Raw genomic sequence first — 70,827 nt, 5'->3', positions numbered from 1 at the left:
CCCAAGCTTAAACCTTTGCTTGTCCTCAAGCAATTCAGTTGACAAACTGAAAGTGGTAAAAAGAAACTTTTACAAACTCTGTTTGCTCTTGTTGTTGTAAATATGTAAAGCCAGGATTCAAGTTTTCAGCAAAGATTATGAACTAATCATATTCACAATAACATTTAGGTCTCATGTTTACTCATATCAATGGCATAATCAACTAGCGAGCAATAATAATAAATCTCGGATGACAACACTTTCTCAAAACAATCATAATATGATATAACAAGATGGTATCTCGCTAGCCCTTTCTGAGACCGCAAAACATAAATGCAGAGCACCTCTAAAGATCAAGGACTGACCAGACATTGTAATTCATGGTAAAAGGGATCCAATCACAGTCATACTCAATGTAAATTAATAGTAATGCATGCAAATGACAGCGGTGCTCTCCAACTGGTGCTTTTTAATAAGAGGATGATGACTCAACATAAAAGTAAATAGATAGGCCCTTCACAGAGGGAAGCGGGGATTTGTAGAGGTGCCAGAGCTCGATTTTTGAAATAGAGATAAATAAAATTTTGAGTGGCATACTTTCATTGTCAACATAACAACCAAGAGATCCGCATAACTTCCATGCTACACACATTATAGGCGGTTCCCAAACAGAATGGTAAAGTTTATACTCCCCCACCACCAACAAACATCAATCCATGGCTTGTCTGAAACAACGGGTGCCTCCAACTAACAACAATCCTAGGGGGGGTTGTTTTCAATTATTTTAATTTAAGCATGGGATTGGGCATCCCAGTTACCAGCCATTTTCTTGTGAATGAGGAGCGGAGTCCACTCCTCATGAGAATAGCCCACCTAGCATGGAAGATATAGACAGACCTAGTTGATACATGAGCTATTCGAGCATACAAAACAGAATTTCATTTGAAGGTTTAGAGTTTGGCACATACAAATTTACTTGGAACGGCATGTAGATACCGCATATAGGAAGGTATGGTGGACTCATATGGAATAATGTTTGGGGTTTATGGAAGTGGATGCACAAGAAGTATTCCCGCTTAGTACAAGTGAAGGCTAGAAAGAGACTGGGAAGCGACCAACTAGAGAGCGACAACAGTCATGAACATGCATTAAAATTAATCAACACTGAGTGCAAGCATGAGTAGGATATAATTCACCATGAACATAAATATCGTGGAGGCTATGTTGATTTTGTTTCAACTACATGTGTGAACATGTGCCAAGTCAAGCCACTCGAATCGTTCAAAGGAGGATACCACCCTATCATACCACATCACAACTATTTTTATAGCATGTTGGCACACAAGGTAAACCATTATAAACTCCTAGCTAATTAAGCATGGCATGAGCAACTATAATCTCTAATTGTCATTGCAAACATGTTTCATTCATAATAGGCTGAATCAGGAACGATGAACTAATCATGTTTACAAAAACAAGATAGGTTGAGTTCATACCAGCTTCTCTCATCTCAATCAGTCCATCATATATCGTCATTATTGCCTTTCACTTGCACGACCGAACGGTGTGGATAATAATAATAATAGTGCACGTGCATTGGACTAAGCTGGAATCTGCAAGCATTTAATACAAGGGAGAAGACAAGGTAATATGGGCTCTTGGTTAGATCAACAATAATTCATATGAGAGCCACTCAACATTTTCATCATGGTCTTCTCCTCTCGACCCCAAAGAAAAGAAAAGAAACAAAACTATTTACACGGGAAAGCTCCCAACAAGCAAAAGAAGAACGAGAAATCTTTGTGGGTTTTCTTTTAATTACTACTACTACAGGCATGGGAAGTAAACTAGCTAAAAGCTACAACTAATTTTTTTGGTTTTTCTTAAGGTTTTTCAAACACACAAGAAGAAGGCTTAAAAAGAAAATAAACTAGCATGGATAGTACAATGAAAAAGTATGAGCACCGATAACTAAAATGAGCGTGTGAACATGAATGTAATGTCGGTGAGAAATACGTACTCCCCCAAGCTTAGGCTTTTGGCCTAAGTTGGTCTAGGCCATGGCTCAAAGCTACCCTCTCCGGTGTACGGAGGAGTGTCCTTTGGGTGCCACTGGTTGGCGATCTCCTCCGGATCCCACTGATAAACAGACTATCGATAAGGGTCAAGGGATGCCTCCAGCTCAGGCTCTGGAAGCTGGTGTCAAGCTCCAGTATGCATAAATGGCCTCCGGCAAAATGAGGTACGTGCCTGAAAAGATGTTAAACAAAGAGGGCGTGGGCAAGGTAATAATCTCACAGTAATTTTTATCAAATATCAATTTATACTTAAGCATCTTCTTCTTATCTTTAACAATTAAATCATGTGCTACCATACTCTTATAATCTAGAAAAATAGGGGGCAACAATTTTTCCTCTTTCTCATAATGCCTAATAGGTATCCTAAAGTGTGCAGCAAGGCGCGAAGCAAAGATGCCTCTGAAGATGGGGCCCTTTGTACAATTCAGATTTAATCGTTTAGCAACAATAGCACCTAAACTGAAAGTGGTATCACGAAACAAAGCATGGAGCAAAATAACAATATCAGGAGCACTGGGATTTTCACTGTTCCCGCGACCAATTAAACATCTACTAGCAAATATTGCAAAGTAATGTAGAACATGAAAATGTATGCTAGTAATTCTTGCATCGGAAACTTTCCTCGTTTCTCCTACATCAATCGTATCAATAAACCCCTCCACATCATTACGATGTGGTTTCGCTATGCTGCCCGCAAAGGGTATCTTACAGACCCGACAAAAATCATATAGTGACATCTCCTTAACCTCATCATATAAGTGAAATTCCACTGAAGGTGGCGATTTCTTAGCATGAAAGTAAAATTTTGCACGAAAATATTAGTGAGGAGGAGATACTATTCGTGCTGGTAGCGGAGGAAGTCGATGAGGCCTTCATTCTCAGCCAAATAATAAAAGTCCTCATAAATCCCGGCTACTCTCAAGAACTCATCACAAGGCCATTCGCACGGCCGAACCTCCACAGTGCGAGGGAGATTATATTTGGGCTTCTTATTCTCTTCACTTTGCTTATCCTTCGAGCTTCGGCTCGAAGAGCCCCTCAACAATCTTTTCATCATTTTCTTTCTCTGAAAAATTTCTGAAATTTTTAGTGACTCAAAATAAAAGTGAACCAAACTTAACAATATTGATAGCAACTACTCCCACAAGTGCCTAGAGGCCATATCATGCATTAAAACTACTTTTGACCACATAAATTTGACATACCAGCTCAAGAACAGGGTCACCTAAGCAGCAAAAATTTGCAATAAATAAAGCACTAGAACAAAAACTAATTGGACCATTGGAGGAGTAACAATCCCCCAAAGCAGTTTGTGAATGGAGCTTTGAGAAAGGAGATCGAAAATGGCAGCAAGATGAGCTAGAACACGGGTTTGAGCTGTGGGATGATTTTTTCTGGAGGAAGACGAAGTGTGTGGGTGTAGGAATAAGTGGAGGGGCCCACGTGGGGTCCATGAGGCAGGGGGCGCCCTGGACTCTCCTGGCTAGGTGGTGTGGCCCCCTGATGTGTTCTCAGTGCCAATAATTCTTAAATATTCTAGAAAAAATCATATTTCATTTTCAGGACAATTGGAGAACTTTTATTTTCATGCTACCTTTTTATTGCAAGGATAATTCAGAAAACAGACATAAAATACTACTTTTGCTTTATTTAATCTAAATAACAGAAAGTAAAAGGAGGGTACAGAGAGTTGTGCTTTCTAACTTCATCCATCTCATGCTCATCAAAAGGAATCCACTAACAAGGTTGATCAAGTCTTGTTAACAAACTCTTTCTGAATCGCATGAAACCGGAGAATTTTCGAATAACACTAGGTTACCTTAACGGGGATATGCACATCCCCAACAATAAGAATATCATATTTCTTCTTGACAGTAGGAAGAGGAAATTCAAAACCTCCAATAATAATCATTGGAATTTTTCCAATAGAATTGATACTGTGGACTTGAGGTTGTTTTCTCGGAAAGTGTATCGTATGGTCATTACCATTAACATGAAAAGTGACATTGCCTTTGTTGCAATCAATAACAGCCCCTACAGTATTCAAAAAGGGTCTACCAAGGATAATCGACATACTATCATCCTCGGGAATATCAAGAATAACAAAGTCTGTTAAAATAGTAACGTTTGCAACCACAACAGGCACATCCTCGCAAATACCGACTGGTATAGCAGTTGATTTATCGGCCATTTGCAAAGATATTTCAGTAGGTGTCAACTTATTCAAATCAAGTCTATGATAAAGAGAGAGGCATAACACTAACACCGGCTCCAAGATCACATAAAGCAGTTTTAACATACTTTCTTTTAATGGAGCATGGTATAGTTGGTACTCCTGGGTCTCCTAGTTTCTTGGGTATTCCACCTTTAAAAGTATAATTAGCAACCATGGTGGAAATTTCAGCTTCCGGTATCTTTCTTTTATTTGTAACAATATCTTTCATATACTTAGGATAAGGGTTCATTTTAAGCATATCAGTCAAACGCACACGCAAAAAGATAGGTCTAATCATTTCAGCAAAGTGCTCAAAATCCTCATCATCCTTTTTCTTGGATGGTTTAGGAGTAAAAGGAATGGGTTTCTGAACCCATGGTTCTCTTTCTTTACTGTGCTTCCTAGCAACGAAGTCTCTCTTATCATAACATTGATTCTTTGACTGTGGGTTATCAAGATCAACAGTAGGTTCAATCTCTACATCATTGTTATTGCTAGGTTGAGCATCAACATGAACATCATCATTAATATTATCACTAGGTTCATGTTCATTACCAGATTGTGTTTCAGCATCAGAAATAGAAATATCATTGGGATTCTCAGGTGTGTCAACAACAGGTTCCCTAGAAGCATGCAAAGTCCTATCATTTTTCTTTTTCTTCTTCTTAGAAGAACCAGGTTCCTCAATATTAGTTCTCTGGGGATCTTGCTCAATTCTCTTAGGGTGGCCCTTAGGATACAAAGGTTCTTGAGTCATTTTACCACCTCTAGTCACAACTCTAACATCATTCTCATTTTTCTTATTATTTATTTCATTGAGAAAATCATTATAAGCTTTAAGCACTTGTTCTACTTGAGTGGTAACCATAGAAGCACGTTTACTAATAAGTTTAAGCTCACCTTTAACTCTAGACATATAATCACTCAAGTGTTCAATCATATAAGCATTACGTTTCAATTGTCTACCAACATAAGCATTGAAGTTTTCTTGTTTAACAATAAAATTATCAAACTCATCCAAGCATTGGCTAGCAGACTTATTACGAGGAATATCACCTTCATCAAATCTATAAAGAGAATTTACCTTTACTACCTGTGTCAGGTTATCAAGACCATTTATTTCTTCAATAGGTGGTAAATTCTTAACATCTTCACCTTTAATACATTTTTCTTTCATAGATTTCTTTGCCTCTTGCATATCTTCGGGACTGAGAAATAGAATACCCCTTTTCTTCGGAGTTGGCTTAGGAGTTGGTTCAGGAAGTGTCCAATCATTATCATTACTCAACATATTATTCAACAACAATTCAGCTTGATCAATAGTTCTTTCCCTGAAAACACAACCAGCACAACTATCCAGGTGGTCTCTAGAAGCATCAGTTAGTCCATTATAAAAGATATCAAGTATTTCATTTTTCTTGAGAGGACGATCAGGCAAAGCATTAAGTAACCGGAGAAGCCTCCCCCAAGCTTGTGGGAGACTCTCTTCTTCAATTTGCATAAAATTATATATTTCCCTTAAGGCGTCTTGTTTCTTATGAGTGGGGAAATATTTAGCGGAGAAGTAATAAATCATATCCTGGGGACTACGCACACAACTAGGATCAAGAGAATTAAACCATATTTTAGCATCACCCTTTAATGAGAATGGAAATAACTTAAGGATATATTAGTAACAAAAATTTTCCTCTTGAGTAAATAGGGTGGCTATATCATTTAATTTAGTAAGATGTGCCACAACAGTTTCAGATTCATAGCCATAAAAAGGATCAGGTTCAACCAAAGTAATCAACTTAGGATCGACAGAGAAATCATAATCCTTATCAGAAATACAGATAGGTGAAGTAGCAAAAGCAGGGTCATATTTCATTCTAGCATTCAAAGATTTTTCTTTCAATTTAGCTAACAGTTTCTTAAGATCATATCTATCTTTGCAAGCTAAAAGATCTCTAGCAGTTTCTTCATCCATAACATAACCCTCAGGCACATCAGGCAATTCATATCTAGGGGAGAATCTTCATCATCACTTTCATCAATATTATCAGTTTCAATAATTTCATTCTCTCTAACCCTAGCAAGTTGTTCATCAAGAAATTCACCTAATGGCACAGTAATATCAAGCATAGAAGTAGTTTCATCATAAGCATCATACATAGCAGAAGTAGCATCATCAAAAACATGTGACATATTAGAATCAATAGAGGGTGTAGGTGTCGCAAGTTTACTCAAAACAGAAAGTGAAACAAGTGCAGAGCTAGATGGCAGTTCCTTACCTCCCCTCGTAGTTGAGGGAAAAATCTTGGTTCTTTCATCTTTCAAGTTCCTCATAGTGATCAATAGATATAAATCCCAAGTGACTCAAAGAATAGAGCTATGCTCCCCGGCAACGGCGCCATAAAATAGTCTTGATAACCCACAAGTATAGGGGATCGCAACAGTTTTCGAGGGTAGAGTATTCAACCCAAATTTATTGATTCGACACAAGGGGGGCAAAGAATATTCTCAAGTATTAGCAGTTGAGTTGTCAATTCAACCACACCTGGAAAACTTAATATCTACAACAAAGTATTTAATAGCAAAGTAATATGGAAGTAATGGTAACGGTGGCAAAAGTAACAGTAGCAGTTTTGTAGTAATTGTAACAGTGGCAGCGGTAAAGTAACTAAGCAAAGATCAATATGTGAAAAGCTCGTAGGCATTAGATCGGTGATGGATAATTATGTCGGATGTGATTCCTCATGCAATAGTTATAACATAGGGTGACACAGAACTAGCTCCAGTTCATCAATGTAATGTAGGCATGTATTCCGAATATAGTCATACGTGCTTATGGAAAAGAACTTGCATGACATCTTTTGTCCTACCCTCCCGTGGCAGCGGGGTCCTATTGGAAACTAAGGGATATTAAGGCCTCCTTTTAATAGAGTACCAAAACAAAGCATTAACACTTAGTGAATACATGAACTCCTCAAACTACGGTCATCACCGAGAGTGGTCCCGATTATTGTCACTTCGGGGTTACCGGATCATAACACATAGTAGGTGACTATTGACTTCCAAGATAGGATTAAGAACTCACATATATTCATGAAAACATAATAGGTTCAGATCTTAAATCATGGCACTCGGGCCCTAGTGACAAGCATTAAGCATAACAAAGTCATAGCAACATCAATCTGAGAACATAATGGATACTAGGGATCAAACCCTAACAAAACTAACTCGATTACATGATAAATCTCATCCAACCCATCACCATCCAGCAAGTCTATGATGGAATTACTCACGCACAGCGGTGAGCATCATGAAATTGGTGATGGAGGAAGGTTGATGATGACGATGGCGAAGGATTCCCCTCTCCGGAGCCCCGAACGAACTCCAGATCAGCCCTCCCGAGAGAGATTAGGGCTTGGCGGCGGCTCCGTATCGTAAAACATGATGAATCCTTCTCTATGATTTTTCCCCCAAATGTGAATATATAGAGTTGGAGTTGACATCGGTGGAGCCTCAGGGGGCCCACGAGACAGGGGGGCGCGCCCCCCACCCTCGTGGACAGGGATTGGGCCCCTTGGTGTTGATTCTTTCGCTAGTATTTTTTATAAATTCCAAAAATATTCTCCGTGAAGTTTCAGGTCATTCCGAGAACTTTTATTTCTGCACAAAAATAACACCATGGCAATTCTATTGAAAACAGCATCAGTCCGGGTTCGTTCCATTCAAATCATGCAAGTTAGAGTCCAAAACAAGGGCAAAAGTGTTTTGAAAAGTAGATATGATGGACACGTATCACTTGGGTGGATAATTATTGTATGGTTGTATTAGGTCGCTCCTAATGCATATGTGTTAAGAGTAGGTGCATGTGGCATGGTTTGAGTACAAGGTGGAGCACTGGAGAGGGTCTGAGATGAATTGAAAAACTGAGATACACCTATGACATGGGAGTATGGGATTGTGGCAGGTAGCGATCAAGTTGCAAGTGGATGTTGGTTGCTCACGATGACCACATAAAATCCCACACTATTGCATTCGTGGAACTCACAAGTAGAGGGTTCAAAGATGTGGGATGTCTAAGCTATCCTGTGGCGCCCCATCTAACCCACCTCGTCGCGATGATGCAATGGGGATTAGGGCACGCCACTATATAGCTCTACCATGGCCACCTTAGCAATGTCGTCCAGCTCCCCATGGCCGTCTACCTTCGCCATGCCCACCCAAGATCCACCGTAGAGGCTTTTGATTCGCTTATAGGACTGACTCGGACCTACAAGTTAGTAATTTTTTATTTTGTTATTCACACTGTTAGTTTCCTAATTTCTTTATTTTGTGTTTTGCAGACCGAGAAAGATAGAAAGATGCATCATTAGAGCAAGAGGGGGTGAGAATGAGGTATATACGATGTACTTGAATAAAAAATCATCAAGAGTGTTGTAATGCATGCCTCTATGATGCAAGGATATTTTTTGCTAAAGGATTATTTATTATTTATTTTATGCGAAAAAACTATGTCTAACATGGCATTCTTTTTTGTTTGTTATTAGATTATCCTCAGTTAACCTAAAGAAGCAAGCTTCAAGTTGTGAACAAGCAAAGAAAAAATCTTGAATTCTACAAGCTTCAGCCCATAATTTAGTAGTGTACTACAGACAATTGTAGACTTATAGCAGTTGTTTGTGTTAAGCGTGTGCATTCTGGAGGTGTCATCTCCATGTGTTGATATTTACATAAGAAATGGAGAGATGAAAGTATGTATGTGAAAGTTCAAATGATGGGTGTGTGTGATGCATTCTGCACACCAAGGTTTATCGAACCAGAATGAGGCACCAAGTTAACAACGTTGACAGTACTTGCACACAAACAAACAAATTTCTTGCACCAACAAGAAACAGAATAAAACAATAAGTAAGATGACATAATGTAGACAGAAGAAACCTAGCAATAAGATTGACCCCATCGTTTTTTCCTTACTGGCAACAACACAATGCGTGCCTTAGTCCTTTCTATCACTAGACAAGATCACCGCAAGATTGAACCTACTACTATGCACCACTCCCTCCAAAGATCTATTTATCAAACTTGGCCAAAGAAGACTCATAGATAGGAAAGCATACATAGCTATAAAATTACATCGTAAAGAAATTTGAAGAGATTCGAATAAATTCAATGAACAGCGTGATCATAAATGCACAATTCATCGGATCAAACAAATACATCACAAGAACTACATCGGATGGATCTCCAAAGAGATCATTGTATTGAAGATCAAGATCAAGAGAGAGAGAGAGAGAGAGAACCATCTAGCTACTACTATGGACCCCCGTAGATCCTAACGGAACTACTCACACATCATCATGGAGGCAGCAAGGTTGATGAAGATGGCATCCCCAATGATTCCCCCTCCGGTAGAGTGCCAGAACAGGGCTCCGGATGGGATTGCATCGGAACAGAGGCTTGTGACGGTGATAAAATTGTTCCGCGTCTCTTTTTGAGGGTTTTGAAATATTTTTGTATTTATAGGCCAAGAATTAGGGCAAACGGAGTAGCATGGGGCCCATAAGCTACCCGGCATGCCCTACCCCCCAGGGTGTGCCCCCTGGCTTGTGGCCCCTCATGGGTCTTCTTGTCTCCTTGCGAAGTTTCTAAGGCCTCTTATTGTCCAAAAAAATCATCAAAAAGTTTCGTGGTGTTTGGAGTTCCGTAGCTATTGTTTTCTGTAAAAGCAAAAACAAGAAGAAAACATCAGTTGGCACAGACGCTGGATTAATATGTTAGTCCATAAAAATAATGTAAAATGATATAAAATGATGACCAAAGTATGTAACAATTACAACATAATAGCATTTAACAATCAAAAAATATAGATACGTTTGAGACGTATCAGTATGTTATGTGAATTTTCTCATGTTGATTAGGTGCATCTTTATACATGCTCACTTAGACTGATAGTTCTAGCTATTACCACCGAGGTAGGTAAAACATTAGTAGTACCTATTTGCAATATTTTGTCAGAAAATACACACTTGCAATACCTCCGCCTACCATGTATGATCTGCACAATCCAGTCACTAATTGTTGTGATATACACATGGAAAATGGAGATCTTGATCCTTGCCCCACCTAGGTTTTAATTATACTATTGTATCCATTACTATTCTTTATCAACCACTTGGACGCATTTCATCTTTTGTCATCACCACTAATTCCAACATTGACTCTTCCATGCATGTCCTCTTACTTGTTTTCAGAGCAGCAAAAGGAAATTCTCTAATACTTTTTGTTAGCTTTTTCCACGGAAAAAAACTACGCTATGATCTTTTTCAGACCAATAGTTAACTACATTTACCAACAAAAGATTTAAACATACAGTCAAACCAATGGCATGTAGTATTACTAGTGATTTTCTTGTGAAATACATGATGTATGTGTTAGTCGATGTCCTAGTGTTGATGGTTCTATAGGAAGCTGTAAATGCGAATGCATCTGGGTTATAGTGAGGATGCTACATCTGGATCATCACCCCCCAAAAAAAACTCCTGGTCCTGATGGTTTTATATGCTAGTACATCTGGGTATATAGTGCGCAATACATCTGGGTATGTAGTGAGTACTTGTGTGGAACTAAGTAAAAGGAGTCTTTGTCCTGGTTCCAGTAGCAATTCTACTCGCAAGGACATCTAAGTCTATAGAGTTCTGCACTTCCGATCTCCCAATGATTATTGTTGAACTACTAAAGATTGTTGTTGTGCTCGGTCATGTTCTCGGCATATTATAGTTGCACAAGAAAATGTAAGGAAAATAGCTAGAGCTTGTAAGCATAACTTGTATTATGTTGCTTTTAGCTCATGCCACCTCAATGATTTATGTTATCAAACAAATGCACTCGCTACTATGTTAACTGTGTACTGCTTTTATATGCTTTCTTCATGTTGGAACATCTAAAAGTGTTTTGCTTTTTTCTGTAGTCCATAGATTTGTGCATAACTAATACCACTTACCCGAAGATTGCAACTCACAATGGAGACATCATAGTGCTAACTCCTCACCTATGTATGAAGATATGATCATTCATAAACATGAAAGAAATACCAATCTAGTAGGGGATTGTACTTCCGGTGTGTTTGAAATTTTATTGTACTCATGTCATTGCGATGGAATTATTTAGATGCAACAACCTTAGATTGATGGTTTAAGTTAGTTGTTATATCCAGATGACAAAAGGAACTATGATACATCAGTAGTACTCCATGGCCAACATCAATTAGGTAGTTATCCTACTAAACACACATATCCCACTTAATGAACAGTGGACATAAAATATTCATTGTTCACTGTTCACTGTTGAAGTTGTTATTTATATTTCCTTATATCATGATAAATGTTTATTATTCATGCTAGAATTGTATTAACTGGAAATTTAGTACATGTGTGAATACATAGACAAACAGGGTGCCCCTAGTATGCCTCTACTAGACTAGCTCGTTAATCAAAGATGGATAAGTTTCCTAGCCATAGACATGTGTTGTCATTTGATGAACGGGGTCACATCATTAGAGAATGATGTGATGGACAAGACCCATCCGTTATCTTAGCACTATGATCGTTTAGTTTATTGATATTGCTTTCTTCATGACTTATAAATGTTCCTATGACTGTGAGATTATGCAACTCCCGAATACCGGAGGAACACTTAGTGTGCTATCAAACGTCACAACGTAACTGGGTGATTATAAAGATGCTCTACAGGTGTCTCTGATGGTGTTTGTTGAGTTGGCATAGATCGAGATTAGGATTTGTCACTCCGATTTTCGGAGAGGTATCTCTGGGCCCTCTCGGTAATGCACATTACTATAAGCCTTGCAGGCAATGTGACTAATGAGTTAGTTGCGGGATGATGCATTACGTAACGAGTAAAGAGACTTTCCGGTAACGAGATTGAACTAGGTATGGTGATACCGATGATCGAATCTCGGGCAAGTAACATACCGATGACAAAGGGAACAACGTATGTTGTTATGCAGTTTGACCGATAAAAGATCTTCGTAGAATATGTAGGAGCCAATATGAACATCCAGGTTCCGCTATTGGTTATTGACCGGAGATGTGTCTCGGTCATATCTACATAGTTCTCGAACCCGTAGGGTCCGCACGCTTAACGTTCGATGACGATTTGTATTATGAGTTATGTGCTTTGATGTACCAAAGGTTGTTCGGGGTCCCGAATGAGATCGCAGACATGATGAGGAGTCTCGAAATGATCGAGACATACAGATTGACATATTGGACCATGTTATTCGGACACCAGAAGTGTTCCGGGTGGTTTCGGGTAAAACCAGAGTGCCGGAGGGGTTACCGAAACCCCGAGTGAACTAATGGGCCACCATGGGCCTTATTGGAGAGAGAGGAGGGGAGCCAGGGCAGCCCCCCCTTGCAGTCCGAATTGGACAAGGGAAGGGGGCGGCGCCCCCCTTTCCTTCTTCCTCTCTCCCTCTCTTTCCTTCCCCCTCTCTCCCTCTTGGTGGAATCCTACTAGGACTTGGAGTCCGAGTAGGACTCCCCTCCTTGGGTGCACCCCCTAGGGCTGGCCGGCCTCCTCCTCCCCTATATATACGGGGGAGGGGGCACCCCATATACACACAAGTTGATCTTTAGCCATGTGCGGTGCCCCCCTCCACAGTTTTACACCTCGGTCATATTGTCGTAGTGCTTAGGTGAAGCCCTGTGCCGGTAACTTCATCATCACCGTCACCATGACGTCGTGCTGACGAAACTCTCCCTCGACCTCAACTGGATCAAGAGTTCGAGGGACGTCTCCGAGCTGAAGTGTGCAGATCGCGGAGGTGCCGTGCGTTCGGTACTTGATCGGTTGGATCACGAAGACGTTTGACTACATCAACCGCGTTACTAAACACTTCTTCTTTCGGTCTACGACGGTACGTGGGCACACTCTCCCCACTCGTTTCTATGCTTCCCCTAGATAGATCTTGCGTGATCATAGGAATTTTTTTGAAATACTATGTTCCCCAACACACCCTTCCCTCTACAGCTCTATCATGACAACATTGGCTTTGGTGAGAAGGCTATAGTGGTCGCTCTTAACCAGCACCTCAAGATGGCACAAGGTCTTGGGTTTGTTGGGATGCCAATGGAGCACACGACGCTATGGATTAATACCTAGATAAGCAAACACTACTACATGTAGTGCAAAGGGTCTCTGGTGGTGTCCGCATGCATGCATGATGATGTACATTTTGTGGTATTTGGGCATGGAAACTCTTGATGGCCTGTATATTTTTGTTGAGTTGGTAGATATTAACCCCTCACATGGTGATGGTGAAGTTGTGGTGGTAGGATTCCATCATCTTTTTTATGGTAGTATCATGACACCATAGTAGGTAGGATGAACTTGTGATGACTTAGTATATGAATCATGAATGCTTATGTTGCTTCTGTCCCATAGGTTGTGGTACTTGTCTAGCTTGTTGAGATTTTGTTCTTCTATCTTGCTAGATGAAGTGGTATGTGGCGTACCCAGGGAGGGTTCCAGGAGCCTATGGTTCATGATAGACATGCCATGAACAAGTGAATGGATACAAGAACAGTCGCTATAAAGGATTTAAGACTAGGGAGGAGGCAGATGGCGATTACTACAGGTTTGTTCTCAGGTATGTTCTTAAAGAGAAGAGTAGTCATGAAGAGGCAAGGGTGTATGTCATGTCGGGTTCAATAGGCTGAAGAACATGATATTCGTCGTCTAGTTCGTCATCATTGTCGTATCAGTGTTACATGTGATCGTATTTGACATGAAATGACAACGATGATAAGGATGATACTTATAAGCTTGCCATATTGACGTACAAGATAATAACATTGAGCTAAATGTGTGCAACCGAACACATCGAACAGCTACAGGCCAACCCAAAATCCCAAAACGCGGGAACCAAACATTGAGGCTTTGTTACTTCCCTAATACAGCCTTCTGCTTTGTGGGCAACCAAACATATCCCAGATGCTCACCGCCCGTGGCCTCGCCACAACCCCCCATGTCACCGGCGGCCTCGCCGGAGTCCTGCTTCCCCTCACCCCCGCTCACGCCCGCGCCGGCTGAGGCTGCCTCCTCCCCAGTCCCGCCCCCCGCCCCTTCCCGGTACCCCGTTGGGCGGACTTGGCCGAGCTGGACGATGAGGCCCTCGGCCGGCCGGTGGTCCGTGGAGCGCCCCCGACCCGGCCTGCCTTGCCTCGCGGGGCGAGTGAGCTGTCGGCCCGGCGCGGCAACGGTGTGGACCTCCTGTAGGCGCGCCGGTCGGCTGAATTTACCCCGATGGCTCCGCTCCGGCAAAAGCCCTCCCGGGGATCCCGGACTCCTCGCCACCGCCGCGCTCCGGCGTGGGGCGTCGCTGGGCGGTCCGACCTGGAGGTGCCTGTGTCTCGTGGCGTTCCTCGCCAGCGTCTCCCTCAGCCCGGGCGGCCGGCCGTTCCCCCCATAGTTCGGACACTCCTCCGGCGGGATCCCAACCGCTCCGCTGTGTCTCCCCCTTTCGTCCCTTTATTGCGGCGTTTGGGTCATATTCCCTCTGGTTCTCTCCCCGGCTCTCCCCGCGACAGCCCTGGTCCGCCCTACCTTCGACGCCGGCACCGGCCGCGGCGGGGGCGGCGGCGACGAGGGAAACCCTCGCACCCAACCCCCTGCCTCGCTGGCTGGGCCGCGCACAGGTGGGCCGACCTCGACCTGGGCCTGGCTCCTTGCCACGGTCCCGGCCCTCCCCACGCCGGGCCATCCTCGTGGGCCCCCCTCTGGGGACGGCCCGCCCTAGCGGTTCGGCCATTTGGCTCCAGGCCGGCCTCCCCCCACCCCCCACCCCCTATGTTCCCTCCCCAGAAACCCTACCCGCCATCGCCCGCCCCCCCCCCCAACACTGCCGCCGCCCCTCCCCCCTCCCCGCTCGTGGCTCTGCCCATGACGCGCACATGGGACGATGGGGGCACGCGCCCCAAGCGGCGGGTGGACGACTCCCGCGACCATGGCCGCTCCTCACCCGACGCCGTTCGTCGTGAAGCCGACCTCCGTCGCCAGCTATCTTCGCGCGATGGCCATCGTTCTCCGCCTCACTCTGATCGTCGCTCCCTCTACAGACCGCCGGCCTTCCCCTCGTCACTCTCCAACCTGGGCTGACCGCCGGTCCCGCTCGCCCCTGCCGGCCTCCGAGTGGAGGAGCCAGTGCCGCCACTCCCCCTCGCCCTCCCGCCGGCACGACGGCGACCTCTCTCCGGCTCGCGGCGGCCGCTCCCGCTCTCCAGCTCGCCCTCACCCCGCTCCTCCCAGCACCGTCACGCACGGCTACCAACCGCCCCAAAGCGAGCCGAGCTTCCCACCAGGCGCGGCCGATGCGGGCCGGGGCAAGCAGGGCCCCAAACGCAAGAAGAAGCGGGCGTTAGGCCGTGGCAACGGCCCGGCCGTGACTGCTTCTCATCCTCGTGACCCGGCGGCTTCCGCCTCGACTGCCCTGCTTCCTGATGACCAAGCCGCCGGCCTCGTCAAGTGCTTCAACTGTGGCACCATGGGACACTCTCAGGTGACTTGCACACGGCCGCAGTGCTGCTTCGTGTGTTCCGACCCCGATCACCCGGGTGCTCTTTGCCCTGACCGGCCGGTGTCAGAGGAGCTGATGATGTACGGGCACGGGATTGAGGGCCTCGGCTTCTTCCACATGGAGGTCCCAGATATCCTCCCGCCCTCGCCCTCCCTCCTTGTGATCGTTGCCGTGAAGGATGGGGTGGCATCTCCCAAGATGATTGAGGAAGAGCTTAACCACCTCTACCACTGCACCTGGGACTGGCAGGTCACCCTACTGACGGGCAACCAGTTCTCGGTGGTGTCCCCCGACACCGTGAGCCACGGCTACGGCATCCGCAGCGGCGACATCACCCTTGCGCTCAACAAGCTCGTGGTTGACATCTCGGTGCCTGTCTGGGAACCCCTTGCGGTGGCCGTCCTGGACATGGCATGGATCCTCATAGGTGGCCGCCCAACATTGCGCGCTCAGAGCGGGTCATCCGCAACATATCCCGCATCCTCGGAAAGGTGGTGGTGGTGGACGAGTTGTCCCTCCGTAAGGAGGAGGAGGTGCGAGTCAAGGTTAAGGCCCTTGACTCATCCAAGCTCCGTGCCACCGTCCGGGTCTTCTTCAACGACCAGGGCTTCGACCTCTGGATCTCCCCCGAACCTCCCAACCACATCGGTCGCCCCCGCATCCACGACGACAGCATCCTGGGGGGCGGCCTTGGCAGTGGGGAGGGCCACCACAGCGACCGTGGCCCTCGTCACTCCCACCACTCCGGATCTGAGGAGGATGACGAGGAGTATGAGGACAGCCCTCACCGTGGGCCTGGCAGGGGGTGGCGCTGGGGACGGACGTCAGCGCTGCTCGAAGTCACTGCCTACCTCTGATGGCAGCGACGCTTCTGATACAAGCCTCCAGGTCTGCCCGGCCTCGTCCCCACGCTCCCCAGTCGGCGCCCCTCTCGACTTCTCCACCGGGCCCCCGGTGGGGGTGGCCTCGGAGCCGCCCGCCCTGGCCCCTCCGGTGGCTCTTGCACCGGCTGCGGCGGAGGGGGGGCCTGGGACCCTCCCTCCCCCCTGTTGGAAATATGCCCTAGAGGCAATAATAAATTAGTTATTATTATATTTCCTTGTTCATGATAATTGTCTTTATTCATGCTATAACTGTATTATCCGGAAATCATAATACACGTGTGAATACATAGACCATAATATGTCCCTAGTAAGCCTCTAGTTGACTAGCACGTTGATCAATAGATGGTTACGGTTTCCTAACCATGGACATTGGATGTCGTTGATAACGGGATCACATCATTAGGAGAATGATGTGATGGACAAGACCCAATCCTAAGCCTAGCACAAAGATCGTACAGTTCGTATGCTAAAGCTTTTCTAATGTCAAGTATCATTTCCTTAGACCATGAGATTGTGCAACTCCCGGATACCGTAGGAGTGCTTTGGGTGTATCAAACGTCACAACGTAACTGGGTGACTATAAAGGTGCATTACAGGTATCTCCGAAAGTGTCTGTTGGGTTGGCACGAATCGAGACTGGGATTTGTCACTCCGTGTAAGCGGAGAGGTATCTCTGGGCCCACTCGGTAGGACATCATCATATGCGCAATGTGACCAAGGAGTTGATCACGGGATGATGTGTTACGGAACGAGTAAAGAGACTTGCCGGTAACGAGATTGAACTAGGTATTGGATACCGACGATCGAATCTCGGGCAAGTACAATACCGCTGGACAAAGGGAATTGTATATGGGATTGATTAAGTCCTTGACATCGTGGTTCATCCGATGAGATCATCGTGGAACATGTGGGAGCCATCATGGGTATCCAGATCCCGCTGTTGGTTATTGACCGGAGAACGTCTCGGTCATGTCTGCATGTCTCCCGAACCCGTAGGGTCTACACACTTAAGGTTCGGTGACGCTAGGGTTATGAAGATATATGTGTATGCAGTAACCTGAATATTGTTCAGAGTCCCGGATGAGATCCCGGACGTCATGAGGAGTTCCGGAATGGTCCGGAGGTAAAGAATTATATATAGGAAGTGCTGTTTCGGCCATCGGGACAAGTTTCGAGGTTATCGGTATTGTACCGGGACCACCAGAAGGGTCCCGGGGGCCCACCGGGTGGGGCCACCTGTCCCGGGGGGCCACATGGGCTGTAAGGGGTGCGCCTTGGCCTATATGGGCCAAGGGCACCAGCCCCTATAGGCCCATGCGCCTAGGGTTTCCATATGGGAGGAGTCCCACTAGTGGAAGGCACCTCTAGGTGCCTTGGGGGGGAGGGAAACCTCCCTTGGGCAGCCGCACCTAGGAGATTGGATCTCCTAGGCTGGCGCACCACCCCCCCTTGGCCCTCCTATATATAGTGAGGGAGAGGAGGAACTTGATACACCAGCCCCTGGCGCCTCCCTCTCTCCCCGTTACGTCTCTCTCTCGTAGTATAGGCGAAGCCCTGCTACTGTGACGCCCTGCATCCACCACCACGCCGTCGTGTTGCTGGATCTTCATCAACCTCTCCCTCTCCCCTTGCTGGATCAAGGCATGGGAGACGTCTCCGGGCTGTACGTGTGTTGAACGCGGAGGTGCCGTGCGTTCGGCACTTGATCATCGGTGATTTGAATCATGACGAGTACGACTTCATCAACCCCGTTCACTTGAACGCTTCCGCATAGCGATCTACAAGGGTATGTAGATGCACTCTCCTTCCCCTCGTTGCTGGTTTCTCCATAGATAGATCTTGGTGATACGTAGGAAAATTTTGAATTTCTGCTACGTTCCCCAACAGTGGCATCATGAGCTATGTCTATTGCGTAGATTCTATGCACGAGTAGAACACAAAGTAGTTGTGGGCGTTGATTTTGTTCAATATGCTTGCCGTTACTAGTCTTATCTTGATTCGACGGCATCGTGGGATGAAGCGGTCCGGACCAACCTTACACGTACTCTTACGTGAGACCGGTTCCACCGACAAACATGCACTAGTTGCATAAGGTGGCTGGCGGGTGTCTGTCTCTCCCACTTTAGTCGGATCGGATTCGATGAACAGGGTCCTTATGAAGGGTAAATAGCAATTGGCATATCACGTTGTGGTCTTTGCGTAGGTAAGAAACGTTCTTGCTAGAAACCCATAGCAGCCACATAAAACATGCAAACAACAATTAGAGGACGTCTAACTTGTTTTTGCAGGGTATGCTATGTGATGTGATATGGCCAAAAGGATGTGATGAATGTTATATGTAATGTATGAGATTGATCATGTTCTTGTCAAGGGAATCACGACTTGCATGTCGATGACGAGACAACTTCAAGAAGACACGATGATGGAGATCATGATGATGGAGATCATGGTGTCATACCGGTGACAAGATGATCATGGAGCCCCAAGATGGAGATCAAAGGAGCTATATGATATTGGCCATATCATGTCACTATTATTTGATTGCATATGATGTTTATCATATTTATACATCTTATTTTCTTAGTACGACGGTAGTAAATAAGATGATCCCTCATTAAAATTTCAAGAAGTGTTCTCCCCTAACTGTGCACCGTTGCTACAGTTCGTCGCTTCGAAGCATCACGTGTTAATAGGGTGTGATAGATCCTTTCGTTCACATACAACGGGTGTAAGCAAGATTTACACATGCAAAAACACTTAGGGTTAACTTGACGAGCCTAGCATGTGAAGACATGGCCTCGGAAAACAGAGACCGAAAGGTCGAGCATGAGTCGTATAGAAGATACGATCAACATGAAGATGTTCACTGACGTTGACTAGTCCGTCTCACGTGTTAATCGGACACGGCCTAGTTCACTCGGATCATGTAATCACTTAGATGACTAGAGGGATGTCTATCTGAGTGGGAGTTCATAAGATGAACTTAATTATTCTGAACATAGTCAAAAGGATTTTGCAAATTATGTCGTAGCTCACGCTATAGTTCCACTGTTTAGTTATGTTCCTAGAGAAAAATTAGTTGAAAGTTGATAGTAGCAATTATGCGGACTAGGTCCGTGAACTGAGGATTGTCCTCATTGCTTCATAGAAGGCTTATGTCCTTAATGCACCGCTCAGTGTGCTGAACCTCGAACGTTGTCTGTGGATGTTGCGAACATCTGACATACACGTTTTGATAACTACGTGATAGTTCAGTTAAATGGTTTAGAATTGAGGCACCAAAGATGTTTTGAAATGTCGCGAAACATATGAGATGTTTCGAGGGCTGAAATTGGGATTTCAGGCTCGTGCCCACGTCAAGAGGTATAAGACCTCCGACGATTTTCTTAACCTGCAAACTAAGGAGAAAAGCTCAATTGTTGAGCTTGTGCTCGGATTGTCTGAGTACAACAATCATTTGAATCAAGTGGGAGTTGATCTTCCAGATAAGATAGTGATGTTTCTCCGAAGTCATTACCACCAAGCTGCTAGAACTTCGTGATGAACTATAATACATCAGGGACATATATGATGATCCTTGAGATATTCGCGATGTTTGACACCGCGAAAGTAGAAATCAAGAAGGAGCATCAATTGTTGATGGTTAGTAAAACCACTAGTTTCAAGAAGGGCAAGGGCAAGAAGGGATACTTCATGAAACAGCAATTCAGCTGCTGCTCTAGTGAAGAAACCCAAAGTTGAACCCAAACTCGAGACTAAGTGCTTCTGTAATAAAGGGAACAGCCACTGGAGCAGAATTACCCTAGATACTTGGTAGATTAGAAGGCTGGCAAGGTCGATAGAAGTATATTGGATATACATTATGTTAATGTGTACTTTACTAGTACTCCTAGTAGCACCAGGGTATTAGATACTGGTTCGGTTGCTAAGTGTTAGTAACTCGAAATAAAAGCTACGGAATAAACGGAGACTAGCTAAAGGTGAGCTGACGATATGTGTTGGAAGTGTTCTCAATGTTGATATGATCAAGCATCGCACGCTCCCTCTACCATCGAGATTGGTGTTTGCGTTGAGCATAGACATGATTGGATTATGTCTATCGCAATACGGTTATTCATTTAAGGAGAATAATGGTTACTCTGTTTATTTGAATAATACCCTCAATAGTCTTACGCCTGAAATGAATGGTTTATTGAATCTCGATCGTAGTGATACACATGTTCATGCCAAAAGATAGTAATGATAGTACCACCTACTTGTGGCACAGCCACGTAGGTCATATCGGTATAAAACGCATGAAGAAGCTCCATGTTGATGGATCTTTGGACTCACTCATTTTTGAAAAGTTTGAGACATGCGAACCATGTCTATTGGTGTGTATGCATGAAGAAACTCCATGCAAATGGACCGTTTTGTACTCGCTTGATTTTGAATCACTTGAGGCATGCAAATCATACCACATGGGCAAGATGACTGAAAGCCTCGGTTTCAGTAAAATGGAACTAGAAAGAAAATTGTTGGAAGTAATACATTTTGATGTGTGCAGTCCAATGAGTGCTGAGGCATGTAGTGGATATCGTTATGTTCTTTCTTCACAGATGATTTGAGTAGATGTTGAGTGCATTTACTTGATGAATCACGAGTCTGAATTATTGAAAGGTTCAAGTAATTTCAGTGTGAAGTTGAAAGATCGTCGTGACAAGAGGATAAAAGATCTATGATATGATCATAGAGATGAATATCTGAATTACGAGTTTGGCACAGAATTAAGACATTGTGGAAATTGTTTCACAACTGATACAGCCTGGAACACCATAGTGTGATGGTGTGTCCGAACATCATAACTGCACCCTATTGGATATGATGCATACCATGATGTCTCTTATCGAATTACCACAATAGTTTATGGGTTAGGCATTAGAGACAACCACATTCACTTTAAATAGGGCACCACGTAATTCCGATGATATGACACCGTATGAACTATGGTTTAGAGAAACCTAAGCTGTCATTTCTTAGAAGTTTGGGGCTGCGACGCTTATGTGGAAAAGTTTCAGGCTGATAAGCTCGAACCCAAAGCGGACAAATGCATCTTCATAGGACACCCAAAACAGTTGGGTATACCTCCTGTCTCAGATTCGAAAGCAATAAAGGATTGTTTCTAGAATCGGGTCCTTTCTCGAGGAAAAGTTTCTCTCGAAAGAATTGAGTGGGAGGATGGTGGAGACTTGATGAGGTTATTGAACCGTCACTTCAACTAGTGTATAGCAGGGCACAAAGAGTTGTTCCTATGGCACCTACACCAATTGAAGTGGAAGCTTATGATATTGATCATGAGACTTCAGATCAAGTCACTACCAAACATCGTAGGATGACAAGGATGCGTACTACTTCAGAGTGCTACGTAACCCTGTCTTGGGAGTCATGTTGCTAGACAACAATGAACCTACGAGCTATGGAGAAGCGATGGTGGGCATGGATTCCGATAAATGGCTCGAGGCCATATAATCCGAGAGAAGATCCATACATGAAAACAAAGTGTAGACTTTGGAAGAACTACTTGATGGTCGTAAGGCTGTTGAGTACAGATGGATTTTAAAAGGAAGACGAACAATGATGGTAAATGTCACCGTTAAGAAAGCTCGACTTGTCGTTAAGATGTTTTCTGACAAGTTCAAGGAGTTGACTACGGTGAGACTTTCTCACTCGTAGCGATGCTAAGAGTCTGTTGGAATTATATTAGCGATTACTGCATTATTTATGAAATCTTGCAGATAGGATGTCAAAACATTGTTTCCTCGACGATTTTCTTGAGGAAAGGTTGTATGTGATACAACCGGAAGGTTTTGTCAATCCTGAAAGATGCTAATAAATATGCAAAGCTCCAGCAATCCTTCTGAGGACTGGAGTAAGCATCTCGAAGTTGGAATGTATGCTTTGATGAGATGATCAAAGATTTTGGGTTTATATAAAGTTTATGAGAAACTTGTATTTCCAAATAAGTGAGTGGGAGCACTATAGAATTTCTGATGAGTATATGTTGTTGACACATTGTTGATCAGAAATGATGTAGAATTTCTGGAAAGCATATAGGGTTATTTGGAAAGTGTTTTTTCAATGGAAAGCCTGGATTAAGCTACTTGAGCATTGAGCATCAAGATCTATAAGGATAGATCAAAATGCTTAATAGTACTTTCAAATGAGCACATGCCTTGACATGATCTTGAAGGTGTTCAAGATGGATCAGTCAAAGAAGGAGTTCTTGCCTGAGTTGTAAGGTATGAAGTTAAGACTTAAAGCTCGACCGCGGCAGAATAGAGAGAAAGGACGAAGGTCGTCCCCTATGCTTAAGACATAGGCTCTACAGTATGCTATGATGTGTACCGCACCTGAAGTGTGCCTTGCCATGAGTCAGTCAAGGGGTAGAAGAGTGATCCAAGAATGGATCACGGGACAGCGGTCAAAGTTATCCTTAGTAACTAGTGGACTAAGGAATTTTCTCGATTATGGAGGTGGTAAAAGAGTTCGTCGTAAAGAGTTACGTCAATGCAAGCTTAACACCTATCCGGATAGCTCTGAGTAGAGATACCGGATGCATATAATGGAGCAACAATTTAGAATAGCTCCAAGTAGAACAGTTATTTGGAATAGCTCCAAATAGAGCATGGTAGCTACATCTAGGAGATGACATAGAGATTTGTAAAGCACACACGGATCTGAAAGGTTCGGACCCGTTGAATAAAACCTCTCTCACAAGCAACATGATCAAACCTAAAACTCATTGAGTGTTAATCACATAGTGATGTGAACTAGACTACTAACTCTAGTAAACTCTTGGGTGTTAGTCACATGGCGATGTGACCTGTGAGTGTTAATCACATGGCGATGTGAACTAGATTATTGACTCTAGTGCAAGTGGGAGACTGTTGGAAATATGCCCTAGAGGCAATAATAAATTAGTTATTATTATATTTCCTTGTTCATGATAATTGTCTTTATTCATGCTATAACTGTATTATCCGGAAATCGTAATACACGTGTGAATACATAGACCATAATATGTCCCTAGTAAGCCTCTAGTTGACTAGCTCATTGATCAATAGATGGTTACGGTTTCCTAACCATGGACATTGGATGTCGTTGATAACGGGATCACATCATTAGGAGAATGATGTGATGGACAAGACCCAATCCTAAGCCTAGCACAAAGATCGTACAGTTCGTATGCTAAAGCTTTTCTAATGTCAAGTATCATTTCCTTAGACCATGAGATTGTGCAACTCCCGGATACCGTAGGAGTGCTTTGGGTGTATCAAACGTCACAACGTAACTGGGTGACTATAAAGGTGCATTACAGGTATCTCCGAAAGTGTCTGTTGGGTTGGCACGAATCGAGACTGGGATTTGTCACTCCGTGTAAGCGAGAGGTATCTCTGGGCCCACTCGGTAGGACATCATCATATGCGCAATGTGACCAAGGAGTTGATCACGGGATGATGTGTTACGAAACGAGTAAAGAGACTTGCCGGTAACGAGATTGAACAAGGTATCGGGATACCGACGATCGAATCTCGGGCAAGTACAATACCGCTAGACAAAGGGAATTGTATACGGGATTGATTAAGTCCTTGACATCGTGGTTCATCCGATGAGATCATCGTGGAACATGTGGGAGCCAACATGGGTATCCAGATCCCGCTGTTGGTTATTGACCGGAGAACGTCATCTCGGTCATGTCTGCATGTCTCCCGAACCCGTAGGGTCTACACACTTAAGGTTCGGTGACGCTAGGGTTGAGAGATATGTATATGCAGTAACCCGAATTTTCGGAGTCCCGGATGAGATCCCGGACGTCACGAGGAGTTCCGGAATGGTCCGGAGGTAAAGAATTATATATAGGAAGTGCTGTTTCGGCCATCGGGACAAGTTTCGGGGTTATCGGTATTGTACCGGGACCACCGGAAGGGTCCCGGGGGCCCACCGGGTGGGGCCACCTGTCCCGGGGGGCCACATGGGCTGTAAGGGGTGCGCCTTGGCCTATATGGGCCAAGGGCACCAGCCCCTATAGGCCCATGCCTAGGGTTTCCATATGGGAGGAGTCCCACTAGTGGAAGGCACCTCTAGGTGCCTTGGGGGGGAGGGAAACCTCCCTTGGGCAGCCGCACCTAGGAGATTGGATCTCCTAGGCTGGCGCACCACCCCCCCTTGGCCCTCCTATATATAGTGGGGGAGAGGAGGAACTTCATACACCAGCCCCTGGCGCCTCCCTCTCTCCCCGTTACGTCTCTCTCTCGTAGTATAGGCGAAGCCCTGCTACTGTGACGCCCTGCATCCACCACCACGCCGTCGGTGTTGCTGGATCTTCATCAACCTCTCCCTCTCCCCTTGCTGGATCAAGGCATGGGAGACGTCTCCGGGCTGTACGTGTGTTGAACGCGGAGGTGCCGTGCGTTCGGCACTTGATCATCGGTGATTTGAATCATGACGAGTACGACTTCATCAACCCCGTTCACTTGAACGCTTCCGCATAGCGATCTACAAGGGTATGTAGATGCACTCTCCTTCCCCTCGTTGCTGGTTTCTCCATAGATAGATCTTGGTGATACGTAGGAAAATTTTGAATTTCTGCTACGTTCCCCAACACCCCCCCCCCCCCCCCCCCCCCCCCCCCCCCCCCCCCCCCCCCGCCCGCCTCGCTGGGCACATCGGTCCTGATAACGCCCCCTGCTGAGGTTGATTCCCTTCCTCCTGTTTGGTCATCATCGACGGCCCTGGCTATGCTCGCAGCGGGAGGGGCATCCTCATCCTGGACCCTCCCCCTGCGATCCCCGCTCCACGCCGGACCAGGCGGTGTCTAGGTCCGACGGGCCCCCAGCCCAGGCCGCGCAAGCGCTTCTCCGCCCGGCCCGCCTCTCCGCCCGCCTCGGCCTCGCAGGCGCTGATCTCCGCCCAGCCCGCCTCGTCTCCGTGCTCCCTGGGCCTTGCCCGTGGCGAGGGGTCGGCGGTGGTGACCACTCCGGTGGCCGCCCCCCCTCTCCCGCCCCGGACCGCGGCCTACTCCCAGCGGGGCAGATCGTCCTCGTCCCCGATGACGTCCTCCCGTTGCAGTGCCCGGATTGAGGCATCCAGGCCGGTGGGTAGCCCAGCTCTTCCTATCCCCGAGCGGGCAGAGCTTCGGGCCGCTGCCCGGAACCTTGAGCCAGGTACTCCACCCATTCCTGCTACTCCTGCTACTTGTTCGTTCTCTGCTCTAGAGGCTGCCTACTGGGTCACCTTGCAAAGGTGGCTGCGGATTCGGCTATCGTGTTCCGGGGAGAAGTTGCTCCCCCGTCAGTCCAGATTGAGGCGATTCGCGCGAGGGAGATCCTCGATGGACGTCTGGCGGAAGCCCGCGCGCGTATGACGACCACCTCGGGTACGGCTTCCGGCGCCTCCACCCACATCCCGCCACCTTCTGTGGCTGATCCAGTGGAGATCCGCGGACGTACCCGGTCCTGCACTGCAGCCCTCCGCGCTCAGAGCGCATCACGTGTCTTGGGGTCAAGCAGCCCCCCGATGGATTTGTGATGCGGACCCTCTTCTGGAACATCCGCGGTTTCAGCCAAGACGACCGCCGCCGCCAACTGATCGAGTACATGCAAACCAAGCGTATTGACATCGTAGCCACCCAAGAAACTATGCTTACGGAATTCTCCTTGTCGGAGCTCGAGCATTTGAGCTCCGACCTATTTGCTTGGCACTAGCTCCCTTCTAGTGGGAGTGCGGGATACTCGGGGGGCATCCTCCTAGGGGTGAAGGATGCCACCTTTGAGATTGGTAGCATGGATAGGGGAGAGTTCTTTGTCAGTATGGAAGTATTTGAGCATGCCCTAAACTTCAAATGGGAAATTATAGCGGTATACGGCCCGGCTGACCATCGCCGGTCTGAGACCTTCCTTGCGGAGCTCCAAAGGAAGGTGGCGGCCGCCCAGCTACCGGTGGTGGTGGGTGGAGACTTCAACCTCATCCGGCCGGAGGAGGACAAGAGCAATAATTTGGTCAACTTCCTCCGGATGCAGATGTTTAATGACAGCATCGCGGACATGGGCCTTTGGGAGCTCGAGAGGGTCGGTGCCAGGTTCACCTGGACCAACCGACAGGTGGAGCCGACCCGGTCGGTCCTCGACGGGGTCTTTGCCTCCCCTGAGTGGGACATTAGATGCCCCCTAGCTTCGCTCCGGGCGATCGCGCGGATTGGATCCGACCACGTGCCCCTTCTCCTATCTTCGGAGAACGAACGACCACCTCTCCCATCCTGCTTTAGATTCGAGACCTTCTGGCTGTGCCAACCCGGGTTTGCCGCGGCGGTGGCCGCCCGGTGGCGCGAAGCGCGGGAGGCTCCCCACCGCTCGCTATCGGCCGTTGACTCCTGGCACTTCTGTGCTAAACGGTCACGGCAATTCATGAAAGGTTGGGGAGCTAATGTGGGCCGAGACATCTGTGAGCATAAGAAAGCCCTCCTAGAGGCCATCCAGGGCCTCGATATGCAGGCCGACTCCGCTGGTCTCACCTCGGAGGAGTGGATGCTTAGGTATGATTTGGAGGATCAGCTCACGGTCATCTACACGGATGAGGAGGCCTACTGGCGCTTGCGAGGTACGCAGAATTGGATCCTCAAGGGGGGTGCCAATACCGCTTACTTCCAAGCCATTGCCAACGCACGCCGTCGCTGGAACTCCATTCCGCTTCTCTGGGACGGCGAGAACCTCCTGCAAAGGACGGAAGACATCCGGTCTCACGTTGACAGCCTTTACAGAGACCTATTCTCTGCCTCTCCGCAGGGAGGTCTTGCCCTAGTGCAAGACATCTGGCTGGCCCACTGTTGCGTCTCCCCTGCGGACAATGCGTCCCTTACGGCCCCGTTCTCCGATGCGGAAGTGTGGGCGGCAATTAAGGGTATGAACTCTTCTTCGGCCCCCGGGCCGGATGGCCTCCCAGTGAAGTTCTTCCAGACTTTCTGGGACATGGTCAAACCAGAGGTCATGGCCCTGTTTGAGGAGTTCTTCGTGGGTTCCATTGACCTCACCAGACTGAACTTCAGAATCATTACCCTCATCCCCAAAGTTACCGGGGCCTCAGATATCCGCCAGTTCCGGCCAATTATGGTGATTAACGTCATCTTTCGCATCCTTGCGAAGGGGTTTGCCATTAGTGTGGCCCCTATTGCCGACAGGATCACCCACCCCGACCAGTCGGCATTCATTCAGGGCCAATTCATCCTTGACGGAGTCCTGGTTTTCCATGAAGCTCTCCATGAGGTGCGCTCCAAACACCTCAAGGCAGTCTTCCTAAAACTGGATTTCCACAAGGCGTATGATACGGTCAGTTGACCCTTCCTTCGGGAATGCTTGCTAAGGAAAGGCTTCGATGACCGGTGGATCTCCCGAGTGATGCAATTAGTATCCTCGGGCCGGACTGCGGTGAACATCAACGGCGAGATAGGCCCCTTCTTCCCCATATTCTGTGGGGTCCGCCAGGGCAACCCCTTCTCTTCGTTCCTCTTCAACATGGTCGTCGATGCGCTGGCAGCTATCTTGGACAAAGCCAAGGCGCCTGGCCACATTAAGGGCATTGTCCCACATCTAGTTGGAGGGAATGGGATCTCCCTCCTGCAATATGTGGACGACACCATTATCATGGTGGAAGGCTCGGAGACCGACATCATGAACTTGAAGTTCCTCCTGCTGTGCTTCCAACAGATGTCTGGCCTTAGGATCAACTTCGACAAGAATGCGGTTATGATCTTGGGATATTCCCAAGACGAGCGCCAGAGCATAGCGGACCGGCTCAACTATCAGCTTGGGTGCTTCCCCACGACGTATTTGGGGGTCCCCATTAGCGACTCGAGGCTCACGGTGGCCGAGCTTCGCCCCATGGTGGGGAAGCTCCAAAACCGCATTGAGCCTTGGCAGGGTCGGTGGCTCTCGAAGGCAGCCCGGACAGTGCTTATTAACTCGTCCCTCTCCGGCCTACTCTTGTTCATCATGAGCTTCTACAGCCTCCCGGAGACTTTGCACCACAAGATTGCCACTGTGCAGGGTCGCTTCTTCTGGGCAGGCGAGGGAGACAAGCAGAAATACCACATGGTGCGTTGGTCGGAGATATGTAAACCACGGGACCAAGGGGGCCTCGGGATCATGTCATCCAAACGCATGAACATAGCCCTTCTAACGCGATGGTTGTGGCGGATTGCCAACGGAGAAGGGGGCCTGTGGCTGCGCCTCATTCAGCAGAAATACCTCCTTGGCCAGCCACTTGCCTTCTGCCAGCGATCCGGAGGATCACAATCCTGGCAGTCCATCATCCAGCTCCTACCGATACTACGCATCGGAACATCGATCACGGTTGGATCGGGTACCTCCACAATGTTTTGGTTCGACAAATGGGCTGGGGACTCCCCCCTTGCTGCCTGGTTTCCCGACTTATTCTCCATCACAGTTGATCCTCGGATCTCTGTCGCGACGGCCCTTATTGACTTAGGGCACCTCGTGTTTCGGCGTGCGTTTGGCCCGGCTGAGAATGCGGACTGGCTTGAGCTGCTGGAATGCATAGCGTTGCACGAGCCTGCTCTCGAGATGGGTGAAGACCGCACCAGATGGCGGCTAGAGCCATCAGGGCAATTTTCCACAAAATCTCTATACCAGGCCATTGCACCTTCGATGGGGCATGAGGCTCTCACTTCCATTTGGGAAATTCAGCTCCCTCTGAAGATTAGGATTTTCTTGTGGCAATGGATTCGCGGGCGTCTCCCCTCTGGCGTAGAGGTATTGAAGCGCAACGGTCCAGGGGATGGGCGATGCCCGCTCTGCGGGCCTGAAGAGGACTCTAACCATATCTTCTTCTCCTGCTTGTCCGCGCAGTTCCTTTGGAGCTATTTCCGTGAATTAGTGGGTGGAATCTAGGACCACAACAACTTCCCCGCACTTTTTGCGAAACTCCAGGCGTTGGCACCCCCAATGCGCCACATTGGGTGGCTGACCATTGGCGTACTAGCCTGGACGTTGTGGACTGTTAGGAATAAGCTTGTGATTCAACGCATTCCTCTTCGTCATGCTACTGATACTTTGTTCAAATGGTCTGGTTACTTGCAGCTTTGGCGGCCGCTTAGCCGTCCCCGGGAGAGAGACGCCATCACCGCCTTCATCACCCAGCTTCGCTCGATGGCGCTCAGGATGGCTCCTCTGCTTTCCCCACCACCGCCGGAGCCGGATTAGATCTTCTTCACCTCGTCGCCGCCGCCTTGTTGTGTTGGATGTGTGTGTGGCCTCGATGTTGGGCTTGTTATGCTGTGCCCTCAGCTGAACCTGGGTTTCGTGTGTGACTGTGTGTCGGATTGAGTGCGGTGGCCTTGCGTGAGTGCGTGTTTGTATGGTTGGAACCTTGGTTCTGTATGCTTGACGTTGCTTTATTTATAAAGCGGGACGGAAGCCTTTTTCGATATCTCGGAACATGGCTCAGAGGTTGTATTACCTCAGCTAAGCTCAATAGAACCACAAATGTAAAGTGACGAAAATGATTGCAAGCAACCAAACATGTCCTAACAGTCTAGGGACTAATGGGTTTGCCCCCGGGCCCTCCGGTCACACACACACGCACACGCGCTTGTGTGTGTCTCGAACTCTCGATGCAACAATTTGACAGCGGCAGTACCACAGTTACGTCTTGGGTTGCAGAAGAAACAGACCAGAGGCAAACTCAAACCATGATGACATGCATAATTTTAGATCGTATAAATAAATACACAACTAATTCAAGTGGGTGATCAAGTTGTGTCTAGGGACCAACCATGCAGTACGAAACGCCGGTTTATATCTTGATTTGAAACTAGAGAGTAACATACACCAGCCCCCACGCTCATGACTCTCCCCGCCCCCCGCTCCTGTTCCGCCGTGCGCCGCTCCGGCACCGGTGTCCACCGCGCTCTTGCACCCCGGCTCGTGCCACTCCGGCCGTTCCGGCCACCTCTTCCCTCTCCCAGTCTTCATCCTCCTCCTCCGTGGCCCGTCGCGTGCCGCGGCCATGACCACCAGCCCCAGATCTGTTTCGGCCTTGGCCCGGCCGGAGGGTGAGAGACCGATCGTCTCTGGGCTGGGGCTCTCGGGGGGCTCGGCGGAGTCTGACCCTCAGCTAGCGGTGGAGTCGGCGCCGCGCCTGGAGGCCCCGGTCGAGGCTTGGGAGCGGCCGCCTCCGTCCAAGAAGGAGCTCTGGAGGCTTCGGCATGGCCAGGGAGCGCAGGCGGGCTCGTCAAGGGCCAGGCAGGGTGCTCCGCCGCTGCTGCGCGTGGAGGTGATCCCGGAGCTGAGGGACAAGTGCTTCCGGTGCCTGGAGAAGGGCCACTTCCGGCAGGACTGCACCAATCAGGAGGTGTGTTTCCGGTGCGGTTTGCCCGGTCATGGATCCCGCGACTGCAAGAGGCCGAGGAGTCCGTCCTCTGCTGATGAGCTGATGCATGAGGCTATCGCCAAGGTGGCTCGCCGCACCTCTCCGCGGGTGAGCCCGGATCACCCGGTGGCCCGCGGGGCCGCCCCGCCGCCGCTCTCCTACTCGCTGCCGCGTGCGGCCGAGGTGGCTTGGCCTCGGCTGGCACCCCCTAGGCTCCAGGTGGCCATGGATGCGGATGATGGCGTGTCTGAGGTCTGCGTGGTCCGCCGCTCGCAGTCCACGGAGGAGCTGGAGCGTCGGCTGCGCTTCGCCATGGTCGCCAACGTGGGCAGAGCTCGGAGGAGGCTGGCGCCGCAGCGCGTGCTCGAGATTCTGGCGGGCAGGCTCGACATCTCAGAGGATCAGGTTTCGGTACACCCATACAGGCCAGAAGATTTCCTGGTTGTCTTCACCTCTGCGGCGATCAGGAACAGAGTAGCGGCGTGCCCGGAGGTGGAGTTCCAGGGAGACAGGCTGCACTTCAGGCCTTGGAACAGGCAATCGCAGGCCGTGCATTCGATCTTCGGATTCAAGGTTTGGATCGTCATGGAGGGGATCCCGCCCCACGCCTGGGAGAGGGATACGGCGGAGGACCTTCTCGGCACGGCGTGCAAGGTGGACACGGTGGCACCGGAAACTAGCTCAAGGTCGGATCTTTCGGCATTCAGGCTTACTGCATGGACAGCTAATCCTGAGGCCATCCCTTCCCTCCGCTGGCTCGCCATCCCGGAGCCTGGCTTGGAGGTTCCCCCGCCGCTGCTTCAGTACAAGGTCCTCATCCATGTCGACGCAGTTGCAGACTTTAGAGAGGCTGGGGAGCCGTGGTTCTTGGGTCGCTCCTCCGATAGTGGCCAGAGCGGTCTGCCAGATTCGCCAGATAGTTTCGGTGATAATGGAGGTGGCGCTAGGCCGCAGCAGCGAGTTTGGCAATTTGGTGTGAGAGATGTGCGCGGCGGCGAGCTTGGGCGCGAGGGAAGCGGCGGCGGACATGGTGGCTCGACGATGAGCACGGAGAGGCCAGACTGGCGCCTACCCCCGATGGCCCCCACCCCGGTTGTGCCACATGGTGGGCCCACGGTGCGGGTGCAGGATAGGGTGACTGTCAGGAAATCACCTTTTGACCGTCTTTCGGGTCAGCAGGCGGGTGGGGGCGCCGGAGAGAAGGTTCCCGAGGCTAGTTTGAACAGTCGTGGCACGGTTTCGACTGGGCAGGAGGAGGATGCGCAGGAGTTGCCGTTAGGTGATCGTGGGGTGGCCTTGGCTGTTGTGGGTGTGGATCCCCAGGCCGACAGGATCGCCAGGACTGAGCAGCCACCTCGCCTGGCCCTGTCCCCGAACCGCATGACGACGGATATGTCGATGGAAGTGCTAAGGAGCTGCGAGCCAATGGGGACTCAGCTGCTACGAGCTAGAGAGGACGAGACTGACCATGCGGGGACGGTGAGTCGGGACCCACTGCTGCAGATTCTCTCGGACCGCTCTATCCAAGAGGGCAGTCGGTGACCGGTGGGACCTGTGGGGCCGCCCACGGGAGAAGCGGATGGCGGGAGTGGTGTGCAGCAGGAGGTGGCCCCGGCCTTGGGGCGTGAGCCAATACTGGAGGAACGTGGAGTATGCACGAAAGGTGGGGCCAATGATGGGAACCATGCACATGCAGCATGCATGGCGGCATGCACGTATGGCGCCAACAAGGTTACCAGTGTGGTTTTGGATGATGCTCGGGGGGCTGATTATGGGTACGCCGCAGTGCGGCCAGCAGGAGGAAACGCGGCAGTGCGACCAAATGGTCATGTCTCACATTGAGGCAGAGGCACGCGAAGAGACAGAAGGAATGACCATGCAAGAGGCCCAGGCGTATGGCAAGCTCAAGAGTTTCTGCTCCAACATCATCAAAAAACTTGCTCCCCCCTGCTGAAAGAGGTACAGGCGGCACAGCTGCATCCAGAAGCAGAACCTTTCACACCCAAGAGAGCCACTCGATCGTCAAAGAAGGCTGTAGGAACTAGAAGATCAAAGGAGAGCCAGGCGGAGAATGTGTTGCTTCATGCGCTTGGCATGGTACCAGAGGACCTGGAGGTTGAAGATGGGGTGGTGCACGAGCTCAAGGCTCTGTTCGACTCCCCTTTGAGGGAGCAGCATGTGAGGATCATTGCTGCTCTCTTCGGCAAGACAATCCCATCGGCAGAAGAATTGGAGGCGAGCAACTCGGTGATGATCTCGGTCAACTAGGAGATGGTGGGTGGGGCTAGTGGCCGATCCTCGTTTATGGATCTACACCCCCAAGTGTTGTGCTGGAATGTTCGCGGCCTGAACAATCCGGCAAAGCGCAAGGCTGTTAGAGAGTTTGTGAGCTCGGTGAAGTGTAACCTGGTCTGTTTCCAGGAGACCAAGTTGGATGTAATAGATCATTTCATAGTAATGCAATGCCTAGGGCCGTCTTATGACGGCTTCGCTTACTTGCCGTCCCAGGAAACTAGGGGTGGCATCCTCGTGGCGTGGAATAGCTCCGTGCTGATGGTTGACAACTTCCAGTACAACGCTAACTTCCTTACCGGCTTGGTGCACACTAAGGTTGGGGATCCTTGGTGGATCTCAGTCGTCTATGGGCCACAAAGTGACGAAGAGAAGTGCCAATTCCTGTCGGACCTAGATGCGAGGCGTGCTGGTTGCCCGGGGCCGTGGATGCTGTTAGGACACTTTAACATGATACTAAGGGCCGCGGAGAAGAGTAATAGCAACCTTAACAGATCTATGATGAATAGATTTAGGCAGTTTGTGGATGACCAAGAGCTCAAGGAGATGTACATGCACGGCCGTAAATTTACGTGGTCGAATGAGCGGGCGGTGCCGACCCTCACCAAGATTGATCGGGTGCTCATTTCTGTTGATTGGGAGTTGGAAAACCCCTCTTACCTGCTCCAGGCGCTCTCCACAGGAGTTTCTGATCACGCGCCATTACACTTGTCTACGAGCGCAAATTTCTGCCCTAAAAAGAGGTTCCACTTTGAGCTTTTCTGGACTAGAATGGATGGTTTTGAGGATGCTGTGATAGAGGCCTGGGTGTGTGACGCGTCCATCATCGACCCCTACAAGAGGCTGGATGCTCTGATGCGCAATACGGCTAACCACCTGCAGGCGTGGGGCCAGAGGAAACTAGGGAATGTGAAGACACTCATGAGGGTGGCCACCTAGGTCATACACAAGCTGGACGTAGCCCAGGAAAGCAGAATTTTGCAACGGGAAGAGGTGTGGTTGCGAAGAACTCTGAAACACTCGCTCCTAGGGTTGGCTGCGCTCGAGAGGACAATTGACCGGCAAAGGTCGAGGCTCAAGTGGATCAAAGAGGGCGACGCCAACACCAAGCTGTTCCAAGTTGTGGCAAATGGAAGAAGGACCAAGAACTATATTCCATATATCAAACATGGTAGCGAGATCATTACCGACCAGGAGAGAATGGTGGACACGTTCGCTCAACAGTACAAGCAGTTAATGGGCACGGCTCATGCCAGGGAGCATACTTTAGACTTGCAATTCCTTCAGATGGAACCAAAGGAGATGGGGTCACTTGAGGAGATCATTACGGAAGATGAGGTTTGGCAGATCATCAAAGAAATGGCACCGGATCGCGCACCAGGACTAGACGGCTTCATCGGTGCTTTCTACCAAAGAGCCTGGCAGATTATAAAACATGACATTATGGCTGTGATGCTAAAGTTGTACGTGGGGGATACTAGAGGTTTTGCGAAGCTAAACAAAGCCCACATTATCCTCATTCCTAAAAAGCCGGATGCAGAGGAGATCGGTGATTACCGGCCGATCAGTCTTATTCATAGTATCCCCAAGCTATTCGCTAAGGTTCTTGCGAACCGGCTGCGTAACCGAATGCCGGAGATTGTGGCCACGAATCAGTCCGCGTTTATCAAAGGAAGGCACCTGCATGACAACTTTCTGCTGGTTCGGCAAGTTGCGCGGAAGATTCATGCAAGAAGAGTCCCGGGAGTGTTCATCAAGTTAGACATCTCTAGAGCGTTTGACTCCCTTTCTTGGTCGTTTCTACTGGAAGTCTTGAGGGCTAAGGGTTTTGGACAGAGGTGGAGGACGTGGATCATGGCGATCTTACAATCTGCTAGCACCAAGGTACTGGTGAATGGTATCCCCGGTGGAAGTTTCTTGCACGCTTGTGGTCTGCGCCAAGGCGACCCTATATCACCATTGCTCTTTGTGATCGCCATGGAGGCCCTTACGACGCTTTTCAACAAAGCTACTAATGAAGGCGTGCTCAGCTCTTATAATGGAATATCGGCGCTGCAAAGACTATCGATTTATGCGGACGATGTAGCGCTGTTCGTCAAGCCTTCGAGGCAGGATTTGTCGGCGGTTCGCGAGATGCTGGATTTGTTTGGTGAGGCATCGGGGCTCAAAGTTAACTACCGCAAATCTTCGGCTATCTTGATCCGTGGGGATCAAGAAGATAAGGAAAGGGTGGCCGGATTGTTGCACTGTGGACTTGCCGAATTTCCTTGCAAATACCTCGGTCTACAGCTTGCAATCCGGAATTTAACGCGCGCTGAATGGATGCCTATGCTTGACCAAGTCCGGAAAGTGATCCCTGCCTGGCAACGAGGACTTATTCAGCGACCAGGTCGTCTAGTTTTGGTTCAGTCCGTTGTTGCAGCTAGGCCTGTGCACCACTTGATGATCACTGATGCGCCTGATTGGGTGTTCGAGGAAATGGATAAATGGATGAGGTCGTTCTTCTGGGCAGGGAAGGACAAAAGTAACGGAGGGCAATGTCTCGTGGCTTGGAACCAAGTGTGCCGACCAAAGAAGTTCGGAGGTTTAGGGATAAAGAACATGAAAGCCCAGGCTCTGGCGCTGAGAGTGAGGTGGGAGTGGCTAAGAAGGACTGATCCTAGCAGACCATGGCAAGGTTTAGCTATGGCGGCTGACTGTGATGCAAGAGCTGTTTTTGAAAGCATGGTTAGGATTGAGGTTGGAAGGGGTGACAGCGTCCTGTTCTGGAGAGATAAGTGGATACGAGGAGCTGGAGTGGCAGATATCGCGCCGCGCTTGATGGAGACGGTGCCAAGGAGAATCATTAACAGCCGGACGGTCCTTCAGACTCTTACGGAGAACAGGTGGTACGAGGACTGCGATGCCATGGCTACCTTCACTGCCCAGTTGCAGTGTATGCACCTCTGCCATGCAATCGCCTCGGTGCATAGAGATGCGAATGAACCGGACCGGTTCACTTGGCCGGCGACGAATACGGCGAGCTACTCGGCAAAATCGGTCTATGACCATCTTTTCTCGGGCCTGCAGAAATCACCAACGGCGGCTTGCACTTGGAGAAGCTGGGCGACCTTAAAGTGCAAGTTGTTCATTTGGTTGGCGTTACAATATCGATTGTGGACATCGGATAGACGGGCACGTCATGGCCTGCAAGACCAGTCGTCGCCATGTTTCACGTGTTTGCAAGCGGAGGATAACGTGGACCATATACTGGCCAAGTGCACTTTTGCACAGGAGGTGTGGCAGCGTGTGTTTGACCTGCTCGGACTTAATGTGGTAGGCACTACTACGAATGACACCTTCCCTGCTTGGTGGATGAGAGAAAGGAAGAAGTTTAGTGGAGCGGACAGAAGAGGCTTTGACACTCTCGTGACGGCAGTGGCTTGGACTCTTTGGAAGCAAAGAAATGTCAGGGTTTTCAACAGACAGGAGCAGAAGAAACCTGCACCCCTCATCCCCAATCTTGTGTTTGAGGAAATCACGGCATGGCATACGGCAGGGCTTGGAGCGGGACGTCTACAACGTTTTGTGAGAAGTTAGATTAGGTGTGCTTCGGAGTCGAGTAGGTGTGTGTCACTCACCCTTGATGTTCGCATCAGGGATGGGCTTCTTATACATTAACTCTCTTTTGTCTATAAAAATATGGTACGTTATTGGCGTACTCTCGAAAAAAAAAACTAGAGAGAGTACACCCAAGTGATCCGGCCCTAAACGTGGTCCTGCTCTTGCGCTCCATTCTTCCATTTGTGTAAAGGCGCCAAAAGCCACGACGTCGACGCTGCAACGGTCCACTTTACTAACATAGTTTTATCATCCATCTTCAGTGACATCCGAGCGATCAAACAAACAAAAGCCCAAGAATCAGACCCTCCTTGTTTTCAGTGTGTGTATATATACTCATCAATCAATCAGAGAACAATCTCTCAACTTTACAATATCCGGGACGGCTCCACCACCCTGCGAATTGTTAACGTCAATCGTGGAGCAAACCTTCGTCCCGCGGTTTCCCCTGTCAAAGCTACACCTATCTTTTCTTTTCCCACACACGCACACACAAGCTCAATGGCGACTACTCAATCAATCAAACGCATTGCTCAAACCAACCCTCAAATCAAACAACCATATACACAAGCCGCAGCCACGATCTCCGGCTGCCGCTGCTACGTACGGCCTACGAGATGCTGATCATGGCGGCGGCCATGGAACTCTCCAGGCTGACGCACTCGATCATCATCCCGCACATCTTGCTCATCTCATGCTCCTTCACCAAGGTGCTCCCATGGTCGCCGTCCGTGGCGGCGCACTCGTCGAGGCGATAGCAGGTGACGAGGTGGTCGTTGGCCATGCCGACGGCCTGCATGAAGGCGTAGACCACCGTCGGGCCGACGCCGCGGAGGCCCCTCCGCATCAGGTCCTGGCTGAGCGCCTCGGCCTTGGGCGTCCGCAGCGGCACCTCCCGGGGCGACCGGTACCTGCCGACCATGGGCTTGTAGTTGAGGAAGCCCCAGCAGTACTCGTCCAGCGACCCGAACTCCTCTATGATCTATCAGCAGCGAGGTTCAGACTTGATGTCAGAAAGAAACAGTGGCGGCATTAAGTCTAAGATTAAGAAGAGAAAACAAAGTGGTTGTTGGGTAGATTGAATTGGCTGTCAATGCTGTTCAGGACATCAAGATCAAGATCTGGACAGATATGGCTGACATGGTGGGTGGATGGATGAACTTACTTTCAGTAACTCGTGCGCGTTTTCGACGATGGTTCGGAGCCGGTGCTCCGACAGCAGGGACCTGGCCGGGCTACATGGCCCAAGGAATTTCTTCTCGTTTAGCTTCGACACCAGCAGAGGATCGAAATCCATGAACACTTCCCTGTGAAATGCATGCATGGTGTTTGATGAGATTTGAGCGTTTGGTGAGCTGTTATTAGAGGTAAAAAGGAGTGCTTACCTGAAGGCGTCCCTCTTGCTGAGGATTACAGGCCATGCCATCTCAGCCAGTGCACCAGACAGAACAAGCATCTCAAATAGTTTCCTGTGAATATAAGACTGAAAGTTGTAACTATATAATTAATTTGTTTTTTGAGATTTTAACCTCGTATGATTTTATTAGGCTTAGGGCATACTTGTCGTCGTGTACTGGAACTCCCCACTCTTGGTCATGAAAGGCAGTGTAGCATGGGTCTGTTGCAAATGTGAAATCAAATATTTCATTACTGTCAGGTGAAAGCAAGGTGTCACTCTTAGAAAGTTTGCGAAGATCAGAGCAAGGATGATTTAGACAGAGAGTATTTTAGTTAGACACCAACATTAAGGATCTCTACTCCGAGTACTGTAGAGTGTAGAGTTCATAGTACAGTCAGAATGTTTTTGTGCAAAAAGCCAGAGGCCCCAGCTTAACAGTTAATTAGGTGTATGATCACCAGACATCATCAGGTACTACTGTTGAGTATGAAAAGGCAGCCCAGCTTTTCTAATGCTACAAACAAGTACGTAGTAGTTTGTACGGCTCTCTTGTTGTCCTATACTCTTACAGTCTTACTAAAGAGTACTTGAAAGTAAAGAATGGCACAAACCCACAAATAGGAAGATTAAAGCTGCAAGCAAATTAACAACATCAAGGAACTGCAAATGGAGCACAACCAGAGCAATTAAATACGTTTCCGCTGCCTAATGCGCTGCAGAAAAGATGCAAAGCTCAACTGGCATAAATTTAAAGGGGAGAGCAATGATAAGCACATCAGTATCACCACCACCAAGAGAAAAGGAACAAAGAAGAAGAAAAGATATGTATCCCGGGGCCTGGGACGCCATTCTTTTCTCGGAACATCAGAGAGATTGAAAGCCCCGCGCCACCATCATCGACCTCCTCCGCATCGCAAGTTTGCGACGTAACGCGAAAAATTTCAGGTCAAGCTAAGCCCTGCTCACCACACAGAATTTGTGTTTGCACCTAAAAATTTCTCACTGGCCAATTGCACTGAAGAGAAAAGTTGAGCTCATGCCACTTGGTTTTGTTAAGTCGAGGGTTTAACAACCTGATTAGATTTCAGGAAATATTGTTGCCGACAAGCTAGTGGGTAATGGAAGGAATCCTTTGGGCCGGGGAGATAAAATTGACAAGTACTCGCCGGATAGCGGACGCGCCACCGAACATCTGAGTGCATCTTTTATATTGATTGCGCATTTTGTCAATTGTGCAGCGCCACCAAACGTTTATGATGCCACATGATCTAATTAATCGCAATCATCGATCGCCTCCTAGATTAATGCTAATTATGGTACTAGTACAAGATACCGGAGGTGTTCTCTCTTTCTCCTGGGAGAGGTGAAACGTTCACGTCGGCGCAATAATACGCAAGCACAGGCCGCTGCTGCTTGGCAGCTTATGTCGATGCAGCAGCAGTATCATTACTAATTTGAGATTATTTGGGACAGCTATGTTACAAGGCGGTCTCCGTTTGGACGTGGGTTCACAGGCCGATATAGACGGAGGCAAAGGGTCTCTCTCTCATGAGTATGTACGTACGTACAGTGCGATAGACGTGATCTAGCATGGAGAATACGATGTACAATTCTGTAGCAGACGCGGTGCTGTATTCTGAAAACGTGATGAAATCGGATATATACTTGGGAAACATCACAAGTCACAACGACTCGTAATCCAGCTGGTCCAAAAAGCTATAGCTAGGGCAGGGTAGCTTTGATAAAGAAAGGCCCCGTGTAGAGTTGTGTAAATTTTAAGCTAGCTAGATAGCACGTACGGCTGAATATACCGGCTGACAGTTACTAATTAATGATGCATGATCAGGCCTTGATGACTGAGTCATCAAGGGGTCATCAAGGTCTCGTGCATCATTAGTAACTGTCTGCCATGTATTGACGGCACTTACTATACATTACTTCCCCTAGTTCTCAAAAGCCATCATTTAGACATTGTCCCAAAAAGTGTTTTCCCTTTTTACAAATTTTCGTTTTCTTGACTACTGGTATTTTTTTAAAAAAAATATTCAAGCTCGATATGTGAAGATCATATGCGCAAGTTACATTTTTAACTATGTTGGAAGAGAGACTGAATTTCTGGTTAAAGTTATGCTTTGAGTCATTGAAGACTACTTCCATGTTGGTTTAGTGCATAAAATAAAAAGAATTTGCATTTTTCAAGGAAACAGAAAATACTACGTACTCCTAGTGGCACGGATTTGCGCAGGTTCATTGATTAGTAGTATTAGGGTATTTAGGGTATAGAGGGTATGCCAAAGAGTATATATCATACTAGCAAATTATGTAAGCACTTGCTATTTCTAGTATTAGGGTATAGAGAGTACTAATTGTGTGAGTACTTGCTATTCGTAGTTAGAAAATGAGCTGCTGATGATATATAAAAGCAAATTAATAGCATGCATGATAGCTAAAGGAGAAAGCATGATTATCCACTTGTATACTACTGACTGCATTTAGCATCCCCTTTAATTTGTCCTTGCCTTAATGAAAAGAAGCCATTATCACACATGATTAGTGTCGGGATTAATTTGGAGCACCTACCAGTGTTACGGGTCACCCAGGGGCACCTCGGCGGCCCCGGCGCCGCCGCAGGCTCTCCGATCATCGAACCCAGCGCCACCGCAGCAGCTGCTCCTGCACCGTCCGGCAAAGCGGTGGCCACTTTCCTAGCGGAAGGGGGCCCCGCCGACGACCCGGCGGCCGCCCTCCGCCGGGCAGCCGCCCCCGCCGGCCGGCCGATCCTGCCGGTGGACGCCCGGCTGCAGAAGGAGTCGTCGGAGGCCTCCGAGGCGCACGACACGTTGAGCGACTGCATGTTCCCGTTCTTCCCGCCGCGGCGCAGCAGCTCGGACCGGCGCAGCAGCATGGACGGGAGCGCGCCCCTCGCGGCCGCCGCGGCGGTCGGCAGCCGCTTCTTGGAGTTGGAGGCCTTGCCGTCGGCCGCCGCACGCGGGTCCTCGTCGCCGCGCCGCGTCGTCGGCTGCGGCCTCTCCCTGCCCCCGGCGCCGGCCGACGGAGGCCTCTCCCTCCCACCAGCGCCCGCGGACGGAGGCCTCGGGGACGACGGCCTGCGGGCTGCACCGGCGACCCTGGGCCCCGCGGCGGACATGCCTGCCTGCCTGCCTGGCTGGCTGGCTCCCGTTCAGCTCGCGGTGCTCCGTCGGCCTCGCGTGGACGCGTACGTAGGACGATCAACGAGGAGGCGGACGCGGCCGAGGACGGACGGATATATGGAATGGAGCGATCGATGATGGAGACGGTGGCGATCGAGCTCCGGCGTTGCCGTCTGAGAGGTACAGTGTGCGAACGAACTGCGAGCTGCGGAGTGTGCGGGCTGTTATAAGGTGGCTCTCGATCGCCTTCCCAACGTACGTGGGGCTGGTGGGTGGCGGGCGGGTGCTGGCTACGTACGTACGTTCTGCGCGCGCGCGATCGGTCGAGCGCCGGGCGGGCGGTTGGTGGCGCGTCGAGAGCGCTGTTGCCATGGGAGGTTTTTGCGGGGGAGGACGTGTCAGCTCTCAGCTGAGCTGATCGAAGTACGTCCACGTCGCGGTCACGCCGGTGCGCGGAGGCAGCTAGCTAGGTCTAGCCCAGCCCAGCCCAGCGAAATCTCGTTCTCCTGTCCCGGCCCCCCTGCTGCAATCGATCGGCGGAGAAGGGAGGAGGGACAGAGCACGGCGGTGTGATCCTGCCGTGTCCGGTGGGTGCGAGGTGAGGTTGGCCGATCGATCCGATCCATGGTCCTCACGCACGGCGAGAAGAACGCAACGCGAAAGAGCCAAAGGCAGGCACTGTGGTGGTGTGAGGCAGAGGCCAACCGCCTCTTTGTCGTGCCACGCTTCGGTTCTTGCTGTACAGGTAGGTTGTAAACGAGTAGAGCTCGAGCGAATTGGGCTAGAGTGGACTTAACTTATGCTAAAATTCGAGCGAGCTCAAATTAAGCGAAGCTCACAATCAACCCGTAGAAAGTGGCTCGTACTCAGTTTATATCTCAAGTGGATCTGGAGCTAGTTTTCAAGTGAAATAACTAATAGGTTTTTAAAAATAATTCAGGGCAATTTCTCAAACAAAACAGGGCACAACACAAGATAAGAAACCATTATAAAATATCACTACAATCGAAACGATGACATAATTTTCAAGGTAGTTTGGCTTATTCTCTCCGTACCTAATAGCAAGAGATCGTGCATGAATTAGCAAAAGAAGAGAACAAAAGATGCGCCTCCTCTCAAATTTTGGTCAAAAAAATAAACAACAAGATATTTTACACATGTCTGACCATGTACTATATTGAGGTCTAATTTTTTTTTTCTCCGTGAATAACTAGGTTTCCATGTTTGCTACTCCCTTCAGTCATTTTTAGTTTGCATATAAGTTTTGTCTGAAGTCAAAGTACCTCTAATTTGACAAAACTTATAGAAAAAAAGTATTGACATTCACAATATCAAATCAATGTCATTAGATTCATTATAGAATGTAGTTTCATATTATATATATTTGGTATTGTAGATGATACTTCCTCCGTCTCATAATGTCAGATGTTTTTTGACACTACGCTAGTGTAAAAAATTGTCTTCCATTATGGGACGGAGGGAGTAGTTTTTAAGATAAGTTTGGTCAAAATTTGCAAAGTTTGACTCGACACAAATCTTATATGTTGAGTAAAAAGAACCGGGGTACTAGATAAATGGAGAAAAATCATATACTACAACATATATGAATAAATTATCATATTTCCTTCTAATATAAGGATTGTTTTATATAATTATATTATATCAATCGAGCTACATAAGGTGACCATACTCAACTCATTTATTTATTTTTTTGAGTCGGTCTCGGATCGAGCCAAAAGACGATTCTGATCTCAAGCGTCCCACGAGCCACTATCTTTTCTTGTAGCCTTATACAGTATATAGGTAATCTGTTTAACGGGCGTTATAAATAGAACTCCAATAGCTAGCTGACGTTCCTCCATGGGAGTAACCCGAGCGGACGATTGTCCCACACGACGTAGGAACAATCAAACGATCTCGTTTGCTCAGAAATACGTCGCAATCTCTCACTAAAACTAGCTCGCAGCTATTATCGTGTCCAATCTGGACCATGAAGCCAAGTTTTCCCTGTAACGCACCACCGAGCCTTAGACACTAGGATTTTGACTTGAACTAAAATAGCTAAACAACATAAAACATATAGCCATGATATATATAGTAAAACTTCCATCATGTTCAAATGGATCATGTATTCTCCATCCCAAAAAAACATATTATAATTATCAAAAAAACGTCAAGATAACTAGTTTTATACCTGCCAAGGTTGGATGAGATCAGGGGCGGATCCAGCCCAGCCCAGCGCCCCGGGCCCCCTTTGTATGCTGTAGCAGTTGCTACAGTATTTTCCCTACAGCCCACAAAGAAAATGGGCCTCACGCCCCGGGCCTGCCCCCCCCCCCCCCCCCCCCCCCCCCCCCCCCCCCCCCCCCCCCCCCCAGGCCTGGGGCCTAGATCCGCCACTGGATGCGACCCTTACATTGGGAATGGCTGACCGGAGCTGCAAAACTTCAACCCGCTGTCTGAACAATTGCAGAACCACAAACCGGTACTAACCCACACAAAACAACCAGAACTGTAGAGCACGAATTAGGGGGGATCAGAGGCTCCTTCTCGTGAATCCGGATGAACTTAGAGAGCAAAGGTAGTAAGTAACTCTTGGATCTCTAACAATCGTGTTGCATAAGCTTGTACCTGAATGCTTTGACAAAAGATTTTTCTAAAGGATGGGGGAGATGAAGTTTTACAACTAGAGACAACCCCTATGGATAGCCGTGAAAAGAAGCTAACTTTGGGAACCGATGTAGGTGTGAACCTAACCAGCTTCGAGAATTAATGGGCTAGCTTCTGGAAATTTATTAAAGGGGGCATAGCCCACGGTTATCCCAACCTCTCCTAGCCAAGGAGTGAGCAGTTCAAATTCTATTCTCAGTGGCTAACCATGCAAAAAAAAACTTGACCGTGAGAGGAGCCCAAGTCCTCCACACGATCCTGTTCATAGAAGTAAGTGTGGGACCAAGAAATTGGGCTTTGTCGGCCGATTTTGTCGAGTAGGTACCACTGGCCGCCAGCCTCCAGAAGATTACCTCCTCCACATCGTTGTTGAGCTGGACATGCGAGATCATTTTCGAAAGCTCAAGATACTCAAATAAATGCTCCATGGTAAAATCGTCGGTTAACTTGATCTGTGGGATCCATGCATTGACTGCAAGAGCCTTCCCAATTGTCCATTTCTTCCTCTTGGAGACTTCATGGACAAGTGGGGCAATGTCTTTCGGCCTCTTACCATTCAGCCATGGCGAATCCCAGAAAGGAGCCTTGGCCCCATTGCCAATGGTGATACTAGTGCATGCGTAGAAGAGCTCCATATCGACAACATCGCAAAGATAGCCCATGCCCACCCAAAGCTTGCTCGGAGTCCACTCGATCCAAGGCCAACGTAACCGCATTGCCCTTGCGATTTTTTCTAAGTTGAGCACACCAAGGCCCCCAAGGTGAGTGGGATGGCCGGCCGTTTCCTAGTTGACCTTGCATCTCGCACCAGTGGTCTTATCGGACACTGCCCAAAGGAAGGCCCTTTCCACCTTTTTTGACACTACTGAGAACTTTCGGTGGGACGACAAGAGGGGTGGTGTGGTAAGTTTCCCAGAGCGGTTCAGCCAATCGTGGTGACGTTTCTCCCCTGACAAGATGGGAGCTTGGTCGCGATCTTTTCTTTGAGCGGTTGGAAATCCAGACTCTTTAGCTGCCACACAAAGAGAGGTAGGCCAAGGTATTTGATTGGAAAAGATGTTCTCGTGGCCGGCAAATTTTGAAGGATGTCGTCGACGTTGAGGTGTCCACATCGAATAGCAACAACATAGCTCTTCTGGAAGTTGGTCGAAAGCCCAATGACCTCGCCAAAGGAACTCAGGATGATCATAAAATTTTAGATGTCTTATTTGGTAGGAGCAACAAAGATCGCGGCGACGTCTACGTGCAGCGAGGTGCGGAAAGTGGTCCCTCGCCCACCGTTTACCCACGTCGAGGCAAACAACAACGGTGACTGAGGGCCGCCTTGCCGCAATCCCCTACCATGTAAGATCGTCGCTGCGGGGGGGGGGGGGGGGGGGGGGGGGGGGGGGACACACGATAAGGATGTGGATAGTAATGTTGCAATATAGTCCTGAAAATGGCACGGAAACCCCTTCTTGACATTATGACGACTTTGTGTTTGTACAACATCCGCGTTCTTTAAAATACTACTCCCTCCGTTCATAAATATAAGTCTTTCTGGAGATTCTACTACAGACTACATACGAAGCAAAATGAGTGAATCTACACACTAAAAAGATTTATATTTTGAAAAACGGATGGAGTATAAAGCATGTATATTTATGGAGGCTGCCCCGCTAGAGTTGCTCTAGCGTATGAGAAACGGTTGGACACACTGAACTTTAGCTTTAAACACAGCGCACATGAACTTTAGCTTCAAACTGCACAACCTGGCTCACTGTTGACTTGTGATGGGACAGATGAAGCGACGAACTGTGCGCCCATGAGCCGTTTCACCTCATAGAGTCCCAGGGAATTTAATTTGGTTAGGTACCTCGTAGCCATCAAACATTTTACATGGCAGGGGCCCCGCATCATGGAGTCGCATTTTATACGAACAGTGTTCCCTTTATGCTGCCGCCCAACATTTTTGTATCACAACAATATCTTTGCCGGGTCATACCTCCAGGGCTCTAATCATGAGCACAAGGTTGTTCCATACCTCTTTGCAGTGGGGGCCTTGGTCTCTATGGCCTCCCAAAAATCTGCAAAGGGAACACGCTTACGACGAGACGACCATTACCCACTGACAAGAGCGGCCAAATCGGAACACTTTTATAGCATAATATCCGATAATTAAAGAAACGTCCATGACACATGTTGTCCTACGTTAACCTGCAGCACTCCTGGTTTTGGACATCATCATGTGGCTAAGTACACAAGTTTAAGTGGAACCAATCAGTGGTGCATATGTTAGGGTGGGTGTTTAGGTGAGGTTATTAATCAGTGCAGGCATAGATTGGCCTCATTGGAGGGTATATAAATAAATAAATAAAATATTGTGGACTTTGTCCACTATATGTTTTTGTTTAATAACATTGTCTACTAGGAGTAGATGTTTGGTTGTGAGCATAACGAACTCTCCATGTTTAGTACTCCCTCCATTTTTATATACAAGGCCACAAACTCAGATTACAGGTACCAACGTAAAATTTAATGCCTGCTTTACAAGTCAACTTTTTTTCTTGTTTACTGGAATCATTAATACTCTGCATGCATACAAAGAAACTGAGTGGAGGAAGTAGCTGACTGTCATTATGACTGCATGCATACAAGTATTAAACATGTTGTTAGTACGAGAAAATATCATTAACTGTGCCTCGATTACTGTCCGTGGCCTTGTATAGATGCAAAATGTATATTCCATAATGGCCTTGTATATAAAAATGGAGGGAGTACTATCAGAGAATCAAGTAGGCTAGCTCTTGCCATCGGTCGGTTCGCCAGTCCTATGGTGGGCGTCTTAATTAATCCTCGCATTTTGTTTATATAAATAGCAGGTCTGCGCATCATCATGTCTCTAAATAGCATGCTCTCTTTAGATAAATTATACAGCATGCTCATATAAGAACCAAAGGTATTTTCCTACGCAGTTTCTGGCAACCGGCTGCCGATTTAGGGCTAATTAACAACAGCCGATAGTCTAAAGTTGGGCTAAAGCTTATTAGGTGGATGCTTAATGCTCCCATGCGAGGCCGAACAATTCCTGAAGCGATGCATTCTCACTAAGTCGCCACGCGTATACAAGTGACCGACGTGCTGTTGTTCTTGTTGAGCAGTCTGCGTTGTGTATGTAAGACCAAGTCGCCAAAGACCAGATGGGACCTTTCCACAATTGCACCGAGAATTGACACTATTTTTCTCTGCGTCCACACGATCGACCCAACTCCATTTTGACTCCAGGTTTTCTGCATCGTCATTACCAAATGTGATGGGCATAGTTCTTTAAGCGCAGCTATAGGAATTGTACCAAATAAAGCTTGTAACCAAGGCAACTACAGGTTCCACAAGTGGCATTGTACTTTAAGCGCAGCTACAGGTAAAGTAAGTACAGGCATTCAGGTTATCAGTTTACTTCGACTCGATTGAAACGTTGAGCGGCAAGAGCTGTCAGCACAAGTGCAGACGTGAAAGCACGCCATTCTTCAGTTGAATATATAGACCGACCCTTCATAAGATTCGGAAATGGCACCTGTGAGAACAAGAAACCAAGTTACAGTTAAGACATAAATCAACAAACCGTTAACACGTATGATAAGCTTGTCAGCTAGAGATGGCATGGTTTACATGTGATCTGCTGTTAGCATTCAACGACAGAAGAAAAAAAAATACTGCAGAAGGATCAACAGAACTAACAAAGAACATACATCTTCAGTCTATCCAACATGTCGTGTGATTATGTCCGGGTAAGATCCTCACAAGCACTTCACATGCTGCTTCTGGTTATTTCCTATTACCAGGTAGGGTTGCCGAAGAGGTGGTAAGTGGTGCCTAATCGGCAAATTGCTGACTAGGAGGGACATTACTACAAAATAGGGGTTGTGTTTGTTGCACAATTCTCCAGAACCTGAGGTTTCATGTATAAGGTAGGAGGACATGCAGTTCTCTGCAATTTACTGTAAAAGCTGTTTTCAACATAATAGTAGACTAGAACAAATTGCCATCATGTATTTGTTCAATATAAGTCTCCATGACCCTCTACAAAAAAATATGTGCATGTCACAACTGAGGTAGCGTTGTGTCGCATCTAATTCATGTCAACCCGGTCACATTTAACAGTCAAGGTATACACTTTTGTTAGTAATATTTGTAACAAGGGGAGTAAGTACAGGGATCTGCTGTGACAACAAAAGGCATCCTAAATATTTACATTAACAAAATATTGAAAAAGAAAGGTCTGATACTTTTTGATAGGCTAAAAACGCAACAGAACAATTGATACAGAAGTTTAGTAAAGCATACCCCATAAGTCCTCTTCCATGCCACTTTCTTGGTGTGATTGTCAAGTTCATTGGTGATCCCTGACGAATGATGAGTAGAGATACTTGATTATCCTCATTGGAAACGGCTTCAGAAACAAGCCTTTCTTGCAGTCTGCCACCAGCCTCTACACTCCCAAACTTCACTATCTCATCCCCAAGCAGCAAGCCATCCAAAGCAGCAGGAGAACCATCTGCAATGTCATCAATTATGGCAAAAGGAAGTCTGGTTACCACATCCTCTTCCATAGGATCATTTTGAGACAATCCACCATGCAGTGGAGCTGATATACCTGCATGCGATCAAATATGATGGAGATCAGCAACTTTAATTTCCTTACCATTATAATTATTATAATTTAATTCATGCTTAAGAATGGGCCTTGTTCCATGCAGTGATGATTCTACATGTAAGCTATGGGGTCAGCTGACTCGACAGTCTTTTTTCATTCACCGTTAGGTTTAGAGAGTTTAGTGCACTTGAACACACAGCATTTTGGTGCTGCTGTCGCCACTAGTTTCAAGGTAACTGGATGTTTAACACGGCAATGTGCAAATAATGCGATGGCATCCATTGGTCATCAGTTTGTGTTCACACAGTAAAAATAATAATTCTTAAAATGCTAAACCATTTTGTAACTGAGGGTATTTCAAGTGTCAGTGTTAGTGAGCATGAGTAAATTACAAAGTGTTGGTGAGGTTATAAAGATCATTTGAAGATATGTCATAAAAGAAAGCCAAGACACACCACAGTAAAGAGTAAACCAAGAACTTGAGAGACCAATACGAACTTTGAATATGTCCAATCTCACAGATTTAATTTAATCTATCCATCTCCAAACATAGGTCAACTTCAGATGCATGTAGTCAACCTTTTTGAAACTTTGACCAGTATAAGAAGGATATAGAATCACCAAAACTAGTTTCATTCGATTTGTTTTGTAGAGTGCTTCCATAATACATGAGTTCTATGTATTATTTAGCTACTAGTATATTATGATAGAAATTAGTTACAGTCGTGCATTGGAGTTCCAAAAGTAAAGAAATGTCTAATTTGTGGACAGGAGTACAGTACTTACGGAAAATAAGATATATTTATTTTCATGTGTTCCTTATAGACATCTGAGAAGATACAAATGGCAGATCTATAAGCTTGGAAGCACATTTCCCATCATGACAAGTTAATGTGACCACAGAGCCACAGAGTGTCCAGTACTTACCAGAACTTCTTGGGATTGATTGCTCATTTCTTGTTAATTTTGTAGAGTGTAAAACTTCCAGATTCTTCTCAATTTTGCTTGTAACATCCTTGTGGTCATTCCTCAGCTCTGCAATGTACATTATACAGTGTAAGTACCAAATATACTTTACAGCACGCTGAGAAGATTTAGAATATACACACTATGATGATGTGCAATGATTAGTTCTTGCCAGTCGGCCTAAGCCCATAAGCCAAATCTGTAAATGTACTCAGCAATGAAGAAAAACGATGATCCTGAACTTACAAAAAAAGGACAACTCTTTTTTTTTTCTCAACACTTAACGCCCATCAGTTCAGCATAAGAGATAACACTATGCTTCACCCCTAATCTCCTATGAATGTTCTATATTTACTATCAGTTCACTACTGATGCCAAAAGGGCATGCCCTGATATCCAACTTGCTGAACACTCGCCAGGCATAGCTCATATCAGGGCCACCTCCCAACACCCAGAACTCACCACCCTCGCAGGAGAAGCAATTCAACTACAACTCTTGCATCCCCATTACTGGCCACAAATGTCACCGTATTTGCAAAAATCAATTCATAATCCCGGACCATGAATGGAGCACCATAAGGTGCACGGCATACGCCAAAACAAACGCAACGCGTCAGCAGTACATGTAGCCATACGGTAGAAACAAGCGCATCGATATGATAAGTAGTAGGACGAGAATCCGAGTGAGAGCATACCACCGAGCTTGCGGCGCTGGGCGAGGACGGCGGGGATGTCGATGTCCGCCCTGGGGAAACCCTAAGCCGAACCAAAACAGCCGCGATTAGCAAACTATAACCCGTCGAGGAAGGAGCGGAGGACAACGCAGAGGGTTCATGCTGCTAGGGTTTAGGGCGCGGGGGGAAGCGAGGGCGCGACGGTACCTCGGCGTCGACGAGGGAGCCCGTGATGCCCGCCCCGCCCGGCGCGGAGAGGGCGGCGATGATGGCGTCCATCTCCGCCTCCAGCGCCGACCGCCGGTCCATCAGCCTCATCGTCTCCGCCTTCACGTTCGGCGCCACCATGATCCCTCTGTCTCTCTCTCCCCTCTCCGCTGCGGTGCTGTTCTCTCTCTGCGGCGGCCGAGGGAAGAGGGGGACTGGTTTGCGTGCGGCGCGGGTCGGAAGTCTCTACTCGCGTCCAGTCGAAGCGTTGCGGACCGTTCGATCTAAAACCAACGGTCGCGATCGGACGGGGCCAAGTAAATCTGGTTCGGTTCACACGGAGCAAAGTGGTCTTGTTCCTCCAGAACCCTCTGCCGTGCGGCGCGGTTCCTCTTTCGTTCAGAAGGCAAGAGCGATTTTGGATCCGGGGCCTCCAGCTCCCGCCGCCCTCTCCCGCCGAATCCCGGAGCTCCGTTCGTCGGTAAGCCCCGCCGGCCCTTTCCCGTGCCCATTCCGTGACATGCTAGTCTGTACCTCGACCGATGCTGAGGCGTGGTGCTCTTTGTTAAAAGAATTCAAGATGTGATCCTAGCCTTGCTCACCTTCGATACTGATGGGCGATTTGGGTAGCCGGGACTAGGATGATGCTATCGGCTCGGTATCCGCGATTCTTCTATGTATTTTACTGCTCCCTGCTGTTTAGGTGGTAGTGTTACTTTAGCCTGAATTGCCGTTGATTTCTTGGGGGGGGTGAATAGGATGATTGTTGTGCGACGTGGGGTAGGAAATGGAATTTTCGGCGCAGTCCCCTTGCCGGATTTCTACATAACCGAGCGTGTGTATCTGGATTTACCATGCGCAAATCGCATGAGGCCGTATACGGGAGTTTGTGACGGTAGAGTACTGAGGCTTCTTGACATTGTCAAGTAGTCAAATTCAGAGGCATATATTATCTACAAATGCTTGAAGCGCATGCTTAATCCGTAACCCTGTCGGAAGATGCTCATTGCCAGCTTTCGCTTCTCCAACTCGAGGGTGATGCACAATACCGCAAGCAAAGCTGTGCAATAACTTACTGCCTGAGCTAGGCTGCCTAGACATTTGCTGTAGATCCTTCAAATTTGAGGATGGTTAAAGTTATACGGTCTTAATATAGCAGGCCGCCCTCTTTTACAAAAAGGTTGTCTATGCAAAATTGCCAATCATGGAACACAAGGATCTGTTGTTTCCCTTGATTTTGATTGCAAATCATGGAATTACAAAAGGCTCCATTTGGATTGGTTTGTTACCTCAACATCCCGAATGGTGTTGACAACACTGTTAGGGTACATAGCCAATTTTGATTGGATAGGATATCTATTTCGCCATTGGCCCTTTTCTCTCCTGCAACTATTGTAGCTGTGTTCTTCTTCTGAGACTCCTGTTATTGCCACAAGGAGCTAGTATGTTGCTATTATGTTCCATTGTCTGGATACTGTATACGCTGCAAGTGATCATACAAAATTGTGCTGGCATACACTACTTGGCTTTCGAATTGGCTGAATTCTGAACTTGTTGAAATTGGTGGTCCCACTATGCACCACATAATCTGATACTGGTACTTTGTTGCCTTCTAAGAGCCGGGTAATGAAAATTGTGTTGTCTTCTAAAAATTACACTACTAGGTTCAGGGTTCAAAAACATCCATGGTTCAGATTCCGTGATGCTGTTGATTTCCATTATCTGAATACTGTTTACACTGAACATGATCATACAAAAGTTCACTAGCAGGTGGTACTACTTAGCTTTCAAATTGGGTATGTTCTGAACATGTTGAAACAAGTAATCCGAGCACATAAATGAATTATGTGTAGGCTTTTCAAAATCCAGGTAACGAAAACTGTGTATCTTCTAAAAATACTAGCAGGTGCAGTGTTCTAAAGCCTCTGTGATTCATCCCTGAACAATCAAGCTGTTGGTCTTGCTGCCCCGTTTTGTTTTGACATTTGACACTGATGTGGTACCATTACGATTAATTTCAGAGGAGATGGGGAACAGTGCATCTGCGACAACCGTCGCCCCAACTGCAGAAGAAAAAACCGGGCAAGCTCCAGCGCCTGACACGAAGCCGAAGAAGAAGATATGCTGCGCCTGCCCCGACACAAAGAGGCTGAGGGACGAGTGCATCGTGGAGCATGGCGAGGATGCGTGCGGGAAGTGGATCGAAGCCCATCGCCTATGCTTGAGAGCCGAAGGGTTCAACGTCTGATACGTTTAAGAGCGTCGCACTTCTGAACGACGAACAATGTCGGTTAACAGTTTGATCGCTGGGCATTCCAGTTTGCGGGGAGGGGTGTTCTCCCCCCTAATAGGCATTCAGCGCCACAGATGATATATGGAATTTTGTTATAAATGGTACCGTGTTGGGCTTTCTCCAAACGGTGTCATTGTTTGGAGACATTCTTGTTTCTTCTTGTCTGCTGGTTGGGCTGGATTTTTCACTGAACTAGATGATACCCCGCACGTTGTTGCGGAAATATTTGCAATACATTTCGATGATATGTGATTTCTATGGAACGTGAATAGTGATACTATGAAAACTAAAATTGCAAATCCATATGCTTTATTGTGTTTGATTAATGTATTGTAAAATATCTAATATATGTTTGCATGTTGAGGTGGATATTTCCATGTGCATGAATGCATGTTGTGGTAGGCCTTTTGCCATGCATGTTGCTTGATGACGTGACATGCTTGCATGTTGAGAGAAATATGTTAGTGGGAGCTAGCTATTTAGATATAGAAGATTATCGTGCTAGCATAGTAATGCTGCTTACGGTCCCCCGTTTGTAATTCTATTGCCGGCGCCTGTTGCCTGTTGCCTCCTTTGGCTGAACGGAGCAGCACCACACGGTGTTGTGGAATATGTGCTCGTAACGTGTGGATGGGTTGTGCACGCCGTCAGCTTTTTATTTCTGGCGGCGGGGGCTGCGTGGGATGTAAGCAGATGCTGAACTTTGAGTAGACGAGTTTACCTGCGACGCTGCCGACGCAGCCCGTTGGTTCGCGAACGCTACCACGCGAACTGATTCGTTTGTGCGTGCGCCCCTGGGTTTTGTGTGCACGGGTATGCCAGTAACTTCTTTCCCGGAAGAGTTGGCAGGAAAGAAAAAAATGCGAACCAACTTGGGCCTCTTTGATTCACATTTTTTTTTCGGTGAAATTCTTGATCTGTTCATAATCAAATCACGACATTTTAGATATCACAAGAGATATAACAAAAAAAATACAACCAAATATGTGGACCATCTAATGAGGAATACAAGCACTGAAGTGAGTCGAAGGTGCGCCACCATCGTCGTCCTCCCTCACTATAGTTGGGCAAACTTTATGGTACTAAACGGTTGGGAAGTCGTCGTGCGAAAATCTCACAGGACCAGTGCCCCAGAGCAGCAATCATTGTCGATGAAGACCAGCACCGACCCAATCTCGTGAAACCACATAGACACTCCTCCACACGCCCTCCGACAAGGCTAGACGTATCATTGAGACGAGGATCAAACTTGAAAGACATTATTTCTACTAAGGGGCATCGCCGCAACCACACGACCTTAACCAAGACGCTAAACCTAATAAAAGCGAGAGTGGGGTCCCTCCGCCAGTGAGAGCCCGAGGTCCTCCACACCTCCACTGCCCAAAGGCATCGAAGGTGGAGAGGCCCGACGGAGACACTAGTGGGAGGAGGAGGAAACCTAATTGTCTAGGAGTCTTTTTGTGGTGAGCAAAATTAGGGTGACATGCCAACTTGAATCCTATAAGATTAGCAAACTATAAAAATTTAGACTGGAGAGTGTTTAATACCACACGAAAAACAAATGATGGCGAAAAAATGATCTACGCGGGATGTAAATTTTCCTCTAAGATAGCGTGCAAATTAGTCCTTCGAATGTTTTTCTAAGGATTCTAATCCTACAAATCAAATACTATATATAGAGAAAATTATAAGGATACACGTCCTATCCTATAAAAATTCTGCTCCCTCCATTACGTAACGTATGGCATATTTTGTTTTCTGAAAGTCAAACATGTCTTTTTCTTGCAGATAGTTTACATTTGACAAAGTTTATACTCCCTCTATTGCTAAATATAAATCTTTTCAAAGATTTCAATATAGACTACATACGAAGCAAAACGAGCGAATCTACACTCTAAAATATTTCTTGCAGATAGTCTACATTTGACAAAGTTTATACTCCCTCCATTGCTAATATAAGTCTTTTTAAATATTCCAATATGTACTACATACGAAGCAAAATGAGTGAACCTACACTCTAAAATATGTCTATATACATCCGTATGTAGTTTATATTGAAATCTCTAAAAGACTTGTATTTAGAAACGCAGTGAGTACTTCATGGGATATAAAGTATAGACATCTAAAATACAAAAAAAAAAGAGTACACTTCATGATAAATCTAATAACAGTGGTTTTTGTACTGTGAGTATTGATTTTTTTAATTCATCAAACAAACTTTCAAAAAACAAAATATAAATTCTTTTAGGGTGTAAATATAAATTATATTGTGGAACGGAGCGAGTATAAAAAATGTATTTTTTTAATCAAAAGGAGGCGTCGGGTCGGGCCCGACTGGAACAGGAACACCCACCGGCCCGCGGGTTCCCGACGCCAACGCCGCCACCCCTCCCCCAATAAATCCAGCCGGACCCGAGCCGCAGAGACACCCACCCCACCCGAGGAGAAAAGAAAGGATTTTCGTTTCGTTTTCGTCCGCTTCCGCCCCCGCTCCGTCGTCCTCACGCGACCAGCAGCTTGACTCCCTCCCGCACCGCACGCACGAGCAGCAGGAAGATGCAGATCTTCGTCAAGACCCTCACGGGGAAGACCATCACCCTCGAGGTCGAGAGCAGCGACACCGTCGACAACGTCAAGGCCAAAATCCAGGTGCGCCGCCGCCGCCGCCCCCTTCCTAATCCTTTCTAGGTCTACCCGCTGATTGGTCCGGTTTGATTTTGCTGAGGCGATGCGTCCGGTAAATCGTTGGTGTGCCGCTCCTATCCCGCCCGGGGGCCATCTGGTTCTGCCCTAGTTCTTTAGACGGCGTGCTGTTTCTGCGCATGTTTGTTAGGATTTCAGCTTGCGCTGCGTTTATTCGGGCAGGCACTCGGAGTTGTGTTCAGGTTTCCTGGCAGGGATATTATCGGGCGAAGTTCGGATTGCCCGAATCAGGGCAAGCATGCCGGGACGTTTTTAGCAAACTCTGTAGGGTTTCTTTTGCGGGGCTGCGCCTAAAGTTGTATGCAAGGGTTCACCCCTTTCTTCTGTCAAATTAGATTAAACAAATCCCTTTTGGTATGCAAAATTAGAACAATTAAGGTAGTTCCTCTTTGTGAAGCTGAGACTGTAGTTGTATACAAAGTCTATCATTGTGTTGTATAGTGGGTATCTGATTCAGTAACAAATTACAAAAAGGAATACCATTCTTTGTTGTGACACATGGATATCTCACTTGATATCTTGTGCTGGTGCTGCTCCTTGTGATAGGGTAGAATATATCCAAGAATGCCTTTATTTTGTTCCCCAAAAAAATGATGAGATCACTGCCTTTATGCGTTTCATTCTTGTAGTTCCTATTAATCTGTTACAAATCACACATCCATCCTTTATGCTTTTCACTGTTGTATAATTGTTGTAGTGAAGGTACCTATGCTCCTTTTCAAATCACGCATCCATTCTTCGTCATGTCTGTCACAGCTGTGACCAGAATCCAGAAAATAATTCTGCACTGCGAACTTTGCTTTCTTCACTTGGCATTGTATCAAGATAGCTACTGCATTGGTCAAGTGGCAGGCTATATCCTACCTCAAGCACTTGTGGAAACTCACGCTATTTTGTGCACTGTCACAGGACAAGGAAGGGATTCCTCCGGACCAGCAGCGTTTGATATTTGCTGGCAAGCAGTTGGAGGATGGACGCACGCTTGCTGACTACAACATTCAGAAGGAGTCGACTCTTCACTTGGTCCTCAGGCTCAGGGGCGGCACGATGATCAAGGTCAAGACTCTCACTGGGAAGGAGATCGAAATCGACATTGAGCCCACCGACACGATTGACAGGATCAAGGAGCGCGTTGAGGAGAAAGAAGGCATTCCTCCTGTGCAGCAAAGGTAATAACAAAGCCTGATATTACTCTTCTTTCGATCTTTCTACATGCATTATATTCTGCTCAAATGAACTCTCTCTGTTCCTCATATCTGTAACAACGGCGGGGGACACTTTGTAGTATCTAGTATTTGGATGGCCCAGACTAACGGTGTAATTATTTTCTGCTTGCAGGCTGATATACGCTGGTAAGCAGCTTGCAGATGACAAGACTGCCAAGGACTACAACATCGAAGGTGGCTCGGTCCTCCATCTTGTCCTTGCTCTGAGGGGTGGTTACTAGTTAAGCTGTAATGGAAACACTTGCCTCCTGAGAGAAGTGACCATTGGTGGCATGGAACCTGTGTTGGTGTTGCAAAGAGATAATAACAAACTAGCTTTGCTTAGTGGGAGGGGCTGTCTTCCATGTTATCTGCCTATATGATTTGACAAAACTACTCGCAACTTTATCCGCCTCTGTTATTAGCTCTGCTGCGTAGTAAGATCCATATATCACCTGAATTTTGATTGTGTTTCGCCACTCTTTCCTGAATTCAAGTTTCATGTAGGGCTAAATGCAGAAAGATTGATCGGAAAATATAACAATATTCATGTGAGGCTGGTTCGCCGAATCCTGAAAACATTCTGCTCTGGACACAAGAACGAGTGTTCGCACATACCCTTTTAACTTTTTCTTCATAAACATTTCAGAGAAGAACCAACCATACTAGATCTTTCCTCTAGTTAAGATACACTGGTAAGCTACGGGTCTCTGACTTAGATAACCATACAGAGAGCAGCATATTGAGCTGCTTACAGTCCTCCCAAACATATTTTCTCTTCATTGACCAGAGCAGGGAGCAAACAAAAATGATGAGCATCAGCTGATAACTTCTCTTTCCTGTACAAACCTAACCCAAAGCTAAACTAAAACAAGAGGGGGGACAAGGAGTAAGAAGAGCCCCTATGAAACAGAATACCTTCTGTTCCTAAGAGGGGGAAGAGGAGAGGGCTTCACTTCCGTTGGCTTCGCCGTCGATGGTGGGCTCTGTGAGCTGCCAGACGTCTCTGAACCCTTGCCGCTCTCTCCATGCCCCTTGCTGCTCCACAGCTTGTCGAATATCCTCCTCGACCGCGACTGCAGCAGGAGGCCTCCGAGTTGGTCCTTGAAGCTGTTCCTGCCAACAACTTGATCTTTGAAGCTGTTTCTGCCAACAACTTGATCCTTGAAGCTGCTTCTGCCTCCCCTGAGCTCGACGTGCCGGTCCTCGCCCTCTCCTCTTGCGCTTAGGCTTGTCACTTGCTTATCCAGCTTGTTTGGGTGCCTCGGTATCCGCCTTTCGCAGTGCTCGCTTTGTTCCTGCACAGGCTTTGCACAAGCATGCTCTCCGCCGTCAGTTGGGGCTGGTACACTGCTTGAACCCGCCCTCAGCTGCTGGAAGAAGAGGACCTGCACCACCACCCGGAGAGGCAGGCGGTCGTTTTGTGTGGCATGCACGCATGCATCTGTCGAAAGCTTCTTGACATCTATCAGGCTGCAGATCTTCTTTTTGTCTGCTTTGTTTATGTCTGGATGTTCCTGGTTAGAAGAAGCAAATGATCAGGTGTGGTTATGGTCTTATAAAAGGTGAGATAGCAAACAGGCGATTTATCAAGTCTGCTTCCATGCTTAACCAAAGACTAGTATAACTATGGTTAAGATTTGTATAAGATTATTAGGATCAAGTTTCCATTCAGTATAGCAGAAAGTACTGACAGCAACCATTGAGCAAATTTAGGTTCATCAAGTGCATTGAACATACCTTGATATACGCATCAACCGCGTAGTACAAGCCGTCATGAACAGGTCTAGCTGCTTCTGGCACCGCCGTAGCTAGTTCTACAAAGGTGGAGAATTCAAGGTCTGGATCTGCAGCTACTTCAGATAGGTACCCATCAACCAACTCCCCTAGAGCCAAAGTGGATTCTTGCTCAAAGTTGAGCTCAATCATTTTCTCATCAGATTTCTCGACGAAATCGCCATTGTGAGACAATGCTGTTCTTGCAACAAATCTCTGAACAAGATTATGGACCAACCGAACATCATGCATGCCCTCACTGGGCGAAGCAGCAGGCAACAAGAGATCCTTCACCGAAGCTTTGTGCAGCTGGAAACTGATCCTTCTCATGAGCTCCTCCTTCACATGATCCCCAGACCCAACTAATATAGCAACTTTCAAGAGCTTCAGGAGAAACCTGCAAGAGCAACCCGAGCTCTTATCTGACGGCAGCAACCATATTATGGTCTCCACCAAGCATTGGTTCCTTCTCATGTAATCATCAGCGACCAGAGCGTCGTAAGAGTCTGGCAGCCACCTAACTGCATAGGCTTTGAGGGCTTCTCCTATCAAGTCAGGTGACATCCTCCCCTTGGATTTGATAGCAACCATAACTCTCTTGTAGAGATCAACATCCAATTCACACAAGTCCTCAACCCACCAGTCCTTGGGAGCTACCGAAGTTTTTCCTGCCGGCTCAATTATTTCAGTGCAGGCTACTCCTTTCTTATTATAACTGTATGACCAGGATACATTTGCAGGATCTACAGAGGTCTTCGAAGCAATGGCGTCGATACATCTACCGACAACCTTCAGCTCCTCAGACCAAGGTAACAGTGCCTTCGTGCTCTGGAGAACAATGATCGAGTCTTTCCAGCTCCGGAGGATGCTGGAGTTTATAAAGACCTCGATTTTGAATATCAAGTTCCCTTTGTCCATATCTTCGGTCATTCCAAGGAACTCTGCTGCACATCTTGCTGCAACAACATTGTGGGGACTGAGGGTGACAACCATCCCATAGCAGAATTTTGCACATATTTCAAACCCTTTTGCTCCCCCGGGTAAATCATCTATGTGGATGTCATCTGTCCCTTTCTCAGTAGCCTTAAGGACTAGCTTCTGAAGTTTGCTGCTCTTGGACAGAAGGGGAAACTGCATACAACAATCAACACAGACATAAATTTTCAGTCATGATTGGTAATCAGATATTGCTCTGCATATGAGTTATCACCAGCTAGAAAATAAATCATTTACATAATGCAGCACTGGTGATTATAACACTCAAGTGACAAAATGCCAAGCACTTGATGAAAATGATTAAGCTTGTATCTATGCAAATGCTATCAGGGTATTCTTTCCTTCAGCAGTGTTTTGAGTTGAATTATTGTCATGGGAGTCTGAAGCAACCCTAAAATTTAGGCAAGTTTTAAATAGCTAACTGATACCCTGGTAAAACTAAAGTTTACCAGCACCAATATTAAGTACTGAAGTGTTCCATGCAGGTAGGTTTTACTTGATTCAACACAATTTGACAACACAAATCACTTTCTTTACTTTAAGCTACAAGCAGACCTTGTTAAGAAAAAAAAACGGCATAGGGTTGCTACAAGGTGTTGTTAGGCTGAAGAATGGTAACATAAATGCAATGGATGATTCTTCGATTTGTTTGGTTAGATTGCCGAAGGCAGTCTATTAAGCATCAAAAATATTTTAAGGTGGTGTTGATAATCAGCTTGGCAGTGAAAATAAGTTGTGTGTGAAACAGGACCCAGTAGATTGGAAAGGGACAGCCCAACAGCAATCAGACGTGAAGCATAAATGTTGATGATGTTACTACTCTTGATGGCATGACAAAGAGACCCCGACAGTTGAACATTCTATGTCTGAAGAACTACGTACTCCAGGATGTAACACATATCTACTTCCACCACCCTTGCCGTTATTTGTAGAAGCAAATATAAATGCTTAGTGTTGACTTCAGCAAAAATTGCTGAAAATACTGGCACACTGACCTTGTGCAAGTAGAATCTGACTTCACCGATATGCACAATAACATCTGTTGCAAGGTCGGACACCACCAATCTGCGCGTATCAACAAACTTGTGAGCATATCGTATTGCGAAACAGAACACAGAAACACTCTTTGGTAGCCATGGTAACGTTAAAAAAACATTACAGAGATTTAGTTTTATACAGGTAGTTCTTGTACCCGCCTAACGCTCCTACAAAGCTTTCACCCCCAAAATCACGCATACCAATTGTGGAGAAGCTCAGGAAAATGTCAAAACTATCAGAATGAAACAAACATCTGAGATTATGTTAACAGTCTCCCGCAAAAAAACAACATATCGACCGTCACCCGCAGACCATTGACTAGTCGCTCTCTCGGAACACATGACAACAGCGTAGACATGAAGCTTATCCTAAGCTGTAAAGACCTCCACTACATCTACAACACACCAATAATGGAGGAAAAACATGCAGTGGCAGTTAAACTAGACTGTGTATGCGGCTCGCTTTCCAGTTATTCCAGTTCAGCAAAGGGAAGAAGCAGGGCACTAGGGGTCTGGAGTTGGTGAACAGGACACGTATGCATGCCATCGGCTGGCCACTAATCATTAGTTCATTACTAATTAACAAGGTCCAGAAATCCCACAGGCTCAACTTGAGCTTGACACCATCCCTTTCCAATGTTTCTTCATCTAGTTAACTGGCTACAAAAGCACCTTGCCAAGAAGATACATATGTCAGGCTCAAGCTCTGCTTTGTGCTTTAAACCCATTTCTTTTTTACCACCAGCACTTGGCATTCAGAGAAAAGAATGCTGGATTGCTTGGAGAGACCATCAACTTGCAGTGGATTCTTTAGATTAACCGGAGGCAAAGTGAGGCCTGATCAATGATTAGTGAGATGGGGAGATGACAATTGTTTTCTTCCTTCCTTGACAATAACTTAACCCTGGCCAACTTTAACCAAGTTGCCATGCCAAGACGAACAGCTAGTGGCATCTGCATTAGATTAATACTGGCGCTCAGCGCATTGCCCCTAGCACTCAGATCTATTCCGCACTAGCAAAGAGGGGAGAAAACAAGTGCTACAACATGTTTGGATTTAAAAGACAAAAGGAAGTCAATCATACTTTTGGGCGAGCAAATGATGCAGAGCAATCTACATGAGGGTGAAAGGCACTGACGGACGCCGGGAAAAAGATGCAAGAACATTTCAAGTAAGTAAATGAGACCCAACCAAAGGATGAATGAACTACAGTATACATTACAAGAAGAGTGTTTTTCGTTGTTGTTTTTTAATCAGAGGAATGCTCATCGCTGTGAACTGAACCGTATAAGAGGCTAGGGGGGAGGATGGCGACAATGGGACGGACACGAACAACTAATCCCGAGAGAAACAAGGAATGCCAGCTCGAGGGATCAGTTGGAGAAACTCCGTTCTGCTACTGGTATCATAGTGCTAGATCCAGTTGGGAGAAGCGTAGAGAGCCACACATGGAGGAAGCATAAACAAAAGAAGGCGGGCAGAGGGGACAGGACAAGGCAGAAACTGGTAGAGATAGATAGATAGAAACGGCGCACACAGCCTAGCACTCCGCACTTCCCAAGAACCAATAGTCAACTCACGCCGTGGCTCGAGATGAAACAGCCGTATTTTGGAGCAAAACTGTTTTTTATGGCGCATTAGCAATCGGACAGGGGGTGAGTAACCAAGATCCAAGCGCAATGCCAGGCCCAAAACTCCACATAAACTGGTACAGGAGGAAGAGGCGCAAGCACGACAGTCGGAGTAAGAAGGTGGTGATGCGATAAGAGCGGTTCCCGAACGGCCGCCATTCTATAAGCTCTGCTGTTCCAAAGGGACGCACGGCATGAATACGCTTGCAAGAATCTCACCGGGAGCACTAACAGAAGGAAGGGAGAAGACGAAGGTGTCTGTGGCAAGAATCTTGCGGCGAAACGCGCCTAGCTACGTGTAGAACAAGCGGCGAAGGAGATGTACACGAAGAGATTCTGTTCTGCTCCGCCGCCATGAACCGGAGAAGCGGCGGCGGCGCGAGCAAGAAACGTAAGACAGCAGACAGCGCAGGGGAAGGGAAAACCCGCCCACGGTTTGAGCGGGAAGGAAGCAACGGTAGAGATGGACAGGAGGATGAGAGAGGAAGGAAAGACGGAAAGAGGGTGACTGACCTGACGTCGGCGCCGCCGGACTGGAAGGCGTCCGGCTTGGAGCCCAGCTTCATGAACTTCATCTTCTCCCTCGCTCCCTCTCCGGCAGCCTCTAGCTCCCTCGCACCCTCGCAGAAGAAGTCACTGTCTGTCCGTCTGACGCTCACTCAGGCGGCCCGGTGCTTTCTTCTTCCCATGCACTTTCCTTCCCACCCCGGGACGGCGCGAGAGAGAGGCAGCGGGAAGCAGAGCACGGACGAAAAAACCACCCAGCAGTACGCAACGGCAGCAGGGGAAGAGAGTCGTAGCAAGAGAGAGGCGCGGCTGGGTTGGGTTGGTGTGGGGGAGGCTTGAACGCAGCAGCAGCAATTAAAGAAGGGGATATGGAGGGAGGGAGGGAGGAGGCGGCAATGATGGTGATGGCGTGGCGTGTGAGCCATGGAAGGGGTGGTGCTGGTATTATTAACTCCTCCTCGGCCGCTGCTCTGCTCTCTGCGCTCTGCCTGCTCTCCGCGGCTGCCAAAGCCGCCTCCTCTCCTGCTCGCTCCGCCCGTCGCAATGTCAATGGCTCAACGTGGTGTGGTGTGGGCAGGACGCAGTAGCAGCAGTATCTCCCTCTCGCTCTCTCTAGCCTTTTCCTCTGCGTCTGCTCCTCTTTTCCTTCGCCTCAACGCACTGGCAATATGTTAAAAACTCGCCCCCGGCTGCTCCTCCTGCTGCTGCTGCATGAAAACCACACGGCGATGATACTTTTTGGGTTAGGAAAAGGGCGTGGTATTTCTTCCACTGTTTGATCGTATAATATGCTCCCAGGATTAGCTAGCCGGGCTAATTATCCGTTTAGTCTTTTGATGTGCGAGGGCGCGGCAGAACTTTACAGGGAAACGGGTGGGGTGGCGCGCCCCTGCCCCTGTCTGTCGTGCGCGAGCGCGAGTGCGAGTGCGAGAGGAGCGCCTGCGTGCCTCTGCGCCTGTGTGGTGGAGAGAAAGGTGCAACAAACAATCTATCTGCGCGCAGCGTTTAACAGCAGCAGCAGCAGCAGCGCGGCACAGGTCGCTTTCTGTGTGCCAGCTTCACAGGCGGACACATGCCCAGTAATAACGATGTGCAGCAGTGCTCTGGCCTGGTAGTGGTAGAGTAGAGCAGATCCGTCCCCTGTTGTGTTGTAGGAGTATGTACTACTGCCTCCGCCCGGAATCAAAACCGACGTATGTGGTAGATGTATTGAGCGTCAACTAATTTCGGATGAAGAAAGTACTCGGTCAAACGCAGCGCAGTCGTTCCATGCTCACCTTTTGAACGGCGGTGAAGCTGGACTTTTGCTTGGACGAGAAGCAGCGGGTCAGGTCAGTTGCGTCGTCCGCGAGCAAAAAAAAACTTTTGAAAAACGCAGCGCAGGATCATCTGCCCGTATCGGAACAACAATAAGTTAATCGACCAGCAAAAGGTGGCAGCGCCATCCATCCATCCGTAGCCCTCGGTTTGTCACGCATTCCCACCGGCGCACCGCGCACCACGCTCGCTCGGCCGCCACCTTTCCACGCCCCGCCCGCCGTCGGCCGGCCGGCCGGCGCGCACGCCACGTCCCAGCGCGGCAAATACGCTCATGCGCTTTCCATCTCTCCGGCGCGCCGGTACGTGTCCGCGCGTCCTCCGCCCCATGTGCCCCGCCGGCGTTCTTTAGTTAAAAGGCTCAGATACGGCGGTCCAATGAGCGAGCGCAGGATGATGCTCTCCGTCGGCCGGCGCCCATGGGTGGCGTACGCAGCGGCTGTTTATGTATTTGGGCTGGGGGTGCGCATGCGGGCGCGCGCGGGCTGAGGGTGTCAGGTCGATCGCGGGGCGGGGGAGAGAATCTCGGTCAAACGACGACGGGGGCGGTTAACTTTGTGGCTAAACAAATCACCACCCTGCCGGCTTTGCCAAAGTCACCGCGATTTGATGCTCGTTCGTTACTTTGTGGACCGGTGGAAGTAAAGGACCCGGGTGGAAAGGCCTATGTCTTTCTTGAGTTTTTTTTTTTTTGAGAATCATCTTTCTTGAGTGAATTTATTAGGTGCATGGTCGGTTTATATGTGTTTGGTTGAGACATTTTTGCCCTTTCCCTTTTTTTGGCAAAAAGAAAAAGAGCAAATCAATAATAAAAGTTCATCCTTGTAACAAAAACTACATCAAGATTTCAAGACCGCCGAAAAACCACACCTACCGCCAGACCGAGTCGCTATCGCCACTCCCAACCGGAGCCCTTTAGTTTTGCATAATGTGCGTATACAAATAGAGTTTATAGTTGTATCCTACTGAAATGAACACATGTGGTACATGTGTTTTTCTCTCTTTTAAGAAAATAAAAAAGGCTCCCAGTATTTAGGGTTTCCCCACCTCCCATCGGCACCGCCGCCGATCTGCCTCATCTCCTGTATGCTGGAATTTAGTCTATTTTGGACAGCCCAATAACTATTTCAGAAATTCCTAATAAATCCTAGAGGCCCAATTAGCCCATTTGTGCAAGGCAAGGGATACTACTAAAGTTTAGTCCCACATTGCTAATTTAGTGGGAGTTGGACCTCCTTATAAAGGAGGTTCTTTTCCCACTTGTACGAGTATGAAAACAAGAGGGATATCCATGCGCGCTCCTCCTCCGCCGCCCGCCACGCCTCGTCGCCGATATCTAAAATTTTGCCACACACTACGGATATACGAAAGGTCACACGGAAGCATGCGAACGGTGCAGCCCTTCGACTGCTGGTTGTTCGCTTCGTCTATATCTCTTCGTTTCGCCTCCCGTCGTTGCCCTCTCGCCTCCTTCTCTTGCGCCTATAAAAGAGAGGTCGCTCCTCCCAGAGAGACGCACCAGAACTTCTCCTTCCTCTCGCCACCGGTTCCAATCTCTGAGCTGCTGTTGTCTTCCTCATCCCGGCTTGCGACGTGCACCGTGAGTCGGGACAGTAAGCCTCCGAAACAGCACCTTTTGAGTCCTGTACGGGAGAAGGGTGATAAGGTTTTTGGGGAGCGCTCAGCGCGACTACTGGCTGCTTCATCATAGACGATCTGGTCGATGACGACTTCTTCCCCGACGTCCACGACCTCCTCGACGACATGGCAGGCGAGGACACCGACCCCAAGTCCAGCGCTTCTGCTGCTGCTGTCCCGTACGTGTTCTTGTTTTTTCTATTAAAGGTTCTGCCGCAGTTCCTTGTTCTAGTCCTTGTCCTACACCTGATAGGTTCTACTTCATATATGCTACTTGCTATACTGTCTGCTCTAGATATGTTTACTTACAGCTCATATATGAAGATGTTGTTTACCTTCTCTTTGTCAAATTGCATGACTTGCTTTATCTCTGCTATATTAGTCATGCTTTATCTAGTATTTCTGTCAGCAAAGTTGTTTGGTAAATTGCTCATATTTCCAACAATCCAAAAACCTTATTATAGGCAATTTACCCCGAGTGGTTTTGCTACTTTCATGAGACCTCCTATGTTTGAGGGTATCCACTATAAGAGGTGGCGCGTGAGAGCAGTCTTATGGTTTCAAACCATGAGTTGCTATGACGCCACTCTCGGCAAACCTGAAGGAGAGCTTGATGCTCAACAGGCACAAGCTTTTCAGAAAATGGATACTCTGTTTAAGGCTGCTCTCTTGAGTGTTCTTGGTGAGAACATAGTTGATGCTTATGTGTCAATTGATAATGGAAAAGATATGTGGGATGCACTCGAGGCCAAGTTTGGGGTCTCGGATGCTGGCACTGAGGTGTACATCATGGAGCAATTCTATGATTACAGGATGACTGAAGAGCGCTCCGTGGTTGAGCAAGCTCATGAGATACAGTCATTTGCTAGAGAACTTGAGCACTTCAGTTGTATGCTACCGGACAAGTTTGTTGCCGGAGGTATCATCACTAAACTTCCTCCTTCATGGAGGAACTTTGCTACCTTGTTGAAGCATAAGAGGCAGGAGTTTTCCGTCCCGGATCTCATTGGCACTCTTGATGTGGAAGAAAAGGCGAGAGCAAAGGACACACATGCTCGAGGTATTGAGGGAGGATCTAGTGCCAATGTGGTACAGAAGCAGAACTTTCAGCCCCACAAGTTCAAGAACAAGGGCAAGTTTGATGGAAAAGCAAAGTTTGATGGGAAGAACAAGGCTGTGCAACACACGAACTTCAAGAAGAATAATGGCAAGAAGAAAGGTGCTTGTCATGTGTGTGGGGATCCTGATCATTGGGCTCCTAGTTGCCCTAATCGCTACGACAAGCGTCATCCCGGGAAAGGCGGCAAGACCGCTAATGTTGTCATTGGAGACACTGACATGAAGGATGCTGGGTATGGTATATTTCCCACTATTCTTTCAGTATGTCATTCTCCTAACTGGTTGATTGACACGGGTGCTAATGTGCATGTATGCGGTGATATTTCCATATTTTCGTCTTATCAGACCGCAGGAACTTCAACCGTGTTGATGGGCAATGGTTCAAGTGCTTCTGTTCGTGGTGTTGGCACGGTCGATCTGAAGTTTACTTCGGGGAAGATCGTGCGGCTGAAGAACGTGCATTATGTCCCCTCCGTCAATAAAAATCTTGTTAGCGGATCTCTTCTGTGTAGAGATGGCTACAAGCTTGTCTTTGAGTCGAATAAATTTGTAATATCCAAGTATGGAACCTTTGTTGGTAAAGGCTATGAGTCAGGAGGCTTGTTTCGTTTATCCTTATCAGACGTTTGCAATAAAGTTGTTAATCATATTTGCAACAATACTGAATCCAATGTGTGGCATTCACGTCTTTGTCATGTTAACTTTGGTTGCATGTCGCGACTAGCGAAGTTGAACTTAATCCCTAGTTTCACCACCGTCAAGGGATCTAAGTGTCAAGTGTGTGTGCAAGCTAAGCAACCTCGTAAGTCTCACACGACTGCAGAAATAAGAAATCTTGCACCACTAGAGCTCATACATTCAGATCTATGTGAAATGAATGGTGTGTTGACAAAAGGTGGAAAGAAATATTTCATGATGTTAATTGATGACTCCACTAGATACTGCCGTGTGTATCTTCTGAAATCTAAGGATGAGGCTTTGAACTTTTTCAAAATCTATAAAGCTGAAGTGGAAAACCAACTTGATCGAAAAATCAAGAGGCTTAGGTCCGACCGTGGTGGAGAGTATTTTTCCAATGAATTTGATGCTTTTTGTGTGGAACATGGTATAATCCATGAGAGGACGCCTCCCTATTCACCTCAGTCAAATGGGGTGGCCGAAAGAAAGAACCGTACTCTAACAGATTTGGTTAACGCCATGTTAGACACTTCGGGTCTCTCCAAGGCATGGTGGGGGGGAGGCGATATTGACTGCATGTCATATCCTAAACCGAGTTCCCAAAAAGAACAAAGAGATAACTCCATTCGAGGAATGGGAGAAGAAAAGGTTAAAACTCTCTTATCTACGAACATGGGGTTGTTTGGCGAAAGTCAATGTTCCAATTCCAAAGAAGCGGAAGCTTGGACCAAAGACTGTGGATTGTGTTTTCCTGGGATATGTTGTTCATAGCATTGGCTATAGATTCTTGGTTGTAAAATCTGAGGTACCTGACATACATGTCGGTACGATCATGGAGTCGAATGATGCGACTTTCTTTGAAGATATAATTCCCATGAAGGATATGGCTACCTCATCTAATCAGGAGATGCCTAGTTCATCGAATCAGGAACCAGTTACAATTACCCAACCTGCCATTTCGATGGAACACTTTGAAAGTCCTGTGGAGGAGAACAATGAAGTTCCTACTAGGAGCAAGAGACATAGGACTGCAAAGTCTTTTGGTGATGATTTTCTTGTGTATCTTATAGATGACACTCCCGGTTCTATTTCAGAGGCCTATGCATCTGAAGATGCTGACTACTAGAAGGAAGCGGTTCGTAGCGAGATGGATTCCATCTTGGCGAATGAAACCTGGGAGATAACTGATCGTCCTTATGGGTGCAAACCTATAGGATGCAAATGGGTATTCAAGAAGAAGCTTAGGCATGATGGTACTATTGAAAAGTACAAGGCTCGGCTTGTGGCTAAGGGTTATACCCAAAAGTAAGGTGAAGACTTCTTTGATACTTACTCACCTGTGGCTCGACTGACCACTATTCGAGTTCTACTTTCACTAGCTGCCTCGCATGGTCTTCTCGTTCATCAAATGGATGTTAAGACTGCTTTCCTGAATGGAGAGTTGGACGAGGAAATTTATATGGAACAACCAGATGGGTTTGTACTAGATGGTCAGGAAGGGAAAGTGTGCAAGTTGCTAAAGTCTTTGTATGGACTTAAGAAAGCACCCAAACAGTGGCATGAGAAGTTTGAAAGAACTTTAACAGCTGCAGGCTTTGTTGTGAACGAAGCTGACAAATGTGTGTACTATCGCCATGGTGGGGGCGAGGGAGTTATCCTGTGCTTGTATGTTGATGACATACTGATTTTCGGAACAGATCTGAATGTTATTAAGGAGGTCAAGGATTTCCTATCTCGTTGTTTTGAGATGAAGGATTTAGGAGTGGTTGATGTCATTCTGAACATCAAGTTGTTGAGAGACGATGATGGTGGGATTACATTGCTTCAATCTCACTATGTGGAAAAGATCTTGAGTCGCTTTGGCTATAGTGACTGCAAGCCCTCTCCAACACCATATGATGCGAGTGTGTTACTTCGAAAGAATTGAAGAATTGCTAGAGATCAATTGAAATATTCTCATATTATTGGCTCGCTTATGTACTTAGCAAGTGCTACAAGACCTGATATCGCTTTTGCTGTTAGCAAACTGAGTCAGTTTGTCTCAAAACCAGGAGATGTGCATTGGAAAGCTCTAGAGAGAGTTTTGCGTTATTTGAAAGGCACTACAAATTATGGAATTCACTACACCGGGCATCCAAAGGTGCTTGAAGGGTATAGTGACTCAAACTGGATCTCAGATGCTGATGAGATAAAGGCCACGAGCGGTTATGTATTCACTCATGGAGGTGGCGCTGTTTCTTGGAAGTCTTGCAAGCAGACCATCTTAACGAGGTCAACAATGAAAGCAGAACTCACAGCACTAGATACAGTTACGGTTGAAGCTGATTGGCTTCGCCGGCTCTTGAATGACTTGCCGGTTGAGAAACCTCTACCGGGTGTCCTTATGAACTGCGAAAATCAAACTGTGATCAAGAAAGTGAGCAGCTCAAAGGATAACATGAAGTCATCAAGACACGTTCAGAGAAGGTTAAAGTCTGTCAGGAAAATGAAAAACTCCGGAGTTATTGCGTTGGATTATATCCAAACATCTAAAAATCTGGCAGATCCTTTTACCAAGGGTCTATAACGTAATGTGATAGATAATGCATCGAGGGAGATGGGTATGAGACCCACAATATGAGTTGTTCACAGTGGTAACCTATTCTTTGTGATCGGAGATCCCGCGAATTAGATGTGGAAGACAAGCTGTTGGTCAACTGAGAGGAGAGTATCCTTACTATTCACAATACCACTCCATGAAGATGCAATACTTTCCTAATCTGCATGGCAGGTTGATGTATATCTTAATGTGTTCTAAGTGGCTTATTTAAGCAGAGATGTTATCCTGCAGAACATCTTTTGAATAACACACCTATATGAGTCTGATTGTCAAACGTCGCAATCTATGAGAGTAGGGTTCTCTCTAGTAAACTCATGAAAGGTCACGGAGTATGATGCATAAGCTCCACCCGCGGAGAAGACCCACGGTAGCCACGTATTGGTCAAGGCTTTATGTGAAGCTAGATTCGCAGAAAACTTGCAGTTCAAGGCCCAGTCCACTATTCAAGTTGCTTACTAGTGTAGCATAGAGTTCTAGGTGGAAGTTCAACTTAACAGTCTCCACTGCAGTACCGGTATATAAAACAGTGTTTTGGAACCAAAGGCAAATTTCTGTGTGCCTCTGGGATCTGGT

At 47.4% G+C, this 70,827-nt stretch overlaps 5 protein-coding genes across 5 annotated transcripts; 2 read left to right on the top strand and 3 right to left on the bottom strand.

The window, feature by feature from the left end:
• Positions 1-37,341: 37,341 nt before the first annotated feature.
• On the bottom strand, positions 37,342-41,808 carry LOC125509446. Its single transcript, XM_048674428.1, has 5 exons — positions 41,033-41,808; positions 38,614-38,671; positions 38,439-38,522; positions 38,219-38,360; positions 37,342-38,035 (listed from the first exon to the last, which is right to left on the bottom strand). The coding sequence occupies exons 1-5, from the start codon at positions 41,598-41,600 to the stop codon at positions 37,664-37,666; spliced, it is 1,224 nt and encodes a 407-aa protein (XP_048530385.1). The 5' UTR covers positions 41,601-41,808; the 3' UTR covers positions 37,342-37,663.
• A 5,756-nt stretch (positions 41,809-47,564) lies between these two features.
• On the bottom strand, positions 47,565-50,998 carry LOC125509443 (26S proteasome non-ATPase regulatory subunit 9). The gene is made up of 5 exons (XM_048674424.1): positions 50,755-50,998; positions 50,569-50,629; positions 49,835-49,942; positions 48,598-48,907; positions 47,565-47,827 (listed from the first exon to the last, which is right to left on the bottom strand). Exons 1-5 carry the CDS (start codon positions 50,893-50,895, stop codon positions 47,806-47,808), a joined length of 642 nt encoding a protein of 213 aa, XP_048530381.1. The 5' UTR covers positions 50,896-50,998; the 3' UTR covers positions 47,565-47,805.
• An 88-nt stretch (positions 50,999-51,086) lies between these two features.
• On the top strand, positions 51,087-53,350 carry LOC125509445 (cytochrome c oxidase copper chaperone 1-like). Its single transcript, XM_048674427.1, has 2 exons — positions 51,087-51,235; positions 52,776-53,350. Exon 2 carries the CDS (start codon positions 52,781-52,783, stop codon positions 53,000-53,002), a length of 222 nt encoding a protein of 73 aa, XP_048530384.1. The 5' UTR covers positions 51,087-51,235; positions 52,776-52,780; the 3' UTR covers positions 53,003-53,350.
• Positions 53,351-55,456: 2,106 nt separating this feature from the next.
• LOC125509444 (ubiquitin-NEDD8-like protein RUB1) lies at positions 55,457-57,363 on the top strand. The gene is made up of 3 exons (XM_048674426.1): positions 55,457-55,696; positions 56,660-56,919; positions 57,089-57,363. Exons 1-3 carry the CDS (start codon positions 55,604-55,606, stop codon positions 57,195-57,197), a joined length of 462 nt encoding a protein of 153 aa, XP_048530383.1. The 5' UTR covers positions 55,457-55,603; the 3' UTR covers positions 57,198-57,363.
• Positions 57,364-57,643: 280 nt separating this feature from the next.
• LOC125509442 (BTB/POZ domain-containing protein NPY1-like) lies at positions 57,644-63,383 on the bottom strand. Its single transcript, XM_048674423.1, has 4 exons — positions 62,910-63,383; positions 60,723-60,792; positions 58,696-59,862; positions 57,644-58,472 (listed from the first exon to the last, which is right to left on the bottom strand). The coding sequence occupies exons 1-4, from the start codon at positions 62,969-62,971 to the stop codon at positions 57,858-57,860; spliced, it is 1,914 nt and encodes a 637-aa protein (XP_048530380.1). The 5' UTR covers positions 62,972-63,383; the 3' UTR covers positions 57,644-57,857.
• Positions 63,384-70,827: the final 7,444 nt, after the last annotated feature.

The sequence above is a fragment of the Triticum urartu genome, chromosome 5 (genome assembly GCF_003073215.2).
Source record: "Triticum urartu cultivar G1812 chromosome 5, Tu2.1, whole genome shotgun sequence".
Classification (NCBI taxonomy): domain Eukaryota; kingdom Viridiplantae; phylum Streptophyta; class Magnoliopsida; order Poales; family Poaceae; genus Triticum; species Triticum urartu.
This window is presented reverse-complemented; position numbering and strand designations above follow the sequence as displayed.

Coding starts and splice junctions, on each gene's coding strand:
- LOC125509446 (XM_048674428.1), bottom strand. CDS start 41,600: ATGTCCGCCGCGGGGCCCAGGGTCGCCGGTGCAGCCCGCAGGCCGTCG. Junction 38,523..38,613: donor GTTCCAGTACACGACGACAA/GTATGCCCTAAG, acceptor TTATATTCACAG/GAAACTATTTGAGATGCTTG. Junction 38,036..38,218: donor ACGCGCACGAGTTACTGAAA/GTAAGTTCATCC, acceptor CGCTGCTGATAG/ATCATAGAGGAGTTCGGGTC.
- LOC125509443 (XM_048674424.1), bottom strand. CDS start 50,895: ATGGTGGCGCCGAACGTGAAGGCGGAGACGATGAGGCTGATGGACCGG. Junction 50,630..50,754: donor GCTCCCTCGTCGACGCCGAG/GTACCGTCGCGC, acceptor GGTTCGGCTTAG/GGTTTCCCCAGGGCGGACAT. Junction 48,908..49,834: donor ATCAATCCCAAGAAGTTCTG/GTAAGTACTGGA, acceptor GATCGCATGCAG/GTATATCAGCTCCACTGCAT.
- LOC125509445 (XM_048674427.1), top strand. CDS start 52,781: ATGGGGAACAGTGCATCTGCGACAACCGTCGCCCCAACTGCAGAAGAA.
- LOC125509444 (XM_048674426.1), top strand. CDS start 55,604: ATGCAGATCTTCGTCAAGACCCTCACGGGGAAGACCATCACCCTCGAG. Junction 55,697..56,659: donor ACGTCAAGGCCAAAATCCAG/GTGCGCCGCCGC, acceptor GCACTGTCACAG/GACAAGGAAGGGATTCCTCC. Junction 56,920..57,088: donor ATTCCTCCTGTGCAGCAAAG/GTAATAACAAAG, acceptor TTCTGCTTGCAG/GCTGATATACGCTGGTAAGC.
- LOC125509442 (XM_048674423.1), bottom strand. CDS start 62,971: ATGAAGTTCATGAAGCTGGGCTCCAAGCCGGACGCCTTCCAGTCCGGC. Junction 60,793..62,909: donor TCCGGCGGCGCCGACGTCAG/GTCAGTCACCCT, acceptor TGATACGCGCAG/ATTGGTGGTGTCCGACCTTG. Junction 58,473..58,695: donor CGGTTGATGCGTATATCAAG/GTATGTTCAATG, acceptor TCTTCTAACCAG/GAACATCCAGACATAAACAA.